General features: G+C 38.8%; 1 protein-coding gene and 1 pseudogene across 1 annotated transcript; both read right to left on the bottom strand.

Annotated features, from left to right (window-relative positions):
- Positions 1 to 36,897: 36,897 nt before the first annotated feature.
- LOC122026696 lies at positions 36,898 to 38,057 on the bottom strand (annotated as a pseudogene).
- An 828-nt stretch (positions 38,058 to 38,885) lies between these two features.
- LOC122026695 lies at positions 38,886 to 39,722 on the bottom strand. The gene has a single exon (XM_042585424.1). It carries the CDS (start codon positions 39,720 to 39,722, stop codon positions 38,886 to 38,888), a length of 837 nt encoding a protein of 278 aa, XP_042441358.1.
- Positions 39,723 to 72,089: the final 32,367 nt, after the last annotated feature.

Below are 72,089 nucleotides of genomic sequence, written 5' to 3'. Positions count from 1 at the left end.
ACCATGAGGATGGTTAAAAAAGGAAAGTTTTAAAACTTTTAAAACTCTCTATTAAAACATGTGGCGAAATTCAAATAAAGAAAATTTTTAAAATTAAAATCTCTCTTATAAAACTTATAGTTTTATATAAAGAGAAGATTTAAAAATTAAAAAACAACCCTCCTTTTTTGAATATTGTGGTCGACCCCTTCATGGTTGGTCACCAAGCAAAGGGTCGGCCCCTATAGAAGAGGTTGTGGCCGGCCCTTGCTTGGTCACCAAGCATTGGACCGGCCCACTTCTTGGACACCAAGAAGAGCCTTACATTTGGATGGACTTGAGCCTATAATGAGGCTACGACAGGGACCTAGAGGAGAAATTGGTTTTCGCCTTCCGATGAGCTTGAGTATCCCGTGTTCGCCCCGAACACACAACTCAAGTTCATCGATAATAATTCATTCCACTAGAGAGTTATTATCGCACTACCACACCAATCCCAAATTACATTATGGGCTCCTTCTTATCATGAGTGTGTTAGTCTCCCTTTGTTTAAGATTATGAATGTCCACTAATTAAGTAAGTTACTGACAACTCACTTAATTAATATCTAGCTCCAAGAGTAGTACCACTCAAGAATATTGTCATGTCGGACTAAGTCCACCTGTAGGGTTTAACATGGCAATCCTTATGAGCTCCTCTTGTGGATATTCTCAACCTAGATGACTAGGACACAGATTCCTTCTATAATCAACAACACACACTATAAGTAATATCATTTCCCAACTTATCGGGCATGTTGATTTATCGAGCTAAACCTCACCCTTTGATAAGTCAAAGAAATAAATATTAAATATATGTGCTTGTTATTATATTAGGATTAAGAGCACACACTTCCATAATAACTAATGTCTAGTTCTTTTATTAAGTCAGTACAAAAAGAACTTACCTAAATGGTCCTACTCAATACACTCAGAGTGTACCAGTGTAATTTATTAATCAAGATCAACTAATACTTAATTACACTACGATTATTCTAATGGTTTGTTCCTTTCCATCTTAGTCGTGGGCAACTGTTTATAATTTATAAAGAACCGATAACATGATCTTCTGAGTGTGACACCACACTCCATGTTATCTACTATATAAATTAATTGAACAATTACATTTAACAAATAAATGTAGATATTGACCAATGTGATTCTTTTATTTCAAAATTAAATGTTTACAAAAGCTAGGCTTTTAGTATATACTCCAACAATGACATACTACTCATTGGAAATGACATCCCTTTGCTGCAGTCTGTAAAGACTTGGCTTGGGAATTATTTCTCAATGAAGGACTTAGGTGAAGCACCCTGTATTCTAAGCATAAAGATCTATAGAGATAGATCTAAGAGACTGCTTGGCCTAAGTCAAAGTATATATATTGACAAGGTATTACTACGGTTTGCTATGCAGAATTCCAAGAAAGGATTTCTGTCGATGTCACATGGTGTGAGTCTTTCGAAGACTCAAAGTCCCTCTTCTAGAGAGGAGAGAGATCGCGTGGATAAGATCCCTTATACTTCAGCCATAGGATCTATCATGTACGCCATGCTATGTACTCATCCTGATGTTTCGTATGCTTTGAGCATGACAAGCAGATACCAGTCAGATACAGGTGAGCGTCACTGGATAGCAGTCAAGAATATTCTTAAGTACTTAAGAAGAACTAAACAATATTTCTTGATATTTAGAGGCGATGACGAGCTAGCTGTAAAGGGTTACAGTGATGCCAGCTTCCAAACTGACCAGGATAATTATAGATCGCAGTTTGGGTTCATGTTTTGCTTGAATGGTGGTGTTGTGAGCTGGAAGAGTTCGAAGCAGGACATAGTTGCTAATTCTACAATAGAGGCCGAGTATATTGATGCATCAGAAGCAGGAAAGGAGGCAGTTTGGATCCGCAAGTTCATTACTGAGCTTGGGGTGGTTCCTAGCATAGCCGATCCTATAGAGTTCTATTGTGACAATAATGGAGCAATTGTACAGGCTAAGGAACCTCACTCAGACCAGCGGACCAAACACATACTACGACGCTTCCATCTCATTCGAGAGATCATCGATAGAGGAGATGTGAAGATTTGCAGAGTACCCACAGAGGCTAACGTCGCTGATCCCTTGACCAAGGCTTTGGCACAAAGAAAGCATGATGGTCACACTAGGTCATTGGGCCTTAGAGCCTATACTGATTGGCACTAGTGCTAGTGGGAAATTATTAGTTAGAGCCCTAGAGCTAATCATATGATGATTGTTGTATGAACTCGATGTATCATATTCCTATATATTAATAAAGGTATTTCTTTATGGTTATTATACTTACTTGTATTGGTACCAAATAACTAAGTATAATAGCGTCCTTGAGTAAAAGGTTCTTATCTATATCAATCAATTGGTTGAATTGATAGTGAGATGATATAGAGAACACTACTCTTAATCATTTCTAGTCAAGTATTAACAATCAAGGACAATGTTAATGCGATGAGAATAGCATGTAGGTCAACTCGATGACTTGATCTCTCAAGTCATGGATATAGATATATCAAGTTGACACATGGGTATGCATTGGAGAATGTATACTGAATGATCCACCATGAGAAAGTATCATGGATCGTTATATGAGTGTCATATACTTTATCATGTGACTATTAGTATGACTATCAGTCCTTGGACCTGAAGTCACCATAGTTCCCTACATAAGAAGTTGCATACTTTGGCTTCGTCAAACGTCACCCATAACTGGGTGGACTATAAAGTATGAGGAGGGATGTGAGTGATGTAGATGGGATCTATCCCTCCTATATGACGGGAGTGACATCATGATTCTTGATAGAGTGAGACCACTAAGTGCATGGTCATGCCCAAATAAGGCAATATGAGATATTGAGCTCATTTGATTAGAGTGAGTCTACTTGGGGTTCAAGACATAGATTGATTAGAGGATGACACAGTCTATGCCTTAATTGATCAATCTAGATGTCAAGGATAGAAGGACATTATCACATATTGTGAGAATCACAATTAGTAGTCACAATGGTGATGTTGGATCTCAACATTCTTGTAACTTGTGTAGTAATGATGTGTTGCTAGATACCACTCATTACTTATGTTTCTAAATGGGTTTAGGAGCATTGCCAATGTTACAATAACCCATAGGGTCACACACAAAGGGCGATTAGATGGAGATTAGGTTCATATGATGAACCAAGAGGATTAGGTTCATATGATGAACCAAATTGGATTAAGTGTAATCCAAATTAGATTAATTGAGTAAGACTCGATTAAGTTAGACTTGAGTTAGACTCAAGTCAGGCTAGACTTGAGTTAGACTCAAGTGAGAATTAATGATGATATTCATTGAATTTTGAATTCAATGATAAATTGTGACATTCATTGAATTATGAATTCAATTTGAATATTAGATTCAAATTTTGATTCAAATTATGAAGAGAAGAGGAGTTTCAAAATGACCATTTAATGAAGAATGAATATTCATTAAATACTCATTAATGAGGCTCATTAATGAGTATAAAGTATTTTCATTAGATGAAAATACTTAAGCCATTTTACTCTTATTTTTCATGATAAAAACGGATCATCATTATTCTTCCTCTCTTCTAGCTCTCTCTCCCTCTCCTCCATTGCCGAGCCACCCAAGAGTGCTAGCACACTTTAAGTGGTTCTTCTCCACCTATTGTCCGTGTGGATATGTATAGAGGAGTGTACGCTTGACACTCTCGAGATCCAGCAACCTTTTGGACGAGCGAGATAGGCGAAGGGCTTCGCCACAAGGGTAATGCTTCTTATTTATGTAGATTTAAGGTAGATCTAGGTTAGAAACATGTACATGATTTATTTTATATATCTTCGCACAGATCCGTGACAAGACTTCGAGGTTTTCGCAACGCAAAAAGTGGTTTTTTCGGCTCGAAAGCCCCAACATCACCATAGTAACACTTTCTTATTTCAATACTATTAAAGCTTGTTGACCTCAAAAATGATAAAGCTTAGCATCTACACACTAAATTCCAATCACCATCTTGAGTTTTAACATACACCATTCACAATTCGGCACACCTCCCCCACACTTAAACTTTGGACTATCCAAGCCAAAAGAAAATCATCGTCATAGAATTCAAAGTATCCACATCCAAAAATAATATAACATGAGAAAAACAATGTGATATGATGATCGAAGGAAAAGAAAAATTGCAAGAACAAGTGGACAAGATGTGAAAAATGAACAACTTTCATAAAAATGAATCAATCACTAAATAATAGTTTTGAAAGACTTGAAGCATGTTCTAGAGTAACAAAAACCACAAGTGTTTCACACAATAAGGTTCAAAACTCACTAGGTAGAAAAAGTATCATCCCAAACTTCCATTCTAGTGTCCATTATGAAGTAGTAACCTAAAGAAAATAATGAGTCCAATCATAATAATGAGCCTAAAACTTAACAATCAAAAATAGCTAATATCCTCCATTTCTAACATATCATAGAAAGTTCCTAAGGCGGTACCATTCCTTATTTCGAAAATTAAAACCACATACAATAAAGAAATTATCTATAGTAAAGAATTTATTCTTTTAAACCAAAATCATTATTTGTAAATAAAGAATTTATTGGAACAACTAAACATGAGTATATGTAAAAGAAAAATAATGACTAAGTTGGAGCAAACTCCCCTTTGATTGGGTAGATGATACCGATGTGCCTCATTCTTTCCATTTCCACTCCATTGTTACTTTCATGGAAAATTTTATGTCGATGCCCATTAACTTTGAAAATGCATCCGGTGGACTCCTCCCTAATCTCAATAGCTCCATAAGAAAAAACATTAGTTACAACAAATGGTCCTTCCCAACGAGATATCAATGTACCTTTCATTAATTTGAGTCGTGACCTATATAAAAGCACCTTGTCACCAATATAAAATTCTTTAACCACATTGTGCTTATCATGAAAATTCTTAGTCTTCTCCTTGTAGGTCCATGAGTTCTCAAATGCCTCTAGCCTAATTTCCTCAAGTTCTTGGAGTTGTAATTTCCTCTCTTCTCCAGCTGTACTAGCATCAAATTTGCAAGCTTTTACTGCCCAAAAAGCCCTATGTTCAATTTCCACTGGAAGGTGACAAGCTTTCCTGTACACCATCCTATATGGAGACATCCCAATAGGGGTATTGAAAGCGACTTCCTATAAGCCCACAACGCATCATCTAATCTCTTGCTCCAGTCCTTCCTGTAAGGTCTCATAGTCTTTTCAAGAATTGATTTTACTTCTCTGTTAGACACCTCAGCTTGCCCATTTATTTAGGGATGATAAGGAGTAGAAACTCTATGTGAAACCCTATATTTTCTCAGCATAGCCTTCATGTGTCTGTTACAAAATGTGACCCTTGATCACTGATGATTGCCCTGGGTACTCCAAACCTGCAGAAAATGTGTGACCTGACAAAACTAACAACAACTGAAGAATCGTCAGTCCTGGTGGTGATGGCCTAGCCTCCACCCATTTGGAAACATAATCAACTGCCAATAATATATATGAAAATCCAAAAGAGACAGGAAATGGACCCATGAAGTTGATACCCATACATCAAAAATCTCACACAATAACACGTAGTGTTAAAGCATTTCATTCCTAGGTCCTATGTTCCCTGTTCATTGACACCTATCACATGATCAATAAAAAATATGGGCATCACGAAAAAGTGTAGGTGAATACAACCACACTCAAAAACTTTCCTAACAGTCCTTTGGGGTCCAAAATGCCCCTCCTAAACTTAGATAAATGGCAAAATGCAAGTACGGACTGAAACTCAAAATCAGGTATGCATCTCCTAATGATCTAATTGTAGGATTGAAAAGAATTTAGATATCTCCATAATGGTATGATATTGTCCATTTTGTGCATAAGCGCTCATGGTTTTGCTCTTGTCTCTACCCAAAAGGCCTCATCCAATGGAGATATCTTTTCTCTTTTAAACTCATGATCTTTCCCATGTGTTTTCAATGTAGGACTATGTTTGTAACCTTGTAACCCCAACAATCCCCCCTCAAACAAAGGACCAAAGGCTTCCCACGTCCGATCCTCGACCCACCAAGTCTTCTTACCCCTCGATCCACCCGACCTACTAGGACTTCCTTGCCTAGCCGCAACTTGGACTTCCTGCCTAGTCTCTGTTCCTCTTGATCTGAACATAAGAGCCTCCACTTTCTTTAGTCGAGGTCAATATTATACCCACATGGCTCAATCAGACCATAGCTCTTGTGCACAGTCGCCGATTAAACCTTCTGGTAGTCCGAGCTCTGATACCAATTATAAGATCGAAAAGAATTTAGATATCTCCACAATGCTATGATATTGTCCACTTTGGGCCTAAGCCCTCATGGTTTTGCTCTTGGACTCTATCCAAAATGCCTCATCCAATGGAGATATCTTTTATATTATAAATCCATGATCTTTCCCATGTATTTTCAATGTGAGACTATGTTTACAACCTTGCAACCCCAACACTGATCACTACAAAATTTCCATAAAGAAGGATCATCCCACACATAATATTTTGCACCACTTTTTAATTTGTTCTTTTGAGTTTTTGAAAAATGTGCAGAAAAACATGAGCTACTAAAAAGTTAACTAAATCCGCATACCATGGTGACTCACCATGCATCTGAAAAAGTTGCTCATATCTGAAATCATCATCAATGGTCATGTGATCCAAATCTCCCTTAATTCTACTCAAGTGATCGGCAACCAAGTTCTCCTTCCCGGTCCTATCATGTATCTCTAAATCAAACTCCTGGAGAATAAGCATCCATCTAATCAATCTAGGCTTGGCATCCAGCTTCTTGAGAAGAAACTTCAAAGCTGCATGATCAGAAAATACAACCTCATGAGAACAGAGTAAATATGATCTAAATTTATTTAAAGCAAAAATATGGCAAGAAGCTCTTTTTCTGTCATGGTGTAATTTTCTTGAGCCGAATCTAAGGTCTTTAAAGCATAACAGATCACATGTGGTGCTCCATCTACTCTCTGTGCAAGTACTGCTCCTATAGCAAAATTTGAAGCATCACACATCAACTCGAAGGGTAAAGTCCAATCTGGTGGCCTGATGATAGGTGCCATAATTAAAGCCTCCTTCATGTTAGGACTGTTGGTCGGCTAGAAGGGGGGTTGAATAAACTTTTCTCGGACTTAAAGGAACACTTACATTAAATAAAATAAGAAATAAACTGAAATACTGAGGCTCAGAGTATTTACTTGGTTACAACTGGGGAGGTTGTTAATCTAAGGAAGTGAACACGCACTAAAGATCTCCTTCAAGCGGAGAAGCCTCATTACAGCAATGAAGCACAGAAAATGAGAAGCTAAATGGAAATTAAAGCTTGTACAAGTGTTGTTCATAGGAATGCTTGTTGTTTTTTAGCTTCTGGACCATGGTTGTATTTATAGCCTTGGTCGGGGTGCCTGGAAGGATTCTAGGTGCCTAGAGTGGGATAGAATTCTATCCCTGATGTGTCGGTCAACGTCCATGTCGAACATGATAAAAATCAGGTTTCGGGTGCCCGGACCCATAAAGTCAATAGGGTTGACTTTTTCAGTCCAGGCCCTCTGCTCCGGTGCTACTCGGCTCGGTCCGGGTCTTCCGCTTCTGCTCCGCTCGCTTGGGTGATTTCGGCCATTCGGAATAGGGCTCACCCGAACCCAACTTCCGACCTTCTCAAGCAACCTTCCACTCCGGCTTCTCGTCCCTTGAAAACGTTGCATGCCTTCTTCTCGTCCACCCACGTACTCTTCCTCAGCATCTCGTCCCTCAGATGCACCGAGCCCGTCGGCTCTTTCCCAAGCCATCCTTCTCGCCAGCTACATCTTTTGCTCAACTTCTTATGTTGTTAAGCTCCTGCACACTTAGACACAAGGTTAAACACAAAAAGACCTAACTTAACTTGTTTGATCACATCAAAATAACCTTGGGCTACCAATAATCTCTCCCTTTTTGATGTGAGCAACCCAGGTTAAGTTAAGATAAACAAATATAAAATAAAAGCATAAATTTGCAGTTCAAGTGTAATAATTAAAAAATTTAAAATCTACCTCCCCCTAGACTTAATCTTCCCTTCTCCCCCTTTGATCACATAAAAAATGGGGTACCAAAAACAATCTAAGGGTAACTTTTATAAATCTCTGATTTTCAAATAATTTTGAGAAAACTATCAAGATTTTGAAAATATTAAAAATAATTTTGATAACACAAAAATGTAATTTTTAGAAAAATTTTGTAAGAAAGAAAAAAAAATTATGAAATAAGTTCCTCAGTTATTTTTTTTTAAAAAAAAACTAATTTTGTAGAAATTTTGGTAAAGTAAAACTGATACTTAAAAAAAACTTTAAGTAAAAAAAATTCTAAGTAAGAAGAAATTTTCTAAGAAAAAAAATTTCTAAGTTTTTTTTTAAAAAAATTGTGCAACATATAAAATACATTTTGGTAATGTAAAAGTTTATAACATAACCTAAAAAACTTTAAGTTAAAAAATGAGAATTTTTTTTTTAAGTTAAACAAATTTGCATAAAAAAAATTAAGAATTTTCCAAAAATAATTAAGTAACTATTCAAAGCATTATCTAATTTCAATTTTACTGCTTTATCAGTTAGTCAATTAAATATTTTATTTCAATATTTGGCTTTCAGGATGTGGTGAGGCACTAGGCCTTCTTGGTTATTGGAGCAACAACTACTTTCTAGACAAAGCCTCATAAGGAAATTAAAACGTTTAATTTTCTCTCTGAAAGCGCTAAGTCTAATTAAAGTTCAAGTTAAATAAGACTTTGGAACCCAATATAGGATCTAGCCAACTGGATTAATTAAAAATTTATTAGGGACATATTTCTTTGAAATGTTTCTAATTTTTCCTTTATGATATCTAAAATACCAGTTCAAATTATATATTCTCATATTTGTGCTATATATGCATGTATGATTTTTCAAGTTTTTTATTTATTTTTGTAAACTATCATTTTCTAGCTTTAATTTATCAAAATCTTCTAATGGATAAGATTTTTCTAGAATTACTTTTAATTCTTTATTTTATTTTCTAATTTGTAACAATCTTTAGATAATAATTTAACGAATTTAATCATTTTATTGGGAGGATGAGATCGTACCTGATTTACCTTGTCGATCTCGTTGTCCATAGTTCCTCCTGAATTGTTGCTTTCTTCTGATGTCGCTCCTCCTTCATTGATGCTCTCGATGCTTATTTTAAAAGAGCTTTCTTCATGTTCGTCTTGATAACTTGCCATCAACGCAAGCCTGGAGAAAGCCTCAACTTCCGATTCGGACGACGTTTCATCTCACGTCGCCTTTAAAGTCTTGTACTTGTTCATTTGGACAGGCTTCTTTCCTTTGTCCTTATCCTTATTCCTTAGCTTAGGGAAGTTGTCCTTAACATGCCCTTCTTCGTTGCAGTGGTAGCATCTGATTGCCCTTTTCTTTCTACCCTGCGAATGGTTTGTTTTTCTTGATTTAAATAATTTTTTAAAACGTCTTACCATCATTACCATTTCTTCATCATCGAGAGAGGATTCTGACTCATGTTTGTCTCTCGTTGCCTTGAAGGCAATCTTGTGCTTCGACTCCTTCATACCTGCACATCTCGATTCATATACTTCAAAAGTTGAAAATAATTCTTCTAAGGTAATAGATTCTAAGTCCTTAGAGATATAGAAGGCATCTACCAGTGATGCCCATTTTGTATTTCTAGGGAATGCATTAAGAGCGTACCTTAGCAAATCTCGATTGCTTACCTTTTTTTCAAGATTTGAAAGTCCGGTAATGAGCTCCTTTATCCTCGAGTGAAGATGTGCAATCGTTTCGCCTTCTTCAAATCATAGATTGGTGAGCTGGTCGCGAAGTAAGTCCCGTTTCGTGAGCTTGGCTTCGGACGTCCCTTTGTGTAGCTCAAGGAACTTCTCCCAAAGCTCCTTTGTTGAGTTGTAGGTGTCAATCCAGTTGAATTCTTGTGGCGGAAGATGCTCAACAGATGGAACTCTGCTTTGCCGTTTACCACATTGTCAGCCTGCTCCTTCTTCGTTCACTGGTATTCTTCCTTACCCTCGGGTGCTACAAAACTGAACTTCATTATTAAAAGTAATTCAAAGTTAGTTTTAAAGAATACCTGCATTCACTTTTTCTAGCTAGCGAACTCCCCCCTCGAACTTCGGTGGGTATATGCTTTGTCTGGCCATTGATTCGGTGCTTCGATCGGTGGTTAATCCTCCTGAAGCATCCTAGCTCATACCACTTGTTAGGATCGTTGGCTAGCTAGAAGGGGGTTGAATAGCCCCTGCAAAATAAAAATAAAATGAACCTTTCTCAGACTTAAAGGAGCACTTGCATTAAATAAAATAAGAAATAAATTGAAAGACTGAGGCTCGGAGGATTTACTTGGTTACAACCAGGAAGGTTGTCAATCCAAGGAAGTGAATGCACACTAAAGATCTCCTTCAGGCGGAGAAGCCTTGTTACAACAATGAAGCATAGAAAATGAGAAGCTAAATGGAAACTAAAGCGTGTATAAGTGTTGTTTGCAGGAATGCTTGTTGTTCTTTAGCTTCTGGACCAAGGTTGTGTTTATAGTCTTGGTCTGGGCACCTGGAAGGATTCCAGGCGCCTGGAGTGGGATAGAATTCTATCCTCAACACATCGATCAACGTCCACATCGAACATGAAAAAAATCAAGTTCCGGACGCCCGAACTTCGGGTGCTCGGAATGGGTCTGGGCCCTTTGCTTCGGTGCTGCTCGCCTCGATTCGGGTCTTCTGCTTTGGCTCCGCTCGCTTGGGTGATTTCGGCCATCCAGAATAGGGCTCACCCGAACCCAATTTTCGACCTTCTTGGGCAACCTTCCACTCCGGCTTCTCGTCCCTCGGAAATGCCACGCGCCTCCTTCTCGTCCGCCTGCGTACTCTTTCGCAGCACCTCGTACCTCAGACGCATCGAGCCCGTCGACTCTTTCCCATGTCGTCCTTCTCACTAGCTACGTCTTTTACTCAACTTCTTATGCTCCTAAGCTCCTGCACACTTAGACACAAGGTTAAACACAACATGACCTAACTTAACTTGTTTGATCACATCAAAATAACCTTGGGGTACCAACACTTCAATCTCTGAAAGGCTTTCTTGTTAGGATGTATACTAAAAGTCTAGCTTTTCGTATAAACATTTATCTAGAAATAAGAATCACATTGGTCAAATGTCTACATTTATGATAAATGTAGTTGTTCAATTAATTTATATTATAGATAACATGGTGTGTGGTGTCACACATAGAGGATCATGTTATCATTACCTTATAAATTATAAACAGTAGCTCACAACCAAGATGGAAAGGAATAAACCATTGGAAGGTCATAGTGTAATTAGATATTAGTTTATCTTAACTATATAATTACACTAGTACACTTAGAGTGTATTGAGTAGGACCATTAGAGGTCATTTCTTTTTATACTGACTTTATAAAGGAACAAAGACCTCAGTTATTATGGAAGTGTGTGCTCTTATTCCTAATATAATAACAAGCACATATATTTGATATTTATTTCTTTAATTTATCAATGGGTGAGATTTAGTTCGATAAATCAATAAGCCCGATAAGATGGGAAATGATATCACTTATAGTGTGTGTTGTTGATTATAGAAGGAAACTGTGTCCTAGTAATCTAGGTTGAGAATGTCCCCAAGAGGAGCTCATAAGGATTGTCATGTTAAACCCTGCAGGTGGACTTAGTACGACATGACGATGAAGTTGAGTGGTACTACTCTTGGAGCTAGATATTAATTAAGTGAGTTGTCAGTAACTTACTTAATTAGTGGACATTTGTTATCTTAAACACAGGGAGACTAACACACTCATAATAAGGAGCCCAAAATGTAATTTGGGATTGGTGCGATAGTTCAATAATAGTTGTTTAGTGGAATGAATTATTATTGATGAAATTAAGTTGTGTGTTTGGGGAAAACACAGGATGCTTAATTTCATCGGAAGACCAAAACCAATTCCTCCTCTCGGTCCCTATCGTAGCCTCTTGTATATAGAGATTTATACCCACCACATACCCACCTTCTTACCCATCCAATGGGGCCGGCCAAGCTAGCTTGGAACCCAAGCTAGGGCCGGCCAAGACCAAGTGGATGAGCCAAGTTGGTGGCCGGCCAAAGCTTTGGTCCCAAGCTTAGGTGGCCGACCACTAGAGCATTAAAAGGATTTTTATTAAAATTATTTCTTATGTGGATATCAATGTTTTTAAAAGAGAGTTTAAAAATTTCCTTTTATAGCTTTCTACAAAAGATTAAGAGAAGAGATTAATCTCTTTCCTTATTTGTAGATTAAAAGGATGGTTTTAATTTTTGGTAAAAACTTTCCTTATTTGTAAATCATCTACATGTTTAAAAGAGAGTTTAAAATTTGAAATCTTTCCTTATTTGATGATTAAAAGGTGGATTTTAAATTTTAAGAAAACATTCCTTTTTAACCATGTTCATGATTTAAAAGAGAGTTTAAAAATTAAATATTCTCTTTTATAAGTTTCTACAAAAGATTAAGAAAAGATTTGATATCTTTCCTTATTTGTAGATTAAAAGAGATTTTAATTTTTAGAGATAAGTTTCTTTTTATCCACATGTTTAAAAGAAAGATTTTAATTTATTAAATTTCCTTTTTATAAACCAATCATGAAGGGATAAAAATTATTAGAGAAATTTTATTTTAAAATTTCCGGAAATAAATTAGGAAAGTTTTAATTCTTGATTGAATTAAATTTCCTTTGCTTAGATTATTGTGGCCGGCCATGTTGATTAATAAAAGAGAAATTGATCTTATATCAATTAAATTTATTTTTCATGGCAAAGGAATTAAGGAAGTTTTTATTAAAATTTCCTTATTTGCGAAGACCAAGGATTATAAAAGAGGAGGTAGAGGTGCCTTCATGACAAGAACTCTATTCTATTTTTATCCCTCTTTTTCTTCCTTGGTGTGGCCGGCCATCCTCTCCTCCTCTCTTCTCTTTGATGGTAGAACCTCATCCTTCTTGTGGAGATTCATATGGTGGCCGGATCAAGTTTAGAGAAGAAGAAGAAGAAGGAGAGAAAGAAAGCTTTGTTTCTAGCATCCCTTGGAGCATGGTGGTGGTGGCCGAACCTCTTCATCCTAGGAGAAGTTTTGATGGCCGAAACTTGCAAGGAAGAAGAAGGTGATTGGTGGTTCTCATCTCAGAAGGTCGTTGCCCACACAACGTCTGAGGTAAGAAGAGGAATACGGTAGAAGACCTAGAGGTTTTTGTTTGCAAAAGAAAAGGTATACTAGTATTTAATTTCCGCTTCATACTAGTTTTATTTCTTTGTAAAAATACCAAATACAAGAGGCATGCGATTCTAGTATTTCGAATTTGTTTTCGATGTTGTGTTCTTTTGTTTTTTTCTTTTCCTTGTGATTTGATTGTTCTTTTCGGTTGACCTAAAGTTATTTGAGGAAATTAAATATTAGCTTTCCTTAAAAGGCTTTGTCTAGGCGGTGGTGGTTGTTCCCATATCCAAGAAGGTCATGTGCCTCGCCATACAGTCTTGGAAGCCAATTTTGGAAATTAATATTTAATGAAATTAATAACCTAGGTGATTTGGATCTAAAGTGTTAAGTTCCGCAGGAGATCCAAGTCTAAACCTAAAAGAACAACTAAATTAAACTTTTGATCAAACGTGTTAAGTTCCGCAAGAGATCCAAGTTTAATTTAAAAGAACACATGGTAGCTAGGAAAAGGTTCAGACCTTTGTACAAAATTTTTGTACAGTGGAACCATTAGGCTTTCCGAGTAGCAACCAACATTCCTTACACCTCTGATCAAACTGAAAATCCACATCTTTTTGAAGCAATTGAGACAATGGAAGAGCAATTTGACTAAAGTCCCTAATAAATCTCCTATAGAATCCTGCATAACTAAGGAAAGCTTGAACATCTCGCACGAATGCAGGGTAAGATAAAGAAGATATAACACTAACTTTAACAGGATCTACCTCAATACCTCTGCTAGAGACTATATGACCTAAAATAATCCCATGCTCAACCATAAAATGACATTTTTCAAAATTAAGTTCCAAATCATTCTCAATGCATCTATCTAAAATCCTAGACAAATTTCCTAGACATGCATCAAATGACAAACCATACACAGAAAAATCATCCATAAAAACTTCCATACAATGCTCTAATAAATCTCCAAAAATGTTTACCATACATCGCTGAAAGGTTCCTGGAGTGTTGCAAAGCCCAAATGGCATGCGGCTATAAGCGAATGTACTGAAAGGACAAGTAAAAGAGGTCTTCTCCTAGTCCTCCGGGTCGATGCAAATATGAAAATATCCTGTGTATCCATCAAGGAAGCAATAGTGTGACTTACCCGCCGACCTCTCTAACATTTGATCAATAAAAGGCAAGGGGTAGTGGTCCTTCCTACTTGCTTGGTTCAGCTTCCTATAATCCACACAAACACTCCAAGAATTCTTCACTCTTGTGGGCACCAACTTATTATCTTCATTAGCTACCACTGTCACCCCTGACTTCTTTGGAACCATGTGGATGGGACTCACCCACTTACTGTCAAAAATAGGGTAAATGATACCTGCCTGTAAAAGTCTAGTCACATCTTTCTTTACTATATCAAGGATTAGTGGGTTAAGTCTCCTCTGTGGCTATCTCACTGGTTTCACATCCTCCTCCAAATAAATTCTGTGCATGCAAATAGAAGGACTGATACCAAGAATGTCTACTAGTGTCCATCCAATGGCTCTCTTGTGCTGCCTCAGAATCTCTAATAATCTACTTTCCTGCTCTAGTTCCAAATCCTGGTCTATAATGATAGGTAATTGCTAATTCTCTCCCAAATAAGCATACTTCAAGTGTTGAGGTAATGGCTTCAACTCATCCTGTGTCTGATCAATAGAAGGTGATCTTAGGGGTAATACTACTGAGTAATCCCCTACACATACTTCTTCTATGGGCGATCCTAGGGATAATGCTTCTCCTAAGCAATCCCCTATGCATACATCTTCCTTAATTGAAAATAATCCACATGAAATAACATCCACTCCCATGTCCAAAACATCCTTCTCCAAACATGTAGAAAATACATCATCTTCACCAGCATTAGTAAAATCTGAATCTGTCTCCATTTCTATAATGAAATCCATGTTGTCCATCTCCTCAAAGATATCCGAACTAAGAATAGAATGATCTTCTCTAGGATGCTTCATAGCTTCTAAAATGCTCAACTGGACCACTATATCTCTGATTTCCATCAAATGTGTGCCCGCATGCCACTAGATCTCGTACGAAGAAAACTTTCGAAAATATGAGTACGAGTTTAAAGCTTCAATCTACAGTAGATCTACAAAGGAAGAAAACATTTTCATACCTTTGAAGCGTGCCTTTCGAGTATCTCGCTCGTCCAAAATGCCGGATCTCTAGACCGTCAAGCGTACGGTCCTCTAGAAGTATCCACACGGATAACTTAGGTGGAGAAGACCTAAACAAAGGTGTGCTAGCACCTTGATAGGTCACGGCAAGAAGAGGAGAGGGAGAGAGCAAGAAGAACTCAAGGAAGAAGAAGGAGGAATCAATGAGATTAACTCATAAAATGAAAAACCTATCCCCCTCTTAATGTGGCCGGCCACATTAAGAGATGTGTAACCTTCATGGAATGCCAAGAGTCACAACTCTTGGTAACTCCCATGAGGTGGCATCCTACTTAAGCAACCATGATGATGTGGAGTGTAACACCCCTAGAAAGCCTAGATAAGAAAGTAAGGATAATGAGAGTACGAATGAAAAGAAGGTGTAAATATTCTAAGTTAAATATTAAGATGGATTTAGATGATTAAAACTTTATGAAAGAAAAAATAAAGTTGAGAATATAAATCATCTATGCATGATTTAAAATGTATGGAATTAATATGGACAAAAGGAAGAAATATGAGATAATATATATATGTATGAAATATTTATGCATAATGCATAATATAGTAATATACGAATTATTATGTACAAAAGAAAATAAAATGTTAGAAGAGAGATTGAACCTTGGATCTCTTGTAAGGAACATGTATAGGATACCAAAGGGGATAGGAGAATTATTGATAAGGAGAGAAAGGATTAAGTAGTTAAGAATAAGAAAGGATTCTTTCTACTTAAAAGGAAAAGGAAGTAAAAAGAAATAAAAATATACATAAACAAGTTTTGATCCTTGGTTCTCTTGTGGATGCATGCATGTGTTAACCAAGTGGGATAGGAGAGGATATTGTAAGAGGAGAGATAGGAATTTTAATTAAAGAAGAGAAAAGAGAGAAATTAAGGGAAAGAAAAGAGAGAACTCAAAAGGCATTTCTCTAGAATATTCTTGTCATTTAAGGGGAGAAATGAATAGGGAGGATGAATCAAGTCAAGTTTCCTCCCCTCATTTTAGTATAAATAGGCATGGAGGGGTGACTTCAACTTCATCCCCACTCATTCTCCTCCTCTCCTCCCTTTTGTGCCGAGACTCACCCTTCCTCTCTTCTTCTTCTTGTTGCCGAGCAACACAAGAGGAAGAACCTCTTCTTCCTCTTCACTCTCTCCCTCTTTCTCTTTTGTTGTTGCCGAGCAACACAAGAGGAAAGAGAAGCCTCTTCTTCCTCCTCCTCTCCACCAAAAGACCTAGCCACTCCTCTCCTCCATTAGTGCCGAGCAAAGCAAGCAAGGAAGAAAGGTCCAAGCAAGTTCTCAACTCTAGGAAACTTAAGCGAAGAAGGTAAGCTTCCCTCACCTGTGGTACAAGGCTTTTATATATTTTCAGATTTTATGAGGATTTTAAAACCTAGAAACAAGTTTGAGAAAATTCGGTTAAGAAGAGCTTTCGAAATCTAGTGAGGTTTAACTAAGTCTACACTACATGATAGATTTTCTATGCCATGGAAAAGGGATCTTCTTCATGTTTTTACACCTATATGATGCTTGATCAAAGGAGTACTTAACCCTAGAATTTCGGCCAAAAATAGTTTTAAGAGGCTAGGGAAATTATTGTTTTACCCAACTAGTACGAGGTTCTCCCTATGAAATGTTAAGGATCATGTATTTGTTTTCTTGTTTAGAAGATAATTGAAAATAAAAGAAAAAAAAAAGGGAAAGGAACCTAGGAAGTGTTATACATAATGAGAAAGAATGAAATTTATGCTATGTATATGCCATGATATGTGATAGCATAGGAAATGCTATACATAATGAGAAAAGAATGAAATTTATGTTATGTATATGTCATGATATGTGATAGCATAGGAAATGCTATACATAATGAGAAAAGAATGAAATTTATATTATGTATATGCCATGATATGTGTTAGCATAGGAAATGCTATACATAATGAGAAAAGAATGAAATTTATGTTATGTAAATGCCATGATATGTGATAGCATAGAAATGCTATACATAATGAAAAGAAATGAAAATGAAATGCATGAAAGATTGTTAGGGATATGATATGATAGTTATGCATGATAAATTATTTTGTATGGTTTGTACCAAGGGTGGGCTCCGTAAACGCCCCGGGGTCGACTCGGGCCTCGTCAGAAATGGGCTTCAGATGCCCTAGGTCGATGGAGTAAGACTCGGACCTAGTATGTATGTATGGTAGGGTTCAAGACTTGCTACCTTGGACCTATTTAAGAAGCGCGCGCATTATGTATGTGGTACAAACCGAGATCCCCTCTAATGATGATATGAATTTCAAGTACTTATAAGTATAAGCTTTCAAATTCATGATGCATTGCCTACATATGTGCTTGAATTATCTGATGATATAATGTCATGATATGAATATGATACCCTTGTATGTCGTATGCTTATGATACTACGCATGATATTAATATACGATGATTTTCGGTTTTAGTGAGTAGGAAAGGAACTTACTGAGCCATGAGTGCTCATAGCTTACTTTCCTTGTACCGCAGATAAAGAAGCTGGATGAGCTAGAGGAGCAACAGGAGGAGCAGATAGTGATGTGTGTGGTGGTGGCTCGGCAAAGAACGATCCGGACAAATTAATATGATTAGTTATAGAATCAACATATGCACATTTAATCTGTGATATCATGCTTATAAAATGAATGTTTAAAAAGAAAAAAAAAAATTTTGTTCTTCCGCTGCCATAGTATAACTGAAGTATGTACGTAAGTAGTGTAAGAACGTAGCGCCGCCCTAGGGTAAGAAGGGTGGGCGTTACAGTTCAACACCCTTCTTACCCAAGGGCGGCGCTACGTTCTTATACTACTTACGTACATGTTTTACTATAACAGCGGAAGAATGAAATTTTTAAAGAATTTAATTTATTAAGCATAATATCACATATTCTGATTTGTTCAAATGTGCATATATTGAACTTATAACTAATCATATTAATTTGTTCGGATCGTTCTTTGCCGAGCCACCATCACACACATCACTATCTGCTCCTCCTGTTGCTCCTCTAGCTCATCCAGCTTCTTTATCTGCGGTACAAGGAAAGTAAGCTGTGAGCACTCATGGCTCAGTAAGTTCCTTTCCTACTCACTAAAACCGAAAATCATCGTATATTAATATCATGCGTAGTATCATAAGCATACGACATACAAGGGTATCATATTCATATCATGACATTATATCTAATCATCAGATAATTCAAGCACATATGTAGGCAATGCATCATGAATTTGAAAGCTTATACTTATAAGTACTTGAAATTCATATCATCATTAGAGGGGATCCCGGTTTGTACCACATACATAATGCGTAGGTCCAAGGTAGCAAGTCTTGAGCCCTACCATTCATACATACTAGGCCCGAGTCTTACTCCATCGACCTAGGGCACTCAAAGGCCCATTACTGACGAGGCCCGAGTCTTACTCCATCGACCCCGGGGCGTTTACGGAGCCCACCCTTGGTACAAACCATAAAATAACTTATCATGCATAACTACCATATCATGTCCTTAACAATCTTTCATGCATTTATTCTTTTCATTTCTTTTCATTATGTATAGCATTTTCTATGCTATCACATATCATAACATAACTTCATTTCTTTTCATTATGTATAGCATTTTCTATGCTATCACATATCATAACATAACTTCATTTCTTTTCATTATGTATAGCATTTTCTATGCTATCACATATCATGGCATATAACATAATTTCATTTTCTCCTCATTATGTTTAGCATTTCCTATGCTATCACATATCATGGCATATTACATAACATTATGTATAGCATTTCCTATGCTATCACATATCATGGCATATAACATAATTTCATTTTCTCCTCATTATGTTTAGCATTTCCTATGCTATCACATATCATGGCATATTACATAACATTATGTATAGCATTTCCTATGCTATCACATATCATGGCTTATAACATAATTTCATTTTCTCCTCATTATGTTTAGCATTTCCTATGCTATCACATATCATGGCATATTACATAACATTATGTATAGCATTTCATAGAAGGAACCTTGCACTAGTTCGGTTAGACAATAATCTTACTCACCTCTTTAAAATATTTTTGGTTGAAATCCTAAGGTTAGATACTCCTCTGATCATACATCATATCAATATAAAATCATGGAAAGGAATCCTTCTACATAGCATAGAAAATCTTATCATGAAATGAGGTCTTGTTTAAATCATCCTAGATTTGAAAACCTTTTCTTTAGCCGAATTTTCTTAAATTCTTTCCTAGGTTTTCTAATCCTTATAAATCCGAAAATCACTTAAAAGCCTTGTACCACAGGTGAGGGGAAGCTTACCTTCTTCGCTTAAGTTTCCTAGGTTTGAGAACTTGCTTGGGGACCTTTCTTCCTTGCTTGTTTGCTCGGCACCAATGGAGGAGAGGAGTGGCTAGGGCTTTGGGTGGAGGGGAGGAAGAAGAGGCTTCTTCCTCTTTGTGTTGCTCGGCAACAACAAGAAAGAAAGAAGAGGGAGGGAGTGAGGAGGAAGAGGAGCTTCCTTCCTCTTGTGTTGCTCGGCAACAAGAAGAAAAGAGGGGGAGAGGGAGGTCTCGGCACAAAGGGAGGAGAGGAGGATGAGTGGGTTGAGGATGAAGTTGAAGCCCCCTCCATGCCTATTTATACTAAAAGGAGGGGAGGGAACTTGACTTGATTCATCCTCCCTATTCATTTCTCCCCTTAAATGACAAGAATATTCTAGAGATATGCCTCTTGAGTTCTCTCTTTTCTTTCCCTTAATCTCTCTCTTTTTTCTCCTTTAATTAAAATTCCTATCTCTCCTCTTACAATATTCTCTCCTATCCCACTTGGTTAATACATGCATGCATCCACAAGAGAACCAAGGTTCAAAACTTGGTTATGTATATTTTTATTTCTTTTTACTTCCTTTTTCTTTTAAGTAAAAAGAATCCTTTCTTATTCTTAACTACTTAATCCTTTCTCTCCTTATCAATAATTCTCCTATCCCCTTTGGTATCCTATACATGTTCCTTACAAGAGGTCCAAGGTTCAATCTCTCTTCTAACATTTTATTTTCTTTTGTACATAATAATTCGTATATTACTATATTATGCATAAATATTTCATACATATATATATTATCTCATACTTCTTCCTTTTGTCCATATTAATTTCATACCTTTTAAATCATGCATAGATGATTTATATTCTCAACTTTATTTTTTTTTCATAAAGTTTTAATCATCTAAATCCATCTTAATATTTAACTTAGAATATTTACACCTTCATTTCATTCGTACTCTCATTATCCTCACTTTATCTAGGCTTTCTAGGGTGTTACAAACTCCCCTACTTATTGAAAGTTCGTCCCCGAACTTAGAATAACAATTTCTGCTCTTCATTATCGTCCGAATTCCCTTCCTCGATTTCCTCGAGATCTTCCTCTCCGAACTCGCCGTGTTCCGGAGATTCCGAGTCGCTCACATTGTTGTCGAAGTATTCTAGCATATCGGGTTCATCCGCGAACTCGAGGTATTCGCCAAAATATTCTACATCCTCGGGATCGTATTCGAATGGGATATAGTCCATTTCTAAGATTCATTATTCCTCTTATACCAACTGTAACGCCCACCCTTCTTACCCTAGGGCGGCGCTACGTTCTTACACTACTTACGTACATGCTTCAGTTATACTATGGCAGCGGAAGAACAAAAAATTTTTGTTCTTCCGCTGCCATAGTATAACTGAAGTATGTACGAACGTAGCGCCGCCCTAGGGTAAGAAGGGTGGGCGTTACAGGTGGTATCAGAGCCAAATTTTGCCAGCTCACTACACACACATCAAGCTCCTTCCTGTCGCTCCAAGTAAGTACAGTTGCTTAATTTATTTATATGCAAATATTTGTATGATACTCTAGGATGCATGAATGGTAGCCTAGGAAGGATACCTTAAACTATACCCTAGAGAATGGTGCATGAGGATAAGTAGGTGATATTCTAAGATGCATGAATGGTAGCCTAGATACAAGAACCTTAGGCTATAACATAAGAGGAATAATGAATCCTTAAAATCTTGTAGAAATGGACTATATCCCGTTCGAATACGATCCCGAGGATGTGGAATATTCTGGCGAATACCTCGAGTTCGCGGATGAACCCGATATGCTGGAATACTTCAACAACTATGTGAGCGACTCGGAATCTCCGGAACACGGCGAGTTCGGAGAGGAGGATCTCGAGGAAATCGAGGAATGGAATTCGGACGATAATGAAGATGAAGATGCAGAAATTATGGAATATTATGAAGGAGAGAATGAGTTTCCTGAGATGGTCGAGGATGAATTTAACCTTGCTGAATACATGGAAATGGGTTTCAACCCCAACGATATAATAGACTTCGAGTGGGGACTGAACAACCTCGAGGGAGAACTAAATGAAGACCCGATGGAACTGGACGAACATGTTGAAGAAGACGAGGGAATGGATGAAGAGACAATAATCGACCCGGAAGAGGCATCGGAGATTCAACCTCCGATAATGCCTGATCCACCCCAGGATGATCTGGGCAAGTCGATACAGGTTGGGTTGATAATGACTACTGCTCTCATGTCCTTTATGGCAGGAGTAGTCGCAACCTACCTGGCCTTTTAAGAGAAGAAGTTATGTAATAAAAGCTTTTGATGAATAAAAAGAGTAGAAATGGTATCAATTTAAGCATAAGAATGATAATACCATCGGCTAGATCTTGACGCGTATGAATGGTAAGGTAACCTAAAGATGATATGACAACCTAAGAAAGAATACCTCAAACTCAAACATGGCATGAAACCTAGACATGATATGTTAGGATATTCATGCATAAATGATAACTTAGACTAATCTTGTTATCATTTAGGAAAATAAGTATGACTAGAAGACGAAATGCCAGAACGGAGGAGACCGTACCTCCACCTGATTGGGCACAAGTAGTTACTGAGCTACAACTGTCGGATAGAGGGTCATAAAGCAAAAGACTGTCGTAAGGGCAAAATTAAATGCTACGACTGTGGACTGGAAGGACATCTATCTAGAGACTGCCCTACCAAAACTAAAGCACCACAGTATGTTCTGAATCAAGGTGGTCCCGCAAGGTTACACCAACTGCAGACTTCAATTGAGGGACCTTCAATGAGTCAAGGGAGATTAGAAGCTCCACCAACGTCTAAGGGAATTTGAGCAGAAATTGTCATTCTAAGTTCGGGGACGAACTTTAAATAAGTAGAGGAGATTGTAACACCCCTAGAAAGCCTAGATAAGAAAGTAAGGATAATGAGAGTACGAATGAAAAGAAGGTGTAAATATTCTAAGTTAAATATTAAGATGGATTTAGATGATTAAAACTTTATGAAAGAAAAAATAAAGTTGAGAATATAAATCATCTATGCATGATTTAAAATGTATGGAATTAATATGGACAAAAGGAAGAAATATGAGATAATATATATATGTATGAAATATTTATGCATAATGCATAATATAGTAATATACGAATTATTATGTACAAAAGAAAATAAAATGTTAGAAGAGAGATTGAACCTTGGATCTCTTGTAAGGAACATGTATAGGATACCAAAGGGGATAAGAGAATTATTGATAAGGAGCGAAAGGATTAAGTAGTTAAGAATAAGAAAGGATTCTTTCTACTTAAAAGGAAAAGGAAGTAAAAAGAAATAAAAATATACATAAACAAGTTTTGATCCTTGGTTCTCTTGTGGATGCATGCATGTGTTAACCAAGTGGGATAGGAGAGGATATTGTAAGAGGAGAGATAGGAATTTTAATTAAAGAAGAGAAAAGAGAGAAATTAAGGGAAAGAAAAGAGAGAACTCAAAAGGCATTTCTCTAGAATATTCTTGTCATTTAAGGGGAGAAATGAATAGGGAGGATGAATCAAGTCAAGTTTCCTCCCCTCATTTTAGTATAAATAGGCATTGAGGGGTGACTTCAACTTCATCCCCCACTCATTCTCCTCCTCTCCTCCCTTTTGTGCCGAGACTCACCTCTCCCTCTCTTCTTCTTCTTGTTGCCGAGCAACACAAGAGGAAGAACCTCTTCTTCCTCTTCACTCTCTCCCTCTTTCTCTTTTGTTGTTGCCGAGCAACACAAGAGGAAAGAGAAGCCTCTTCTTCCTCCTCCTCTCCACCAAAAGACCTAGCCACTCCTCTCCTCCATTAGTGCCGAGCAAAGCAAGCAAGGAAGAAAGGTCCAAGCAAGTTCTCAACTCTAGGAAACTTAAGTGAAGAAGGTAAGCTTCCCCTCACCTGTGGTACAAGGCTTTTTATATATTTTTCAGATTTTATGAGGATTTTAAAACCTAGAAACAAGTTTGAGAAAATTCGGTTAAGAAGAGCTTTCGAAATCTAGTGAGGTTTAACTAAGTCTACACTACATGATAGATTTTCTATGCCATGGAAAAGGGATCTTCTTCATGTTTTTACACCTATATGATGCTTGATCAAAGGAGTACTTAACCCTAGAATTTCGGCCAAAAATAGTTTTAAGAGGCTAGGGAAATTATTGTTTTACCCAACTAGTACGAGGTTCTCCCTATGAAATGTTAAGGATCATGTATTTGTTTTCTTGTTTAGAAGATAATTGAAAATAAAAAAAAAATAAAAAAAAATAAGGGAAAGGAACCTAGGAAGTGTTATACATAATGAGAAAGAATGAAATTTATGCTATGTATATGCCATGATATGTGATAGCATAGGAAATGCTATACATAATGAGAAAAGAATGAAATTTATGTTATGTATATGTCATGATATGTGATAGCATAGGAAATGCTATACATAATGAGAAAAGAATGAAATTTATGTTATGTATATGCCATGATATGTGTTAGCATAGGAAATGCTATACATAATGAGAAAAGAATGAAATTTATGTTATGTAAATACCATGATATGTGATAGCATAGGAAATGCTATACATAATGAAAAGAAATGAAAAATGAAATGCATGAAAGATTGTTAGGGATATGATATGATAGTTATGCATGATAAATTATTTTTGTATGGATTGTACCAAGGGTGGGCTCCGTAAACGCCCCGGGGTCGATGGAATAAGACTCGGGCCTCGTCAGAAATGGGCTTCTGAATGCCCTAGGTCGATGGAGTAAGACTCGGACCTAGTATGTATGTATGGTAGGGTTCAAGACTTGCTACCTTGGACCTATTTAAGAAGCGCGCGCATTATGTATGTGGTACAAACCGAGATCCCCTCTAATGATGATATGAATTTCAAGTACTTATAAGTATAAGCTTTCAAATTCATGATGCATTGCCTACATATGTGCTTGAATTATCTGATGATATAATGTCATGATATGAATATGATACCCTTGTATGTCGTATGCTTATGATACTACGCATGATATTAATATACGATGATTTTCGGTTTTAGTGAGTAGGAAAGGAACTTACTGAGCCATGAGTGCTCATAGCTTACTTTCCTTGTACCGCAGATAAAGAAGCTGGATGAGCTAGAGGAGCAACAGGAGGAGCAGATAGTGATGTGTGTGGTGGTGGCTCGGCAAAGAACGATCCGGACAAATTAATATGATTAGTTATAGAATCAACATATGCACATTTAATCTGTGATATCATGCTTATAAAATGAATGTTTAAAAATAAAAAAAATTTTGTTCTTCCGCTGCCATAGTATAACTGAAGTATGTACGAACGTAGCGCCGCCCTAGGGTAAGAAGGGTGGGCGTTACATGGAGCATCATCATTGGCCCAATCAATGCCAACTCACCAATGAGGTGGCATAAAGTCAAGTCAAACTTGACTCTTTATCTTCCTCTCAAGTCAAGTCAAACTTGACTTAATCTCACTCTCATGGTTGATCTAATCCAACCATTAAATTCAAGCCACTTTAATATAATGAATCTAATTCATTTAATTAAATTGATTCAATGAGTCATAATCCAAATTAGACTCATTAAACACATGAATCAACTTGAGTCTAACTCAATTAGACCAATTAGGATTACTCTTAATCCAATTTGATTCATCAAATGAATCTAATCCTCTTGGTTCATCATATGAACCTAATCTCCATCTAATTGTCCTTAGTGTGTGACCCTATAGGTTCTTGTAACGTTGGCAATGCCCCTAAACCCATTTAGGAGCATAAGTAATGAGCGGTATATAGCAACACATCATTACTACCCAATGTTATAAGAATGTTGAGATCCAACATCACCTTTGTGACTACTAATTGTGACTCCTCACAAAATATGACAAGTGTCCTTCTATCCTAGACATCTAGATTGATCAATGTGAGGCATAGACCGTGTCATCCTCTAATCAATCTAAATCTTGAACTCCAAGTAGACTCACTCAATCAAATGAGCTCAATATCCTATATTGACTCATTTGGGCATGGCCATGCACTTCGTGGTCTCACTCTATCAAGAATATCGATGTCGCTCCCGTCATATAGGAGGGATAGATCTCATCTACATCACTCACATCCCTCTGCATAATTCGTTACATACCCAGTAATCTCCTTTATAGTCCACCCAGTTATGGGTGACGTTTGACGAAACCAAAGTACATAACTCCTTATGTAGGGATCCATGGTGACTTCAGGTCTAAGGACTAGTAGTCATACTAATAGCCACATGAGAAAGTATATGACACTCATATAACGATCTATGATACTTTCTCATGGCGGGTGATTCAGTATGCATTCTCCAATGCATACCCATGTGTCAACTTGATATATCTATATCCATGACTTGTGAGATCAAATCATCGAGTTGACCTACATGCTAGTCTTATTGCATTAACATTGTCCCTGAATGTTAATACTCGACTAGGAATGATTAAGAGTAGTGTTCCCTATATCATCTCACTATCGGTTCAACTAACCGATTGATATAGGCGAGAATCGTCTACTCAAGGACGTTATTATACTTAGTTTATTTGGTACCAATACAAGTAAGTATAATAACAAAAAACCAAATGCCTTTATTTATATAGAATATGATACAACAAGTCCAAAATACAATCATTAAATGATTGGCTCTAATGCTCTAGCTAACAATCTCCCACTAGCACTAGTGCCAATCAGTGTAGGCTCTAAGCCCCAATGACCTAGTGTGACCATCATGCTTCCTCTGTGCCAAAGCCTTGGTCAAGGGATCTGCGATATTAGCCTCTGTATGTACTCTGTATATCTTCACATCTCCTCTCTCGATGATCTCTCGAATGAGATGGAAGCGTCGTAGTATGTGTTTGGTCCGCTGGTGTGAGCGAGGTTCCTTCGCCTGTGCTATAGCTCCATTGTTGTCACAATAGAGCTCAATAGGGTCAGCAATGCTAGGAACCACCCCAAGTTCAGTGATGAACTTGCGGATCTAAACTACCTCCTTTGCTGCCTCTGATGCAGCAATGTACTCGGCTTCTGTTGTAGAATCAGCTACTGTATCCTGCTTCGAACTCTTCCAGCTGACAGCACCACCATTAATGCAAAATATGAACCTCAACTGCGATCTATAGTCATCCTGGTCGGTCTGGAAGCTAGCATCACTTTAACCCTTTACAGCTAGCTCATCATCGCCTCCATATATCAAGAAATATTCTTTAGTCCTTCTTAAGTACTTAAGAATATTCTTGACCGCTATCCAGTGACTTTCACCTGGATCTGACTGGTATATGCTCGTCATGCTCAAAGCATACGAGACATCAGGTCGAGTACATAGCATGGCGTATATGATCGATCCTATCGCTGAGGCATAAGGGTTCTGATCCATGCGGTCTCTTTCCTCTCTAGAAGAGGGACCTTGAGTCTTCGAAACACTCACGCCATGTGACATCGGCAAAAATCCCTTCTTGGAGTTCTGCATGGCAAACCGTAGGAGTACCTTGTCAATGTATGTACTCTGACTTAGGCTAAGCAATCTCTTAGATCTATCTCTATAAATCTGTATCCCTAGAATGCGGAATGCCTCACCTAAGTCCTTCATTGAGAAGCAACTCCCTAGCCAGGTCTTGACAGACTGAAGCATAGGGATGTCCTTCCCAATGAGTAGTATGTCATCCACATACAATATGAGGAAGACAACTATGTCCCCTACAACCTTCTTGTAGACACAAGGTTCATCTTCGTTCTTGATGAAACCACACTGTTTGATTGCATCATTGAATCGAAGATTCCAGCTCCGAGAAGCTTGCTTTAGTCCATAAATGGACCTATGCAGCTTGCATACTCTGCTAGTATGCTGTGGATTTACAAAACCCTCAGGTTGTGTCATGTACACATCCTCGAGCAGGTTTCCATTCAGAAACACGGTTTTGACATCCATCTGACATATCTCATAGTCATGGTAGGCTACAATAGGAAGCATGATCCGAATGGACTTAAATATCGCTACTGGAGAAAAGGTTTCATCATAGTCAATACCATGAATCTGCTTGAAACCTTTAGCTACCAAGCGACCTTTATAGATAAGTCTATCCATGTCAGTCTTTCTCTTAAAGACCCACTTACACCCAATGGGTTTTACCCCTTCAGGTGGATCAACCAAAGTCCATACTTGGTTGGTGTACATGGATTCCATTTCGGATCTCATGGCTTCTAGCCATTTCTCAGAATCTGGTCTCATCACAGCTTCCTGATAGGTGGTAAGCTCATCCTCTATGAGCACAATGTCATCATGGTCAGACATGAGAAATTAGTATCTCTCAGGCTGACGACGTACCCTATCAGACCTGTGAAGAGGTATGTCTACTTGAACTGGTTGTTGTTCCTCAACTCCTTGTGGAACAACATCATCCACAACACTTTGTGGTTCCTGTTTAATTTCCATCGAGGCATCAGTGCTATTATTCGTATCTTGAACTTCTTCAAGATCGAACGCGCTCCCACTAGTCTTTCTAGAAACAAAGTCCCTTTCTAGAAAGACCCCAGTCTTTGCCACAACTACCTTGTGCTGACTGGGAATGTAGATGTAATATCCCTTAGTTTCCTTGGGATATCCAATAAAATAGTACTTGTCGGATTTGGGTCCTAATTTGTCTGAGACTTGACGTCTAACGTAAGCCTCACAACCCCAAATCCTCATGAAAGACACCTGGGCATCTCTTCCAGTCCATATTCTATATGGTGTCTTTATCACGACCTTGGATGGAACTCGGTTGAGTATAAAAGCTGTCGTGTCTAGAGCATAGCCCCAAAGGTATGTCGGAAGATCTGTGTGACTCATCATAGATCGTACCATATCTAATAGGGTATGATTCCTCCTTTTGGATACACCATTCCACTGTGGTGTTCCAGGAGGAGTGAGTTGAGATAGAATCCAACACTTAGCTAGATAGTCACGGAACTCATGGCTAAGGTATTCTCCACCTCGATCGGATCGAAGTATCTTAATACTCTTGCCAAGCTGGTTCTGTACTTCATTCTTGAATTCTTTGAACTTTTCAAAGAATTCAGACTTATGTATCATCAAGTACACATAACCATATCTACTGAAGTCATCAGTAAATGTGATGAAGTACCTATAACCACCTCTAGCAGCGACATTGAAAGGGCCACATACATCACTATGTATAAGTCCTAACAAATCAGTCGCTCTCTCGCTGTGCCCACTAAAGGGAGTCTTGGTCATCTTGCCTCGTAGGCATGACTCACATATCTCATATGATTCAAAATCAAATGAGTCCAGCAAACTATCCTTATGGAGCTGGGATAAGCGCTTGTCATTTATATGACCTAAGCGACAGTGCCAGAGGTAGGTTTGGTTCATGTCATTTGACTTGAACCTCTTGGTATTTATGTTATAGATAGGGCTCTCAATGTCTAGAATATAGAGTCCGTTTATCAGAGGTGCACTACAATAGAACATATCGTTTAAATAGACGGAACAACATTTGTTCTTTATAGTAAACGAGAAACCTTTCTTGTCCAAACAAGAAACTGATATAATGTTCTTAGTTAATGCAGGCACATAACAACAATCGACTAAATCTAGTACAAGTCCAGAGGGCAGAGATAGAAAGTAAGTCCCTACAACAACAGCAGCAACCCGTGCTCCATTGCCCACTCGTAGGTCCACCTCGCCCTTTGTCAATGCACTGCTATTTCTCAGCGCCTGCACATCAGTACAAATGTGAGAAGCACATCCAGTATCTAATACCCATGATGTAGAAATAGATAGATTCACTTCTATAACATATATACCTGAAGTGGAAGTCTCACTTTGCTTCTTCTTAAGATCCTCCAAGTATACCTTGCAGTTCCTCTTCCAGTGCCCGGTCTGACCGCAGTGGAAGCAGGTAGCATCCTTGGCGATCCCTCCTTTAGGCTTCAGTGCCTTGCCTTTGCCCTTGGCTTGGGACTTTCCCTTGCCTTTGTGCTTGCACTTGCCCTTATGTTTCTGAACCATCAGAACAGTGTTGGGCTTAGCCTTCTTAAGGTTCAGTTCAGCAGTTCTTAACATGCTAATCAGCTCGGGCAGTGGCTTGTCAATCTCGTTCATATTGTAGTTTAGAACGAATTGACTGTAGCTATCCGGCAAGGATTGCAAGATCAGGTCAGTGGCCAGCTCTTGGCCAAGTGGGAACCCCAACCTTTGTAGGTTCTCTATGTACCCAATCATTTTGAGTACATATGGGCCTACAGGAGCCCCGTCTGACATCTTGCACTGAAACAGTGCCCTTGAGATCTCAAATCTCTCATGCCTCGCTTGACCTTGATACAGTTGACGAAGATGTTCAACCATATCGTAAGCGCCCATTAACTCGTGTTGCTTCTGAAGCTCAGAGTTCATGGTCACGAGCATTAGACAAGACACATCTAATGCGTCATCTTGATGCTTCTTGAAAGCATCTCGGTCAGCTCGCGGGGCAGTGGCAGGAGGAGCCTCCGGAATGGGCTGCTCCAGAACGTACAGTTTACGTTCTTGGGTGAGAACTATTCTCAGGTTCCTGTACCAGTCCAGGAAGTTTGCTCCGTTGAGCTTGTCCTTCTCGAGGATAGAATGCAGGGAGAAGGTGTTTGTATTCGACGTCATGGTAATCTACAACAGAAATAAAAGCAGAAATAAATATCATATTCTTAATCATTTAATTAGGCCTTTAACTAAATGATGCTCCCACTGAATTCTATAATTCATGCGGGACAAGATCCACATCATACTAATCCTTGAGTTAGCTTTGGCTAATACGCCCAAGACTTATTATGATCGGTAGGTAACGATTACCAATAACATCTCTATGCAACTCTTATTTATAGGATCAATATCCGCATTTATATTAAAACTCGAGTTAGCTTTGGCTAATACGCCCGAGAGCTAATATATATGTGATTTTGACCTATCTTTCCAACCGTTGGAAGAATGCCTATAGTTATACTCGATCCAACCGAGTTAACTAGGAATACTCAATCTAATTGAGTTGTACTCACCCATGCGTTGATAGGCGGGACCAAGATTGTCCCTCCGTACCCTACCAAGATAGTATGTGTTGCTCTGCTTTGGCAGATTCAACAACTACATGCGATCGAGGTAGTAGTAGGTATCACGGCACGGTAGGCATTAGAGTTGACGTGATTTAAATTTAATCTAAATGATGATGCGTATCAAATACTTGATTTAGATCTAATCTAATCGTGGGGTGCATCATGTGCACGATTTAGATCTTATCTAATCGCTAGGCACTAATTAACTACTTAATTAAACATGCATCACATACATATAAGCAATTAATTAAATTATTTTGTGATTGTGTCATGGCCCTACTATGATCTTCTCAAGCCAATGAGAAGATCGGATGGTCAACCTAAGGTCAACAGCTTCTCAAGCTTCTTCCTTTGACCATCTTGTGTTGCTCGCACCCTCCTCGTAACTCTGTTTCGTGTGGACCTTCCACCGCTTCAAAATTATATTACAATTTTGAAACTCGAGTTACACTCGAGTCTAAATCTAATTTACAACCAGAATAAAAGAAAGGCACGACGCGCAGGTCGTGATAAATAAAATAAATAAAAATAAGATAAATACAACACGCACATCACATAACGACACGCAAGCCGTATTATGAATTACAACACAATTGTCCAATCGAATTGGGTCTTTGGGCCATGACTATCACAAAAATAATATATAATTCAAAATTATATATTTTTCTTAATTTTTCTGTATTTTTTTATAATTTTACAGATTTTATGAGTAAATTTTTCCCGGCGGTCCCGATTAGCGATTTCGGGCGCAATCGCGGAGCAAATCCCCTTGCGGGGTTAGGGGAAATACCCCTACCTGCGATCTAACCATCGCGAGTTGCTCCTAAGCGATCCAAGAGAGCCTTAGCCCGCTGTCCCAAAAGATTTTGGGACGAAACATTACCGTTTTGGAAAATTCTTCTCGGTAGTCGAAGCCTACAAGTGCCGAAACACTTGTGCTTCGCTTCTACGAGAAAAATACCCATAAAATCATTAAAATTAGGAAATTCACAGAATGTTAAAGTATGCATATTTTTCACAAAAATACTAATTTAAACTAGTACTCGCTTTGCACGTGGCTCTGATACCACTGTTGGGTTTTTCGGGCCACGAAAACCGTATTTTCGCGTCGCGGAAACCCCGAATCGCCCATGCCACTGGATCTCGTGCGAAGAAAACTTTCAAAATTATGAGTACGAGTTTAAATCTTCAATCTACAGTAGATCTACAAAGGAAGAAAACATTTTTATACCTTTGAAGCGTGCCTTTCGCGTATCCCGTTCGTCCAAAATGCCGGATCTCTAGACCGTCAAGCGTACGGTCCTCTAGAAGTATCCACACGGACAACTTATGTGGAGAAGACCTAAACAAAGGTGTGCTAGCACCTTGATAGGTCATGTCAAGAAGAGGAGAGGGAGAGAGCAAGAAGAACTCAAGGAAGAAGAAGGAGGAATCAATGAGATTAACTCACAAAATGAAAAACCTATCCTCCTCTTAATGTGGCCGGCCACATTAAGAGATGTGTAACCTTCATGGAATGCCAAGAGTCATAACTCTTGGTAACTCCCATGAGGTGGCATCCTACTTAAGCAACCATGATGATGTGGAGCATCATCATTGGCCCAATCAATGCCAACTCACCAATGAGGTGGCATAAAGTCAAGTCAAACTTGACTCTTCATCTTCCTCTCAAGTCAAGTCAAACTTGACTTAATCTCACTCTCATGGTTGATCTAATCCAACCATTAAATTCAAGCCACTTTAATATAATGAATCTAATTCATTTAATTAAATTGATTCAATGAGTCATAATCCAAATTAGACTCATTAAACACATGAATCAACTTGAATCTAACTCAATTAGCCCAATTAGGATTACTCTTAATCCAATTTGATTCATCAAATGAATCTAATCCTCTTGGTTCATCATATGAACCTAATCTCCATCTAATTGTCCTTAGTGTGTGACCCTATAGGTTCTTGTAACGTTGGCAATGCCCCTAAACCCATTTAGAAGCATAAGTAATGAGCGGTATCTAGCAACACATCATTACTACCCAATGTTATAAGAATGTTGAGATCCAACATCACCTTTGTGACTACTAATTGTGACTCCTCACAAAATATGACAAGTGTCCTTCTATCCTAGACATCTAGATTGATCAATGTGAGGCATAGACCGTGTCATCCTCTATTCAATCTAAATCTTGAACTCCAAGTAGACTCACTCAATCAAATGAGCTCAATATCCTATATTGACTCATTTGGGCATGGCGATACACTTCGTGGTCTCACTCTATCAAGAATATCGATGTTGCTCCCGTCATATAGGAGAGATAGATCTCATCTACATCACTCACATCCCTCTGCATAATTCGTTGCATACCCAGTAATCGCCTTTATAGTCCACCCAGTTACGGGTGACGTTTGACGAAACCAAAGTACATAACTCCTTATGTAGGGATCCATGGTGACTTCAGGTCTAAGGACTAGTAGTCATACTAATAGCCACATGAGAATATATGACACTCATATAACGATCCATGATACTTTCTCATGGCGGGTCATTCAGTATACATTCTCCAATGCATACCCATGTGTCAACTTGATATCTCTATATCCATGACTTGTGAGATCAAGTCATCGAGTTGACCTACATGCTAGTCTTATTGCATTAACATTGTCCCTGAATGTTAATACTCAACTAGGAATGATTAAGAGTAGTGTTCCCTATATCATCTCACTATCGGTTCAACTAACCGATTGATATAGGTGAGAACCGTCTACTCAAGGACGTTATTATACTTAGTTTATTTGACACCAATACAAGTAAGTATAATAACAAAAAACCAAATGCCTTTATTTATATAGAATATGATACAACAAGTCCAAAATATAATCATCAAATGATTGGCTCTAGGGCTCTAGCTAACATGTCATTGATGCAAAAAAATGAATTTTTGTTCGACGTCTATGAGCTATATATCTCCATCTAACTCTTGTCATTGAATCAAATTAAACCTTAATGAATAACTAATTGATTTCTATTCTTTCAGCCATCCTTTTATCCCCCTTGATTGATGAATAACAAAACGGATTATTCTGATATATAAAATATGAATTCGAATGGTTTTTGCTACTATAACCTTCCTTACCACCATTTTTTATTCCTTTCAGGAATTTCACCTAAAAATAATAAATTCTAATGATATTAAAAAAAAGTGGGTTCATTCATTTCTATGGTTATTTCTTAAACAGCGAGGTCCTCTCTATACACTGAAGCTTCTTCTTTCATTTAATCAAATGGTATTGTAAACTTGTATAGTTTACACTCTTTGGCTCTACCCATCAATTATCAATTATAGAGTACTAGTTCTTTTCACAATAAGAGTTAACTATATAGTAACGACATTTAATTTGGAAAGTTAGCTAGGTAGCTGACCCTCTTAGTCCGTTCTTTTAACAATGGGAGAATAATCTTTTTGCTTATTATGATACCATTTCCTCCACTTAATGGATAACTATTTACTATCTATGGAGAATTGCTTTTCATCTCAAATTTAGGTGATTGGATTTATACCAATGGAAACCATAAATTCCATACACAATACACAATATAGATATATGAAAAATCTTTTCCATTTACTCTATTCATTGGTGTCGTTCAGTAATACTGGAAAAATTTTCTCATTTGTATTTGTTCAAACTCATGATCTGAACAAGTCGCACATACACCTTAGTACATCTTCCTAGGCACTGAGGACATTCTCTAAGAGCGGGAGATTTCGTAACATTTCTTATTGGCTGTCTTGAGTTTCTAATAAGTTGTTTAATAGTTGGCATGTTGTATAATTATATATATGTTGTATATATAATTAGAAATTAGAATGGAATGGGTTGGTTTAGATCAATCTTAACCTACGAATTCATCTGATAATTAATAATTATCAATTTTTTCTATTAAATATAAAATCACAGAAAATTCAGTTACGATTTGAAATAGATTTACAATAAAAAATCCTCAGGAACCGCCCCTACAAGATCAACAATGCCGTGAGCTTGGGCTTCTGTTGCTGACATAAAAATATCTCTTTCCATGTCTTGGGCTACAACCCAAAGAGGCATACCTTTTCTTTGTACATAAACCTTTGTGAGGGTTTCACAAAGTTTCACTATTTATCTCGTTTCCCTAAAAAAGTCCCCTGATCTTCCATCATAAAATAACTAGCAGGTTGATGAATCATAATCCTAACCTAATGTTATTATCACCAGTATTTGATATTGGGTCATTCATAGCATTAGTATACATTCCCTATTCATTACGGGTTGGTTATTCGTTAGTACGGGTTTAGCTTATGATGTGTTTGAAAGTCCTCGGCCAAACTAGTATTTCACAGAGAGCCAACAAGGGATTCCATTGATAACTGGCCATTTTGATTCTTTAGAAAAACTCGATGAATTTAGTAAATCCTTTTAGGAGGCCCCCAATGACCATTGATTGAACCTATCCCATTTTTATAGTACGATGGTTGGTTGTTCATGGACTAGTTGTACCTATTGTTTCTTTTTTGGGATCAATATCAGTAATGCAATTCTTCCAATGATAAACCTAATTCGAATTATAGATCTATTATAGAATCAAATCCGAATGACCAAAATGTTGAATTGAATCCTACTAGTCTATATTGGGATTTATTACTCATTTTTGTACTTGCTGTTTTATTTTCCAATTATTTCTTCAATTGAGAGAAAGAGAATAGTAGGAATTCTCTTATCCCATTTGGAATGATACCATCTTCATAATTATCAATGGATGTTTTTGTCTATAGCATGAGCATTTGAAAAAATGTGGAGGAAAGTAGGGGAAATGGCCGATACTATTGGAAGGATTCCTCTTTGGTTGGTGGGTACTGTAACTGGTATTCCTGTGATCGGTTTAATAGGTGTTTTCTTTTACGGTTCATATTCTGGGTTGGGTTCATCTCTCTAGTAATCGTATGAACCAGATTGTAGACATGAAAGAGTAAGAACTCAGCGGGACCTTACCACTCTAATCAGACAGACAAAGGAGGGTAAGGTCCCGCATCTTATAAGATATAGGAATATAAGAAGACTTTGATCTATTCCATAACATACAAATTTGGAAACATACAAATTCAAATTGGAAAGTTATACAGTCAACATAATAAAAATATTATATTTGTTTTGTAGAAAAAAATGACAAAATGGATCTTTTGCTCTGATGTTTTAAATATTACTCTATTCTTTTGTTTCTTAATAATGTTTTTGAAGAATTGAAGCCATTGATTGATTCATAGTCTCTGTCCTTCCTCTAATTAATTCTTACGATACGAAGCAAGAAGAAAGAATAATCTCTGGATACTACAATATTCTATGGATTTATACGCATGAGATATCCTCCAAATTCTTTCTTTATATTTCTATAATAAACTACTAATGGAACTTACTCTATAATATAATTTGAAATTTAAATTTGTTTGAATAATTTCTCTAAGTTATAAGTTTAAGTTAATAGAAGAAGTTCTATTTGTTCAATCAATTATTTCCCTATAATCTTTTCTCTCTTTTTGTTTGTCCACAACTTCCTATCAATCTAAACAAAAGAGTTCCAGTTTGCCATCATTCCCTTGTATTCTCTTCATTTGTATATCTATTACAAAGAATAGGATAGAAGTAATGAATTCCAGGCATCCCGCAAAACAGAAAAAAGTATAAACAAAGCAACAAAAAGGGTTTGGAGATTTTTTGTTGATCCATATATATATTTAAATATATATATGGATCAACAAAAATTTGGCACCTTTTACCAACTTGATGTTAAGAAGCCCTCGCACCTAGAAATTCATTTTGTATAATTGAACCTTTTCAAACTGTTTCTTTTTAAGAACCAAAAAAACTTGTGCCAAAATAACAAATGCAAAAAAAGAATAAAAGACCTTGGACCCGTAATGGGTCTTAAAGCACTACTTCTGCATCTCCCTGACCAAAGCCTCCCACATTGGGATTGCTTGTTAATGGTTGATCAAGCTTGATGGATTCACCCTCTAAAATAAGAAGTTCTAGTCCTAAATGTACAATATCAACTACTTGATGTCCATCCGATGGATCAACAACGATTATTTTATATCCACCCTTTTCTTTACGTACTATTCTACTTACTACACCTACTGATGTAGCATTATAGACTGTATTGTTATTTTTCCTACCATCAGGATAAATCTAACCTCTTCCTCTATTCCCACCTACATATATGGGATATTTTAAGAAATGAACATCTTTCTTCGTAGCAGGGGATGATTTCACTATATTTTTGACCAAGAACAAGACCTATCACAATAATATTTCTTTTATTAAGATGATAACTCCGAAAAGACAAATTTCTAATCTTTTCTTTCAATTCAAGAGAAATACGATTAGGGGGGGCTAATTCAAATCTGCCGGATAAAATGAGAACAACCCCTACATTCAAACCTCCCGTTTTACCATTAGCAAGAACTTGTTTCAATTGCTTATCATAAGGAATTCGGACAACTGCTGCAAAAGTCTTCAAGAATGGTCGTCCTAGAATAAGTGGAAATCTACTGGCCAGATAATCTCCCTCCATGTCAAGGATATAAAAGTTTGCTAGAAAGATGAGTTCTCTCACCTTAACTAATACTTCTTCAATTACTCCAACAGGATGAGTCTGACTGCGGTCAGCTAACTGAATAACAACCCCTGTAGGCTGTAATGGTCCAATCCCTAAAGTCTGAAACATTGATCTAAGCATCACATTTATTGAAGCTCCTAAATCTAACATGACATCCACAAATAAATTGCTCCCAATCTCACAAGATATAGTGAACACTCCAGGATCATCACATTTTTGAAGGACTTGTTGAATAAGTGCTGATACATTCTTGCCCGTGCTAATCAACACATTCCCCTTCAGTTTCTTTTTGTGTACACAAAGATCCTTAAGAAATTTTACATACTTGGGAATTTGCTTGATCATTGTCAACAAAGGAACATTGACTTCCACCTTACTAAACAAATTCACAAGCTCTTGAAATTCCTTAGCTTTTTCCTACTCTACATTCTTCCTTGGTTGTACCTTGCGTTGAGGAAAAGGCAAGGGAATAGAAGGTTCGACAACTTGCTATGTCGGACACCTAGAAGCTGAACTTGCTAGAATTTCTACTTGCATTGTAGAGCTATTGGAATTTTCTGAATTAATGCTATTCTTTTCATGTTCATGGGCCAAATTCATTGGATCACTGTGAATTGAATCTGAGATTGGATCATGACACTTTTGGGTTATTGGAAATTCTAAATTGTGGCTTGTTGAAGGTGTTCGGAAGTTGTTGCAATCTAGAGACTCCTCTATTGGAAAATTTTCAGCAACATCACCTGCAATCTGCCTTCCACTTCTCAAAGTTAACGCACTAACATTACCTTTTGGATTTGGTGTTGATTGAGAAGGCAGCTGATTTGATCCTTGAGCTTGTAATTGATTTATGCTGGAAGCTAGTTGTCCAATCCGCCTCTCAATATCCTGTAGTGTTGAATCTGTTCTTTACTGATTTTGTTGTTGCTACAGAACTTCTTGCATCAACTCCTCCAATCTAGTTTGTTGTGCATCTGAATTAGAGATGCTATTGGAACTTCCTTGAGTCAAACTCAATCTTGAAGGTGTTGGAAGTACATTTTGATTTTGGTAATGTAGTTGCTGGTTTTGATGATAGGGTTGGTAATAAGGCAGAAATTGTTGCTAAAATTGATTTGTAGGTTGATAATGCTGCTGAAAAGGTTGGTATTGCTGCTGGAATCCTTGTTGAAGTGGCTAGAAACTTTGATTTTGCTGAAAATTCTGATTTAAAGGTGGTTGTTGATTAAATGAATTACCATACTTCAAATTGGGATGATCTCTCCAACTAGGATTATAAGTAGAAGAACGAGGGTCAAATTTTTGAGGAAATTGAGCTCTAGAAAATGATGCAAATGACTCATCTTGATGAAGATTGGGGCATAACTCTGAATTATGGTCTTGGCTCGAACAAATACCACAAACTCCCCTTGATTGATATGGAAATTGTGTACTCAGCAAAATAGAAATTTGATTAGCATTGTTCAATGCCAATTGCTTCACTAAAGATGTTAATTCCAATAATGAGCTCCTTATTTCCTTTTGTTCATTAGAAACCACTTGAACTTCTCCAACTCCTCTTGTAGTCAATGACCTACTTCCAAACTGCTGTGAGTTCTCTGCCATGCTAGAAATAAGCTCTCTAGCTTGTTCTGGAGTTTTATTCACTAAAGCTCCTTCAGCCACTACATCTATCATACTCCTGTCCATAGGTAACAAGCCCACATAGAACCATTGGACTAGTAGCTGCTCACTAATCTGATGTTGAGGACAACTTACACATAGCTTCTTAAATCTCTCCCAATAGTCATAAAGTGTCTTTTCCACCACTTGTTCAATCCCACAGATACTTTTCTTGATAATAGCAGTCCTTGAAGATGGAAAGAATTTCTCCAAGAAAGCCTTCTTCATTTCAATCCAAGATGTAACATATCTAGGTGGCAAATAGTATAACCAATCTTTTTCTACTACAGTTAATGAAAATGGAAAAGCCCTTAGCTTGATATCCTCTTCTAAAATTCCCTGTGGCTTCATGGTTGAGCAGACCATGTGAAACTTATGCAAGTGTCTATTGGGGTCTTCTCCAGATAATCCTTGAAATTTAGGTAGTAAATAGATCATCCCAGATCTTATTCAAAGTCTCCTGCCAGAACTAGATAAGTAATACATAAATATTTATATGCCTCATTTGGAGCTGCAAGCTCCTTCATAGTCCTATGTGTTAGAATGTATACTAAAAGTCAAACTTTTTGTATAAACATTTATTTTAAAATGAGAATCATATTGGTCAAATGTCTGCATTTAGTTAAATACAGTTGTTCATTTAATTTATATTGTAGATAACATGGTGTGTGGTGTTATACAGAAGATCATGTTATCAGTTCCTTATAAATTATAAATAGAAGCTCACAACCAAGATGGATTGGGATAAACCATTGGAATGATAGTAGTGTAATTTGGTACTAGTTTATCTTGACTATAAAATTACACTAGTACACTATGTGTGTATAGAGTAGGACCATTTGAGGTTGTTCCTTTTATACTGACTGCATAAAAGAACAGAACCTCTGTTATTATGGATGTGCGTACTCTTAATCCCGATATAATAACAAGCACATGTACGTAGTATTTATTTCTTTAATTTATCAAAGGGTGAGATTTATTCGTTAAATCAATAGGCCCGATAAGTTGGAAAATAATATTATTTATATGGTGTGTTGTTGATAATAGAAGGAAACTGTGTCCTATTTAGTAGGATGATGGTGTCCCCTTGAGGAGCTCATAAGGATTGTCATATAAATCCTGCAGGTGGGCTTAGTTCCGACATGACAATGAAGTTGAGTGGTACTACTCTTGGAGCTTGATGTTAATTAAGTTGTAATGACCCGACCCTTTGGCCTCTTGGGCGGCCCTTGCGGCAGCCCACTGGCGGCCCCTTATGTCGTCGGCCCATTTGGCGACCTCTAATGTCATCAACCGATGACCCTTTGGCCGTGCCGTTACTCACTAGGACTTTCCACCCCTGGCCAGTGGATTTTTTTACCTCCCCCAAGATTCAAACTCTAGACCTCCAGACTTAAGTACTAGAGTTTATGAATCCTAGTAGCCAAGTGAGCGCCTCTCAGGATTCATAAACTCTAGTACTTAGCCTGGAGGTCTAGAGTTCGAATCTTGTGGGAGGCAAAAAAACCCACTGGCCAGAGGTGGAAATTCTTAGTGAGTAGCGGCACGGCCAAGGGTCGTCGGTCGACGACATTAGAGGTCGTCAAATGGGCCGACGACATAAGGGCCGCCAGTGGGCCACCGCAAGGGCCACCCAAGAGGCCAAAGGGTCGGGTCGTTACATCTAGACAGAGCCTTTCAAAGAAATCATATATTTAATTCACTTTTTGAAACCCCTAGGTTTAACTGAACAAGTGTAAATTACGTCTTGGTCCTTAAACATGCATATTACCAAGAAAATAAATAAATAATCATCAAACAATTTTGTCTATTTATTAAGATAGTTTTTCTATTGGCTCCCCCTGAATCATAGCTTCGATATGGTCTATCAAGATAATGGATTTGATCCTTGGGGACCCAACAGTGTCCAAGTCTGACTTGATTAGTCAGATTTGACATGGGGACCCATGCTTGGTCTACTTTTTTATTTGATCGATTTATAATTGACAGATATGATTTAAATTTTTATTTACGCTTAAACCCAAGTCCAGATTTATTGTAAACGGCTCCTTGTTTTACAAGAATCAGATCAAGATTCTTGGAACCCAACGTGAACCATTCCAATTTGTCTTTAAGTTCTTTAACTTAAGTTTTCAGATTGGATTTTTTTTTCCTCAAGTTGTTGGACTTGAGCTGAATTTCCAATTTGAACAGACTCAGTCAAAGGACTCGAGTTAGTCGCTTCCTTAAGGGTCGTTACCTCCTTTTGGAGTGACTTGACCCGGACTGTAACGACCGCACTTCTTAACCCTAACCCAAGCCACGGACGTTACTTCTTTCCATACTACTAAGGACCTTATTGTATGTACACTGTTCGGTTCAGAGATCTACTCCGAACTTGCTTCGACTGTTAAGTCATGTTTTGGGAGCGAAATAGAGATAAGATGAAGTTTAGAACTGCTTGAGGATCTGGATCGTGTGGTGATGACCGACCATATAGCCTTACTGAGCCCTAGTTTAGGCACTATCGTGTGTGCCACACGGCCGTGTAAGGTCCTCCCTGCTGGAGCAGGGCATGGTCATGTGTGCCACATGGTCGTGTAAGGTCCTCCCTGCTGAAGTAGGGCACGGTCATGTGTGCTACACGGCCGTGTAAGGTCCTCCCTGCTGAAGCAGGGCACGACCGTGTGGCTTCCACACAGCCTTGTCACCTTGGCCATAACGAAGAGGGGCATGGTCGTGTGGCTCACACGACCATGTCACCTCCGCTGAGTCAAAGGGGTGCACGACCGTGTGAATCCACACGGCCGTGTCATTTTTCCCGAGGAGGAGAGGTGCATGGCCGTTGTGGAACATGTCTATGCAACCTTTCCAGAGGCCAAGACTTGCATGGCCGTGTGTGGCACACGACCGTGCAACTTTTCCATAGACTAAACCTTGCATGGCCGTGTGTTGCACACGGTTGTGCAACCCTGGCCGAGAGGGAGAGGGTTGGGGTCATGTGACTCCACACGGTCGTGTCATGGCCGTGTGGGGGTCACGCCCTGCACCCAAAAAGGAGTGGTTCTCCCCCTTTGTACTCCTTCTTGACTTATCATTTTATCCTACAACCTTAGGGAGAATATTTGACACTTTAACTACTACCAAACTGGAAATTCATTGTACACCATTCTTAATAGTACTTTTATACTAAGTGGAGATAAGAACATATGTCCATCCGCACTAAAATCTAACATGGTTAGATACTAGCAAATTCCAGGATCGCCTCCCATTGTTCCGTCACTCATACCATCAAACATTGCTCCTGGTACCCCTTCTTACTCCAGCTTTCCCTTACCTTTATCTACAGTATAAGGAAATGTAAACTATAAGCAAAGGCTTAATAAGTACCATCTACTCACAAAACTACGCGTTAAAGAGAACATGCATTTTTATGGTAAAACTACTTGAGAAGAAAACAACAAACATGCACTCGAGTATAGTGTTGGTGCGGGAAGCATCCGACGATCGAACCATTATTTTGATAATGGCAAAGGAATTCAAAGTTAAGGTTATGTTGTTATCTAACAAGGTTTATGGAGCTTGCAGGAAAGTCCTAAGTGGTACTTAGGCAAAAGTCCTAACTGCGGTTAGGCAGGTAGAAAACCCTAGGGGGTGGTAACCCTAGGTCATTGGGGGTGGTAACCCTATGCGGAAAGTCTTGCCAGGTCGAGGGCTTCAGGCAAAAGTCCTAGGGGGTGGTAACCCTAAGTGAAAAGTCCTGGTGTCGCGAACCAGGTGGAAGACTAGACGAGCCAGGAAGCGGGAGTCCAGCAGAAAGTCCGGAAGCAACGAGTACCGAGCAAAAGTCCAGTCAATCTAGAGGATCGAGCTGCCATCAGGTAACTCTCCTGAGAGGAGTAGGTGAGGGCACGTTCCCCGCAGAGGGAACAGTAGGCGTCGGGTCGATCTAGTTTTTCGGTCGGAAATCCGAAGTCAGACCCGGACAGTCTAGAGACTGTCAAATTTATTTATATATATTATCGTTTGTGTTCTAACTTTGTTTTACAGGAAACTAATATTTTTATGCAGGGTTAGCTCTGACCAGGATCGGTCGACCGAACCCCCAAGCCAGCAGATCAAACTACCAGAGATTGGACCAGGCTCGACCAGAGGATCGGTCGACCGAACCTTGGAATCGGTCAATCGAACCAAGGATCAGTGTCGACTGGATCAGGCCAGGTTGATCAGGTCAGAGGAGCTGATCAATCGACCGAACGAGGGGATCAGTCGACCGAACCGATGATGAGACTTGACCAGATCAAAGTGGAGCGTGCGGATCGGATGGGAGAAGACCGTCTGATCGGTCGATCGAACGCAGGGATCGATCGACCGATTCGCCTTGGGTCAAGCCTGATCCCGAAACTTGGGGATCTAGATCAACTTCATAGAGCCTATAAAAAGGAGCCTCGGAAGCATCCATGGAGCATCTCGAACAGAACAACCTGTGCTCTTCCGTGTGCTGCTACAAACGCTCCAACAACGCTCTGCTACTCCAACGAATTAAAGCTCCAAAGTTCTTTGTTCTCGTTTCGTTGGTATAGTTTTTTTATTGCACTTAACTGTAATTTAAATTGTAATCATCTTTTCGATATTATAGTTGTTTCTCACCGAAAGCGATCAACGATCGCGGGCCTTGTAGTAGGAGTCACCCTAGGCTCTGAACCAAGTAAATTTTTGGTGTCCTCTGTCTTCTGTGTGTTTGTACTTATTCCTTTTATCTTTCCGCTGCTTTAACTCGATACATTTTTATTACGATTTTGAAATGTGTGAAATAGCCACGAGCGCTATTCACCCCCCCCCTCTAGCGCTTTCGATCCAACAATTGGTATCAGAGCGGGGTATCATTGATTTGGTGCAACCACTAATCAAGCAATTTTTTCGTGGTATTTTCAATTTTTCAGAGTCGACTGGAATTAGTATAATTACTATATTCCGATCTATTTCCCGTTCGAATCGATTTTTTTCTCAAAGTTGGTGCAACACCACTCGAGTTCATTTTTTCTTTATACATCCCACACTACTAATCCAAGATCCAGTCTTGGAACAGATTCCCTGTCTTTGTGCGCAGGTTTTAAAATGACACTTCAAGAAGGTTATAGCACCGCTCGACCACCACTCTTCACCGGAGATGACTTCGGGTACTGTAAGAGCCGGGGATGGAGGCATATCACCAGACTCATTTTGAAGTCTGGATGATTGTCAAAATCGGGCTCCAACTACCAACTGATAGCGCCGGCAAACAACTACCATATGAGGGCTGGGACGCAACACTGATAAAGATAGTAGAGGCAAACGCAAAGGCTACCTACATACTCCAGTGTGGTCTGACAAAGGAGGAACTTAACAGAGTAGGACCGTTCTCAAGTGCAAAGGAGCTATGGGAAAAGATAATCGAGCTAAATGAGGGTACATCAGAAACCAAGGTAAGTAAGCGAGATCTGCTTTTCAATAAATTATATAACATTAAAATGCAGGAAAATGAGACGGCTAGTCAACTCCATTCCCGGATTCAAGATCTACTCAACGGGCTTCACGCGATCGGACAGAAAGTGGAGAACCGTGATATATTGAGGTATGCTTTAAACGCCTTCCCGAGAAATTCCTTATGGGCATCCATGGTATATGCCTACAAGGTTTCTAAATATTTTTCTTCCATTAAATTAGATGAACTTTTCTCTGAATTTGAATTGCATGAGCAGACTAATGCACACCCGGTCGAGAAGGGTATAGCTCTCATTGTAGGTACTGGCAGAACGTGTGAACCGAGATCGAGGCACATAACCGAACAAGAGTCAGAAGAAGAATCTGACTCTGACGATGAAGACAACGAACTTACGACTGAGCTCGTCAACCTAGTAAGGAAACTCTACAAGAAAAAGAAAGGCTTCACCAAGAAGGATCTCAAGAAGGCAATTCAATCCAAGGAGGCTCAACCAAAGTCAAAAGTAAAACTCGAAGTGACATGCTACGGCTGTAATCAGAAGGGGCACATCAAAGCCAACTGCCCAAATCAAAAGGACGCAAAGAAGTAGCAACGGAAAAAAAAGGCTCTGAAGGCGACCTGGGACGAGTCATCCTCGGAAGAGTCCGACGACGAAGAACTCGAACAGACGAGTTTTCTCGTGATGATAGCCCGGGAGTACATTCAAGAATCTAGAAGCGAGGACGAATCGGAAGCTGAGTCCGAGAGAAGCCACAGATCTGTATCCGTTTCCGAAGGGCCTTACCCCGCTGTAAGTATCCCGCGTTTACATAATTTAGTAAATTACTTAATGCGAAAATTAGCAAAATCGAGCATTAGGATCAAGTCACTTCTAAAGGAGGTAACAACCCTTAAAGAAGTGACCAACTTCGAATCCTTGCCTGACCCAGTTCAGACTAGAAACTCAACTCAAGTCCAAAAGCTTGAGGAAGAAAACTCCAGTCTGAAAACTCAGGTTAAGGATTTGAAGAAAATGTTGGAACGATTTTCTTTAGGCTCCAAAAATCTTGACCTAATTCTTGGGACACAAAGAGCCGTTTACAACAAATCTGGATTAGGTTTTAAGACCAAAAAGAAATATCGATCCTATCTAACCTTAGTCAATAGATCAAATAAAAAGGTAGTCTAAGCATGGGTACCTAAGTCCAACTTGGTCAATCAAGTTGGACTTGGTCTGTAAGATACCGAAAAAAAATAATAAATATTATTGGACGAAAAATCTTAATGGATTTTTCAGGAATTTTTAGAAATTTTTCGGGATTTAAACGGAGTTCGTACGACCCATTTTGAGGGGATGGATTCGGGGTACAGTGAAGGCCTATTTTGGAAAACTCATTTAAGTAGAAGTTAATTGAGGAATTAACTTAGCATTTAATTAAACTAACTTAAGTTTTAATTAACCTAGGTTTATAATTTCCTTCTCCTATTCTTTCTCCCGAACCCCTCTTTTTGCCCGATCCCCTTCCTTCCCCGATCCCTTCTTCCCCGACTCCTCTCCCTCGCGATCCGGTTTCATCGCTGATCGCCGGCTAGCAACGCCGATCGTCGGCCGTCGCGAGTTCACCGCCGATGGAGGGCTTCTCCTCCACCGTTCCTCACCTCCGCCACTCAATCTTCTCCTCCACGAATCTGCCGATCCTTTGTAACACCCATAGGGTCCTTAGCAAAATTCTAGAATATTTTATCATGAATAAAGAAAAAAATATATATGCTTTAGTTAAATTTTGCTCCTAGCCGAACACTTAAACAAATAAAATAGAAATAAAAATATATAAAGTCTAGGAATTGAACTCTAGATCTCTCATTAGATGGCTGAATAAGATAACCACTAGACCAAGAGAAATTATTGTTAGAAAAGAGAGGGAAACCATAATTAAATGTAAGAAGAAAAGGCTCTTCTCTTAGAAGGAGAAGTGAGAGTTGTCTTCTTCCTCTCTAATGAAGAGATGCTCTAGAATATTCTTTTCTTACTCACCAAGAAGGGATGCATCTAGACTTTTCTCTTAATTATGAAGAGAGTAAAGGAAAGGAGGAAGAAAAATATATTTTTCCTTCCCCCTCTCATGATGAATAAAAGGAGGAAATTAAAATGAGTTGGCATTTTTCCTCATTCACCTTCCTACTCCCTCCTCCTCCACCGTGACCTCTTCTTCACCATTTCCTCTTCTTGCCGATGTTGGTGCAATCGACCTAGGTTTTGATCGGTACGATCATAGTTTTGATGTGTGTGTCAAAGAGTTTAAGTTAGGTTCACCCTTGTATCTGATATGTGTATTTGAGTTATGCAGGTTCTAGGATACACATGCGACTCAGGTTGATGGCTTCGGGTCCGGTGAAGGATGAAGCATCCGAGGGACCGTGGGCAAGGCAGCGAGGACAAGGGCCTAGGGAAGCAATTTCGAGGCATATGCGAAGGATGACATTGGGGACGAGCCGCAGGCTTGAATGCATCCGAGGGACGAGAGCCAAAGAAAGTATGCTTGAAGGTTCTGTTAAAGCTGCAAAGGAAGCGTGAATAGAGTCGTAAGGGTGAGGGTATGAGTGCACGAGAGATTGTACTCGGAGTAAAAGCATAAAATTTAGGGTTTACTGTAGCAGTACTATAGCGTACTGTAGCAGTACTGTAGCAGTACTGTAGCAGTACTGTAGCAGTCGACTGCATGTTTTAGCAGTCGACTGGTGCAGTCGACTGCGCAGTCAACTGGGCGCGAACAGAATGGTTCTGTTCGTTCGGTCGGTGTAGATCAGTCGACTGCAAGTTTTAGCAGTCGACTGCACCAATCGACTGCTAGTTTTAGCAGTCGACTGGTATATGACCGTTGGTGCTGGAAAGTAGCCGTTGGCTACCTCCAACGGTAACACCAGTCGACTGCATGTTTTAGCAGTCGACTGGTGCCGAGATGAGTTGATATGATGATCAACTCTCTCCTCTTATTTAAGGAAAGCTTTGGGGCTTGAAGGAGGTTACTCATGCTTATTGAATAACTCCTTGTCATTGTCCAAAAGCTATCAAGCCTACTCTCTTCCTCCTAAACCTAAGTTCATCATTGTAAAGAGGAAGAGATCCTTTGTGAGAGGTTTGCTCCACCGAGAAGGAGAAAGCTCTAGCCGGAGATTACCGGGGACTGATCCACCGAAGGATCAAGGGCTCGTCCACCTCTAGGACACGCCGTGGAGTAGGAGCAAGCAATCTCCGAACCACGTAAAAGAATAGTGTTAGCGTTTGTGTTCTTACTCTTGCTTTCTTGTTTTAGTTTCATTTCCGCTTGCGCAAACTAACCGTGTAGAGAAGAAATCGAAGTTGGGGGTGACCTAGCTATCCAACCCCCCTCCTAGCCGGCCACCGATCCCTTACAAGTGGTATCAGAGCAAGGATGCCCTTCAATGGACTAATCGCCAAGAAGAGCACTTCATCAAAATGGCCGGCTCAAACATTCATCCACCCAAATTCGAAGGGGACTTCTCTTGGTGGAAGAAGAGAATGGAGGTATTCTTCGAAACCGATTTTGATATTATGCTAATCATGGAAAATGGTTTCGAAGTGCCTAGGGATCAAGACAATAAGATACTTGAGAAAACAAGGTGGAGCAAGAAGCAAAGAGAAGAACATTTAGCGAATTCAAAAGCCATCCATCATCTACTAAATGTTCTTCCCCAACAAGAAGTAACAAGGGTGGGAACCTACTCAAGCGCCAAGGAATTATGGGAAAAGCTAGTGGAGCTTCATGAAGGCACATCGGAGGCAAAATTGGCAAGAAGAGATCTTCTCCGAACTCAACTCAACAATGTAAAGCTTGAGAAGGGAGATAAGGTATCTACACTTCATGCTAAAATTAAAGAAATTTTAAGTGGACTAACAAGTGTAGGTGAGAAACTCTCCAACCGAGACATCATAATGAAAGCCATCAATGCCTTCCCAAGAAACTCGACATGGAGCTCTATTGTAGATTCATTCTACATTTCAAAGGATCTAGAGAAGAGCTCTCTAGATGAATTCTTCTCAACAATGGAGCTTCACGAAACAAGGGTTGAAGGATTAGAAGGAGAAGCAAATAGATCAAGAGGAGTAGCCCTTGTGGCAAACAAGGGAAAGGGTAAGAAGAAGAAGTCTTCATCCCCACCATCCTCCGACTCCGAAGAATCAAGTGCCTCAATGGATAGTGATCAAGAGGCATATATGGTAAGGAAGATGAGAAAAGCATTTAAATCCTTTTCTTCTAACAAATCACATGCTAGGAGAAGTTCAAGGGGCAAGAGTAGAAGAAGAAAGATCAAATGCTACAATTGTCAAGGAGAGGGACATATGAGAGATGATTGCCCTCTCTTGAAGAAGAAGGAAGGGAAGAAGAAGGAGGAGAAGAAGACAAAAGAAAAGGGGAAGAAGGCTCAAAACCTAAAAGCAACATGGGATGATCCTTCATCATCATCGGAGGAAGAAGAGCACCATGTAGTAAATTTTGCTTTAATGGGAATTGATGATGTAGCCTCCACCTCATCCGAGCAAGAAGAAGGAAGGAGCTCAAGCGAAGATGAAGAGGGGAGCTCACGTGAAGGGGGAGGTCAAACTTCGGATTCAGACTTCTCGGTAAGTGAGGTACATAATCTTCCTCCCCATATTTTAATTAAAATTATTTCAAGCACAAATGATGATTTATTTAAGGCAAAAAGAAAGAACAAATCTTTGAGAAATGACATTTGCATGCTTAAAGAAAAATTAGAATCCATGCCTATTAGGGATGATGATTTGCATGCTTCCTCTACAAGTTCAAATGATTTATGTTTAGAAGAGGAAAATAGGAAATTAAGGGAAAAGGTAGAATATCTCACCATAGCCCTTAGAAAATTTGAAATTGGCTCAAATACCTTAAGCATGATTATTGGGAGCCAAAGGGCAAGTTTTAAGAAAAATGGGCTAGGATACAATGAACCCAAAAATGAAAAGACTTATCATTGTCTACTTGCTAGGGGGAAATCAAATACAAAGACCATAGATAGGAAATAGATCCCTAAGGAGTACTTGGTCAACCCAATTAGAGAGAACTTCTATTGGGTGCCAAAATCAATCCTCAAGGGTTAGAGGATTTTAGGTCAAGTTAACCATATAAATCATAATTCCAATTTTTTGGTTGACTTGAGACCTTAAGGGGGAGCACTTAGCCTTGATAGAAATTCATGATAAAAAGAGCTAAGTAGAGATTACCTTTATCTCACAATGACTTGCATTATTTTCTAACAATAAATGTGAGATACTAGGATGATACAAATAATTCATATATGCTTATGACATTTTGATGAGTTATGAAATGTATCAATTTTTAGTGATCATTGACCAACTATGGGGAAAGCAAATGTTTAATTAATGGACATCTTGCCCATAGATCATAGTTGGACATTTCAAATGTTTTTAAAACAATTCTATGTTTTATTTACTGTGGTTTAGCTATTTTGAAACATATGATTGCAAAACAAGGTTTCAAATTTATACAAACTTGATTGATTTTTAAAGTGTTTGAGTTTTTATCAAAACATCAAAAATATGATGAATTTTCATGAAAACATATTTTTCCTTGTTAAATAACATTATAAGAAATATGTGTTCAAAATTTCATGATTTTTCGAATTTTCTAGAATTTTCTATGCATTTCTGAAGTTGGCTGTAAAATGCTGAAATTCGGGTTGGTTTGTGCAAGTCGACTGCGACAGATAGCAGTCGACTGGTAGCTGTTTTCCAGCACTTTCAAGAGCTGGTTTTGGGTATTTTTAAGTCCATATTGATACCATAGTATGTATACATGTTTGGTACAATTTTTGATGGTGTCAAAGGGGGAGAAATGCAAAGGTTTAAGTTAAAAACCTAACTATGTGCAAAACTTGAAAATTATGGTTAAGAGCATATGTTAAGGGGGAGCTTGGGTATTATGCTTCATATTTACATATTGCTTCTAATTTTCATGTTGATATTTATGCCTAACTTAAACATATTGCCACACATCAAAAAGGGGGAGATTGTTGGTGCAATCGACCTAGGTTTTGATCGGTACGATCATAGTTTTGATGTGTGTGTCAAAGAGTTTAAGTTAGATTCACCCTTGTATCTGATATGTGTATTTGAGTTATGCAGGTTCGTAGGATACACATGCGACTCAGGTTGATGGCTTCGGGTCCGGTGAAGGATGAAGCATCCGAAGGACCGTGGACAAGGCAGCGAGGACAAGGGCCTAGGGAAGCAATTTCGAGGCATACACGAAGGATGACATTGGGGACGAGCCGCAGGCTTGAATGCATCCGAGGGACGAGAGCCAAAGAAAGTATGCTTGAAGGTTCTGTTAAAACTGCAAAGGAAGCGTGAATAGAGTCGTAAGGGTGAGGGTACGAGTGCACGAGAGATTGTACTCGGAGTAAAAGCATAAAATTTAGGGTTTACTGTAGCAGTACTATAGCGTACTGTAGCAGCACTATAGCAGTACTGTAGCATTCGACTGCATGTTTTAGCAGTCGACTGGTGCAGTCGACTGTGCAGTCAACTGGGCGCGAACATAATGGTTCTGTTCGTTCGGTCGGTGTAGATCAGTCGACTGCAAGTTTTAGCAGTCGACTGTACCAGTCGACTGCTAGTTTTAGCAGTCGACTGTTATATGACCGTTGGTGCTGGAAAGTACCCGTTGGCTACCTCCAACGGTAACACCAGTCGACTGCATGTTTTAGCAGTCGACTGGTGCCGAGATGAGTTGATATGATGATCAACTCTCTCCTCTTATTTAAGGAAAGCTTTGGGGCTTGAAGGAGGTTACTCATGCTTATTGAATAACTCCTTGTCATTGCCCAAAAGCTTCCAAGCCTACTCTCTTCCTCCTAAACCTAAGTTCATCATTGTAAAGAGGAAGGGATCCTTTGTGAGAGGTTTGCTCCACCGAGAAGGAGAAAGCTCTAGCCGGAGATTGCCGGGGACTGATCCAACGAAGGATCAAGGGCTCGTCCACCTCAAGGACACGCCGTGGAGTAGGAGCAAGCAATCTCCGAACCACGTAAAAGAATCGTGTTAGCGTTTGTGTTCTTACTCTTGCTTTCTTGTTTTAGTTTCATTTCCGCTTGCGCAAACTAACCATGTAGAGAAGAAATCAAAGTTGGGGGTGACCTAGCTATCCAACCCCCCTTCTAGCCGGCCACCGATCCCTTGCAGCCGAGACCAAGGAGCAAGGAAGCTTCCCCTCTCTAGGAAGGATCCACAACAAAGCTTAAATCTCTAAGGAAAACAAGCGCAAGGATGTGAGTATCCCCTCACTGTAGTACAAGTAGCTTCGGTTTGAAATATTTTTCGAAACTCTAAAAATTTTCTTGCAAGAATGTGGTCAAGATAAAGAATAGGTAGTCACTTAGGGTTAACAAGTGATAAGAGATGCTTCATGTTATAGAAAAAGAAAAAGAGAAATTTAGAGTCTTATTGCATGTTTCGGCCAAGGATGGAAGAGAGGACCTAGAGCAAGTTTTCTTTGATCACATGCTTAATTTTTCTACTCTATGATATATGAATTTTGCATGTTGTTAGTTAAGTCTTCATTCTTCATGTTGTGAAAAAAAAAGAGATACCTATCTATATGGTTCGGCCAAAATTGATTATAAGGCCTTAGGTCAAGAATTTTAGATAGAAACCATATTAGCTGTACCTCATTGTGATGTATGAATTTTTGCATGTTTATAACCAAGGTTTTTATGCTTCTTATGGAATAAAATGGTATGAAACCCTACTGATATGTTTGGCCAAATTGAAAAAAATGGGTTAGGGTTAAAGTTTTGAACTCAAATATGCTTAGATCATGAAGTACAATACCTTGTATGCACTTAGATTAAATGGGCTTGTTATATGTTTAAGTTTTATGCTTCTTATGGAATAAAAAGACAAGAAACCCTACTGATATGTTTCGGCCAAATGAAAATAAATGGGTTAGGGTTAGAGTTTTGAACTCAAATAGGCTTATTCATGAAGTATAGTGCCTTGTAGGTACTTGTACAATGCTCTATAGGTACTTAGATTAAATGTGCATGTTACATGTTTAAGTCTTATGCTTCTTATGGAATAAAAAGACATGAAACCCTACTGATATGTTTCGGCCAAATGAAAATAAATGGGTTAGGGTTAGAGTTTTGAACTCAAATAGGCTTATTCATGAAGTATAGTGCCTTGTAGGTACTTGTACAATGCTCTATAGGTACTTAGACTAAATGTGCATGTTACATGTTTAAGTCTTATGCTTCTTATGGAATAAAATGATATGAAACCCTACTGATATGTTTCAGCCAAATTGAAATAAATGGGTTAGGGTTAGAGTTTTGAACTCAAACATGCTTATTCATGAAGTATAATGCCTTGTATGTGCTTAGATCAAGTTTACATGTTATGTGGATAAGTTCTATGCTTCATATGGAACCAAATGATATAAGAACCCTACTGATATGTTTCGGCCGAATTTAAATAAATGGGATAGGGTTAGAGTTTTGAACTCAAACATGCTTATTCATGAAGTATAATGCCTTGTATGTGCTTAGATCAAGTTTACATGTTATGTGGATAAGTTCTATGCTTCATATGGAACCAAATGATATAAGAACCCTACTGATATGTTTCGGCCAAATTGAGATAAATGGGTTAAGGTTAGAGTTTTGAACTCAAACATGCTTATTCATGAAGTATGATGCCTTGTATGTGCTTAGATCAAGTTTACATGTTATGTGGATAAGTTCTATTCTTCATATGGAATGAAATGAGGTTGAAACCTACTGATATGGTTCGGCCAAGATGGATTAATTGGGTTAGGAAAGAGTTTAAACCTAACCAAACATACTTATGCATTTTCATGATATGTAGCCTTTGATATATAAGTAGATTAAGCTTTCATGCTTTATGATGTGATGAAAATATGCTTTACGATATGTTGCATTTCTATGTCTTATGATAAGATGTGCCATGTTTATGATATTATATGATAGACTTATGACATGATAGGCTATGGTCATGGTATGATATGATATGCCATGTTCATGATATGTTATGCTAAGTTCATGAGATGATATGCCAAGTTTGATGATAAGAAAATAACATGTTATACTTTATGTTATGATAAGAACATGTTATATAATGCATGTGTGAATGGCTTATGTAAGAAGAAAAGCCTAAAGAGTTGCTTCCCTTAAGTTGGGACCAAGAGCATTCTTCATGTTATGAAAAAGAGTTGTTTCCCTTAAGTTGGGACCAAGAGCACTCTTCATGTTATGAAAAAGAGTTGCTTCCCTTAAGTTGGGATCAAGAGCACTCTTCATGTTATGGTAAAGAGATGCTTCCCTTAAGTTGGGGATCAAGAGCTCTCTTCATGATATGACAAGAATTATGACATGTATGATATGATGAGATATGATATGCCTGATATTTTACTTTGTATGGCTTGTACCAAGGGTGGGCTACATAAGCGCCCCGGGGTCAACGGACTATGAACGGACCTCGTTAAGGGATGGGCTCCTCAGTACGCCACTAGGTCGACGGACTATGAACGGACCTAGATCCCTAGTAGGTTCGGGGCTAGCTACCCTGTCCTAGGGATTGCGCGCATTTATGTTTATATGTGGTACAAGCCGGGGCCCTTCTCATGATGAAGATATGATATTCAAGTATGTATACTATATGTTTTGAAAGAAGCATGATGCATATGTGCATTCCATGATACATGTTTTAAAAATATACATATTGCATCTACATGCACATATTATGAAATTATATTTATGCACCTTTATGAACAGGTATGAGTTATGATACATGTTTACATGATATGATAGGCTTCATGATATGTGCTTACAGAATGTGATATGAATCATGATATACACTCACATGCTATACTTTGATATGTTATGCTCCTTATGTGATATGATATATTATGTTCTGTTTTCCCTCATGTTATGTTATGAGATGTTATGGTTTTTACATGATAAGATATGTTCTATGTTTTGATTCTCTATGCTATGTTATGCTATGCTATGGTTTCTACATGTTATGTTATGTTATGTGTTTTTCAGATTTATGGGTAGGCAAGGATCTCACTAACACTTTGGCTTATAGCTACACGTTTTCCTTGTACTGCAGATAAAGGCAAGGAATGGATTGTTTAAGGGGAGCAGAGCAGGAAAGGCAATGAGGATGTGTGTGGAAGTGCTGGTGGATAGATCTATTTAAGTTTTTGAATTATCTAAGTTATGCATGTGAACAATGTTGGACCTATGCTTATGATAATGTTCAGCTAGTATGATATCCTACTCATGTTATGTTGGTACGTTTGACTTCACATTCCATGTTAAGAGAACTAGATGCATATGGTATATGTTATGATATGAAAAAAACAAGAAAAACAATTAATTATATATATGTCTTCCGCTGCCATGAATCCATATGCATTAGTATAATTGATGTCCATGTTTTAGTGACGTCCGTCCCTCTAGGGTGGCCTTAGTGTTACTTGGAAGGGCGGGCGTTACAGTTTGGTATCAGAGCCAAGTTTACCTTCCACTACACACACATCAAGCCTTTATCCTGCCGCTCCGAGTAAGAATTTTATGCTTAAATTTTATTTTGATGTGATATTTATGCTTGATCTATTTCTTTATGATGTTTGATAATATGCATGCTTATTATCTTATTTATGTAGTTATCACATTTTTAGCTTAGATATATATGATGGTAGATTAGGAACAATAACAACCTTAGGGTAGCCTGGTCATGAATAACGATAACTTATATTAGTTTATTGTGATTTATGAAGATAAAGCATGGTTAGAACACGAAATACCCGAGCAGATGAGACGGTACCTCCACCCGATCTGATGCATGTGATTACCGAGCTCCAGTGTCAGGTCACGGAACAGCAACAAACGATCACTGCATTGATGAATCAACAAGGGAATCCTGTTACCCCACCAGAGAACCCGAATGCGATACCTAATATACCTGCGGCTGTACCAGTACCTCCGGCACCGGTACCACCGGTAGTTCCTATTCTAGTGGTCCGACAAGAGGCATACCTGATTCAGTGGCAGAGGCTGAAGCCAGAAGCCTTCTTCGGAAACTGTGAGCCATGGGATGCTCAGGCATGGCTTAAGACTGTGGAAAGCATCGTGGAGCTTTTAGATTAGCCCGAACACGAGAAGGTTAAGTGTGCATCATTTTGCCTTACAGGTGATGCCAGAATGTGGTGGGACCGAGTCAAAGCAAGGAGACAGGTGAATCAGATGAGATGGACAGACTTCGAGACTGAATTCCTTGAAGAGTTCTTCCATATGCGGGTGACCAATAAACACTACGACGAGTTCACCGAGTTCCGGCAAGGTGACCTATCAGTGAATGAGGCCGTGAAGAAATTTAATCGATTAGCACGCCTATGTCCAGAGCTGGTCAGTACAGAAAGAGAAAGGGTCAGACTTATGCTGAAGATGCTCAGACCCGAAATAGCCCTAAATGTGGCCGGCGGCGTTAATAGACCATAGACCACCGAGGAATTAATTTGCAGTGCTCTGATCACTGAACACTATCAGAAGGCGATGAATGAGGGTAAGAGTCAAGCTCAGAAACCTCAACATATCAGAACCAACTAGAAAGGAAACTCCAACGGTAAAAGAAAACAATGGAACAGTTCTCATTGTGGTTCAGCGAACAAGCAACCTATGTTTCCTCAGTGCAACACCTGTGGAAAGAAGCATCCGGGAAAATGTCGTGTGGGCACGAATAAGTGCTACAGCTGCGGATTGGAAGGACACTTGGCCATAAATTGTCCTACTCAGATGCAGACACCTCAGCAGCAGAATATCCAGAACAGAGGTGCCCCCTCACAGCTACACCTAATGCAAGCTGCACTAGAAGGCCCTCAGATTGGCCAAGGGAGACTGGAAGCCCCGCCAGCTATGACGAATGCCAGGATCCACTCCCTCGCCAAAGAAGATGGGACGAGTGCTTCGACAGTCATTACAGGTCAGATACCTATTATTAGTCATTATGTAAATATGTTATCGAATCCTAAATGCGAACCGAAGTATGAATTTATCGGGAAGCCGAGAAACATTACCGGTCAAAGGATCGAAAATGTGACTAGACAACTCTCTACCCTGACCATAGCAACAACATTATTCGACAATATATCGGAGAAACAAACCCATGACCCCAGCTTCCAAAGGATCAAGCAAGAAGTCTTAGAAGGGAAGGATAACGGATTTCGTATCGCTGACAGTGGAATACTGTACTTCAAGGATCGCCTATGTATTCCCGACGATTCAGAGATGCGGAAAAAGATATTAGAGGAGGCGCATGCGACACCATATGCAATGCATCCTGGATCCACCAAAATGTACCAAGACCTGAAGAAGAAATTCTGGAGGTTTGGTATGAAGAGGGATGTGGCTCAGCACGTCAGTACTTGCCTGACCTGCCAAAGAGTTAAAGCAGAACACCAGAGACCTGGAGGTGTACTGCAGCCAATTCAGATTCTAGAATGGAAATGGGAGGATATTTCCATGGACTTCATTTCGGGACTTCCCAAAACGACGAATGACTACGATGCTATATGGGTAATCGTGGACACGTTGACAAAATCGGCCCATTTTATGGCAATCAAGATGACCTACTCGATCGAACAGCTAGCCCAATTATATGTCAAAGAGATTATCAGACTGCATGGGATCCCTAAGACCATCATCTCTGATAGAGATGGCCGTTTTGTTTCACATTTTTGGGAATGGGTTCAGAAGGCCCTGGGTACAAAATTATTGTTCAGCACTGCCTTTCACCCTCAGACTGACGGGCAAACAGAAAGGTTGAATCAAGTATTGGAAAATATGTTACGAGCTTGCACCCTGGACTTCAAAGGGAGCTGGTGCTGATATCTATGCTTAGCGGAATTCGCCTATAACAATAGCTATCAAGCTACCATTGGTATGGCACCGTACGAGGCATTGTACGGGAGAAAATGTAGATCCCCTATATGCTGGTATGAAGGCGGTGAAAAGAAGGAAATGGGATTTCAAACCGATCATATCGACAGCACCACCCATGCAATACAGAAGATCCGCCAAAGAATAGAGACTTCTCAAAGTCGGCAGAAGAATTATGCAGATAAGCGACGTAGGCCGCTGGAATTCAGCGTCGGGGATTCAGTATTCCTCAAAGTAGCTCCTATGAAAGGAGTGATGAGATTTGGAAAGAAGGGAAAACTAAGTCCTCGATATGTAGGACCATATCAAATTCTGAAGAGAGTTGGCAAGGTGGCTTATGAACTAGAGCTACCACCAGAGATGTCGGCTATTCACAATGTGTTCCATGTCTCAATGCTCAAGAAGTACATGGGTGGCACAAATCAAGTGATCGAACCACAGACAGTTCAAGTTCAAGAGGACCTGAGCTACGAGAGCCGACCGATTCAGATATTAGATCGAGATATTAAAAGGCTAAGGAACAAGGAAATACCTTTAGTAAAGGTTCTGTGGCAAAATCAACGGTTCGAAGAAGCGACTTGGGAACGCGAAGACGATATGAGACAGAAGTACCCCGAGCTATTTTAAAGTTCGAGGACGAACTTTTATGAGGTATGGGAGACTGTAACACCCATAGGGTCCTTAGCAAAATTCTAGAATATTTTATCATGAATAAAGAAAAAAATATATATGCTTTAGTTAAATTTTGCTCCTAGCCGAACACTTAAACAAATAAAATAAAAATAAAAATATATAAGGTCTAGGAATTGAACTCTAGATCTCTCATTAGATGCCTGAATAAGATAACCACTAGACCAAGAGAAATTATTGTTAGAAAAGAGAGGGAAACCATAATTAAATGTAAGAAGAAAAGGCTCTTCTCTTAGAAGGAGAAGTGAGAGTTGTCTTCTTCCTCTCTAATGAAGAGAAGCTCTAGAATATTCTTTTCTTACTCACCAAGAAGGGATGTATCTAGACTTTTCTCTTAATTATGAAGAGAGTAAAGGAAAGGAGGAAGAACAATATATTTTTCCTTCCTCCTCTCATGATGAATAAAAGGAGGAAATTAAAATGAGTTGGCATTTTTCCTCATTCACCTTCCTACTCCCTCCTCCTCCACCGTGACCTCTTCTTCACCATTTCCTCTTCTTTCCAAGACCAAGGAGCAAGGAAGCTTCCCCCTTCTAGGAAGGATCCACAACAAAGGTTAAATCTCTAAGGAAAACATGCGCAAGGATGTGAGTATCCCCTCACTGTAGTACAAGTAGCTTCGGTTTAAAATATTTTTCGAAACTCTAAAAATTTTCTTGCAAGAATGTGGTCAAGATAAAGAATAGGTAGTCACTTAGGGTTAACAAGTGATAAGAGATGCTTCATGTTATAGAAAAAGAAAATGAGAAATTTAGAGCATTATTGCATGTTTCGGCCAAGGATGGAAGAGAGGACCTAGAACAAGTTTTCTTTGATCACATGCTTAATTTTTCTACTCTATGATATATGAATTTCACATGTTGTTAGTTAAGTGTTCATTCTTCATGTTGATAAAAAAAAAGAGATACCTATCTATATGGTTCGGCCAAAATTGATTATAAGGCCTTAGGTCAAGAATTTTAGATAGAAACCATACTAGTTGTACCTCTTTGTTATGTATGAATTTTTACATGTTTATAACCATGGTTTTTATGCTTCTAATGGAATAAAATGGTATGAAACCCTACTGATATGTTTGGCCAAATTGAAATAAATGGGTTAGGGTTAAAGTTTTGAACTCAAATATGCTTAGATCATGAAGTACAATACCTTGTATGCACTTAGATTAAATGGGCTTGTTATATGTTTAAGTTTTATGCTTCTTATGGAATAAAAAGACATGAAACCCTACTGATATGTTTCAGCCAAATGAAAATAAATGGGTTAGGGTTAAAGTTTTGAACTCAAATAGGCTTATTCATGAAGTATAGTGCCTTGTAGGTACTTGTACAATGCTCTATAGGTACTTAGATTAAATGTGCATGTTACATGTTTAAGTCTTATGCTTCTTATGGAATAAAAAGACATGAAACCCTACTGATATGTTTCGGCCAAATGAAAATAAATGGGTTAGGGTTAGAGTTTTGAACTCAAATAGGCTTATTCATGAAGTATAGTGCCTTGTAGGTACTTGTACAATGCTCTATAGGTACTTAGACTAAATGTGCATGTTACATGTTTAAGTCTTATGCTTCTTATGGAATAAAATGATATGAAACCCTACTGATATGTTTCGGCCAAATTGAAATAAATGGGTTAGGGTTAGAGTTTTGAACTCAAACATGCTTATTCATGAAGTATAATGCCTTGTATGTGCTTAGATCAAGTTTACATGTTATGTGGATAAGTTCTATGCTTCATATGGAACCAAATGATATAAGAACCCTACTGATATGTTTCGGCCAAATTGAAATAAATGGGTTAGGGTTAGAGTTTTGAACTCAAACATGCTTATTCATGAAGTATAATGCCTTGTATGTGCTTAGATCAAGTTTACATGTTATGTGGATAAGTTCTATGCTTCATATGTAACCAAATGATATAAGAACCCTACTGATATGTTTCGGCCAAATTGAGATAAATGGGTTAAGGTTAGAGTTTTGAACTCAAACATGCTTATTCATGAAGTATAATGCCTTGTATGTGCTTAGATCACGTTTTCATGTTATGTGGATAAGTTCTATTCTTCATATGGAATGAAATGAGGTTGAAACCTACTGATATGGTTCGGCCAAGATGGATTAATTGGGTTAGGAAAGAGTTTAAACCTAACCAAACATGCTTAAGCATTTTCATGATATGTAGCCTTTGATATATAAGTAGATTAAGCTTTCATGCTTTATGATGTGATGAAAATATGCTTTATGATATGTTGCATTTCTATGTCTTATGATAAGATGTGCCATGTTTATGATATGATATGATAGACTTATGACATGATAGGCTATGGTCATGATATGATATGCTAGACTCATGATATGATATGCCATGTTCATGATATGTTATGCTAAGTTCATGAGATGATATGCCAAGTTTGATGATAAGAAAATAACATTTTATACTTTATGTTATGATAAGAACATGTTATATAATGCATGTGTGAATGGCTTATGTAAGAAGAAAAGCCTAAAGAGTTGCTTCCCTTATGTTGGGACCAAGAGCATTCTTCATGTTATGAAAAAGAGTTGCTTCTCTTAAGTTGGGACCAAGAGCACTCTTCATGTTATGAAAAAGAGTTGCTTCCCTTAAGATGGGATCAAGAGCACTCTTTATGCTATGGTAAAGAGATGCTTCCCTTAAGTTGGGGATCAAGAGCTCTCTTCATGATATGACAAGAATTATGACATGTATGATATGATGAGATATGATATGCATGATATTTTACTTTGTATGGCTTGTACCAAGGGTGGGCTCCATAAGCGCCCCGGGGTCGACGGACTATGAACGGACCTCGTTAATGGATGGGCTCCTCAGTACGCCCCTAGGTCGACGGACTATGAACGGACCTAGATCCCTAGTAGGTTCGGGGCTAGCTACCCTGTCCTAGGGATTATTGCATTATTATGTTTCATGTATGCATGGGGCCCTTCTCATGATGATGATATGATATTCAAGTATGTATACTATATTTTTTGAAAGAAGCATGATGCATATGTGCATTCCATGATACATGTTTTAAAAATATACATATTGCATCTACATGCACATATTATGAAATTATGTTTATGCACCTTTATGAACAGGTATGAGTTATGATACATGTTTACATGATATGATAGGCTTCATGATATGTGCTTACAGAATGTGATATGAATCATGATATACACTCACATGCTATACTCTGATATGTTATGCTCCTTATGTGATATGATATATTATGTTCTGTTTTCCCTCATGTTATGTTATGAGATGTTATGGTTTTTACAAGATAAGATATGTTCTATGTTATGATTCTCCATGCTATGTTATGCTATGCTATGGTTTCTACATGTTATGTTATGTTATGTGTTTTTCGGATTTATGGGTTGGCAAGGATCTCACTAAGCCTTTGGCTTATAGCTACACGTTTTCCTTGTACTGCAGATAAAGGCAAGGAATGGATTGTTTAAGGGGAGCAGAGCAGGAAAGGCAATGAGGATGTGTGTGGAAGTGCTGGTGGATAGATCTATTTAAGTTTTTGAATTATCTAAGTTATGCATGTGAACAATGTTGGACCTATGCTTATGATAATGTTCAACTAGTATGATATCCTACTCATGTGATGTTGGTACGTTTGACTTCACATGCCATGTTAAGAGAACTAGATGCATATGGTATATGTTATGATATAAAAAAAAAAAAGAAAAACAATTAATTATATATATGTCTTCCGCTGCCATGAATCCATATGCATTAGTATAATTGATGTCCATGTTTTAGTGACGTCCGTCCCTCTGGGGTGGCCTTAGTGTTACCTGGAAGGGCGGGCGTTACATCCTTTCTCCCTCGTCGCCCTAGATCTGTAGATGCCGAGCTCTCCCGACCATGACACGCCACACGATGCCACCGGATCATCGTGAGCACCAGCGATGTTGCTCCTTTGTCTCCGGCTAGCCGTCACTGCCATGTCTCTGTGCCCGATCCATGCCCTAATTACATCTCTGGGATTCTGATCGCATCTTGATCCGGCACTGTGATCGACAGGTGAGGGTTTAGTTCTTGATCTTGTGCTCTGTTCTTGTTTGAATTATGTCGTAGTTCATCACCAAATCAATACCTCTTGGATTCCAGATCCCTTTCACAGTATATCGTCATCCCTGAGATGGATAGGTTGTTGGACAGATTCATTACGGAGAAGGTGACACTGATTTGCTGCCTAGCAGCCAAAGATGGGTTGTCCGCATGAATCAAAATCTGTTGGCACAGATATGGGGTGCTAGATTTGGAGACTATGGGATATTTTAGCTCTTACCATATTTTTCTAGCAATGGGTGCTTTGTCTGCGAGTTAATAGGAAGTACACAGATAAAGGTGAGTTCAGTGCTGTGAATTAGGGTTTTAACAAATCGTTTGCTATATGATTGGATTTATGGATTAATTCTTGGATGAATTGGTTGTGGGTATTCTTTGTAGCTTCTTGGCAGTGAGTTGTAGGGTTGCTGAGCTATTTGAATTGCTTCCATACTTCAAGGTCAGTGCTCTTCTAGTGTTGTACCTTGGGTATTCTATTAGTATGTTGTAAAATTGAGTTTTGGATTGATTCTTGGAAGGATAGGTGCGTGTGTACTCTTGTAGCTTATGGACAGGGAGTCATAGGGTTGTGAGCTGCTGGATTTGTTACTACCTCCCAAGGTAATTGTTGTTCCAATGAAGTATTTCGGTTGGTTTCATTAGTATGTGTTATTATGTGATTGTTTGGTTAGTTGTTGATGATGAAATTAGGTCGATGTGGATTTATGATGGAGATTTGATTTTAGGATAGGTTATTGTGGGTTGATATCATTATGTGGTGGATTGGTAATTAAGAGAACGGATTTATTATTGGATTAAACGATGTGTTGATTTTAGAGGAGTTTTGGAGATGTATCATGTATAACCTGATCTAATTAGGTTGTATTATGATTAAGGATTAGTAAGAGATTCGATTTGATTGGAGTGATTTTAATTGGATTAGGGATTTTATTTAGCTATTTAATTCATATGAATTTAGCTAAATAATATATATATATATATATATAAATTGATGCAGGACTTGGATACGAGATGAGCGTCTCGACGCGGGATTACTTGACACGATCTACATTTTAAGGTGGGTATTTCTTCCTTGGCTCTATGTAGATTTTTATTGAGCTTAGTGCATGGTTATTATGTGATGGTTTAGGCTGTTTTACCTTATATCGTGTTTATTGGTTACTTTCCTACTTGATACTTGTGCTTGACCCTTGTGATGTTCTATTTAATTCTTATACAGTCTACACTTTGGATTATCTATACTCTGTGGTATTTTTCCACATGTAGAGTGTGTATGGTGGTGTATGGTTCATTGGCAGTGTTCATAGGATGATTCTCTATTTGTATGTCGTGTACATATTTGTCCGGTGTGATGATTTGAGGAGTTGTGTTGATTGTATATTTGTTGTATATACATATGGATGATGTGTTTTACTGGAGGATATAGGTTGATTGTACTTATGTTCTATGTACATGTGTCTTGTGGGGTTATTGGAGATCTTTGGTTGATTATACATGCGTAGTTGTGCGCATGTGGTTGGTGGTATATATGGAGGTATCATGACGATTATACTCATATTGTGGGGTACTCATGTGGTTTGGAGGTTGCATTGATGATGACAGTATCGGTATCATGATTATATATGTATATATATCATGTTCATCATTCATTGCATCTGACGATTATCGTCTTCCTTGTGGTTAAGAGAGTCGTCAGTTGTTTATGGCCGTCCTTTCGACCACTGTTGGAGAGTGGTAGTTAGGAGTGGAGCTAGTCCTGTCGCGCTCATTCAGCCGCTCAGTGTTCTATCAGCCTCGACCACTCTGGAGTAGTGGGTCTTGAGGGTACAGTAGTTAGAGGGTTTGAGTTATGAGTGGTCAGGGACCCTTAGCTGTGTAGTTATATAACTACTTAGCTGACCATCCGCTTCGGCCGCCTATTGCGGTGCATGTACTGAAGGCTAGTACGGTTTGTCACCGACCCAAGCCTCTCGGCCATACAGGGGTCGTGGTGTCTAGAGAGGTGGCGGGGGTGACCATGGAGCATGCATGCACATTGGCATTTGATGCGCGGTATATCTTTGGAGATATATTTGCATACATGCCTAGTAGATACTAGTTGCATGTGTTTGTGGTATGTTGCATTTGTTTGCGATATGATTGTTGCATATGGTTGTCATGCTGCATGCATGTCATTTATTTTACATGTATTTGCAGTCATATTTATATTGCACAGGTGTCACGAGTAGGTATGTTGAAGATCTGGTGAGTTTACTGACCATTGTACCAGGTGTTGATTCCAGATTGGGTATGTATCTATCATTATGTCGGTTGTGGTTTGTACAGTATGTATGTCAGGTTAGTAGGTCTGATATGTTCAGATGCATTGATTATGATAGTAGGATCATGTTCTTTGATTCTCTACTGAGACTGTATACCTTTGATCTCTATGTTTATTTATAGACCATGCACTATCTTTTCTATTACCCGCTGGTTACCTATACTAACCACCCCATGTATATCTTTATGTTTTCTGTTAGATGGTTGGAGTGTCACTTGGAGTATCCTGTCTGCCGGGTCCTACGTCACATCCGAAGAGCGTTTCGGGTTTCCACTTATGTTTTACCTGTATTCGTTATTTGGTGCATTCGGTGTATTTTGTGTTGTTGTTGTATTTGTGTTGTTGTGGTTGTTGTATAAAGCCTAGCCGGCTAGCAGTGTCATGATGTGCTTTGTATGGGCTTGTTTTATGTTTTTACGCTGTGTTGGTTTTGATTTCAGCCGAGTGGGCTGATAGAAATATATATAACTGCGTGGTTGTTGTTATATTTTTCCAGCCGTGTCGGCTGAGATTATTAACTGCATGGTTGTGTATATATTCCAGCCGCATGTGGCTGATGTATATTTTGTTTGTACTTATGCTTCAGATTGTCACCGGTACAGGGGAGATGCTGCCGGATTTTTGGCTGGCCGGGACTCCTTTGGAGGCGTGACAAATTAGTGGTATCAGAGCAGGTACGATGCCTGTTATTCATGTATTTATATTTCGTGTTTCGATATTCTTGACGTGAGTTTCGGGCTTTGGGACCAGGCAGCAGCAAGACATCTCTAGTCTATAGGAGGTATGTTTAGATATTGTGATCATACATTTCTGTTAGTATTTCCATTGATGTTCTGATAGTTATGACATGTGTTAGTACTCTCATGTTAGTACCTGCCTATTTGTTTGTAGCATGCATTGCATGTGTTGGGTCAATCACTGATCATGGTTGACCCTACTGGAGATCAAGGATTTACAGTCTCAGAGGATTGGTCATAACATACTATCAGTGGTTTTTGTGTATGCTATAACTATTTGGTTGAGAGTTAGAGTCGCATACCTGTCTTTGTTATTATTAGCTGGGTAGTGGGGGGTATCAATATACTCATGTTGACTCTGTTGGTAGAGTATCAGTTTACTCCTGTGTGTTCTGTCTGTTTAGGATTGATTTACTTAGTTGACTTGTGTAACTATGGTTTGACTTACTTTAGTCGGCTTTGTGCTCCTATTAGTTCGGTCAGTAGAGGATTATTTTAGATTCTTTTTGGTTATGTCTGTAGAGGACCGAGGACTGATTTACCCTGGTTGACTTATGTAGTTGGGTATCGATTTACCTTAGTTTCGACAGAGGATGATTGGTTTACTCTTGTTGGATTGGATAGTAGTTGACTGATTTATTTTATTGGTCCGACCAGTTGGGGGCTGACTTACTCTGTTTTTAGAGATTCCTATCTTTGGGATGTTTCATACTTGGTTAGATATTTTGACTTGTACCGGTGTAGAAAGGATTGAATTAGCCGTATATCATTGTCGGCTTAGTCAGTCTATAGAGGATTGATGTATTCTATTCCATGGAGACTTTGACCATAGATTGTCTGTACTTGGATGGTGGACTTAGAAGGTACATTCAGATAGGATACCCTACGGTGTGAAAAAGTGTAAAGCTACTTGCATAATACTTATGAGATACAACTGTTACTAGGGTGTACGAGTTGGAGAGTACATTTGGATATATGATTTGTACTGACATGAGAGAGTTGGAATTTGCTGCTTAACCCTTACGTGACCCGGTACCACGTGAAGGGGGAAGCAGAGAATGCTTTTTGGAGATCAGGGCATCACTTAGTGATTTTTTTGGACGTATTTGGAGAGAGATTACTTCTTTACCTCTTTCGATAGAATGATGGTTTATAAGGCGATGATCAGTCGACTCGCCTAACGTTGTTCCATGGGAGATCCTGACTCATGGAACTATTGGATATGATTAGATATCCATGATGTACTTAGTGATATATACCCCGCAATGGTGCGGAGGAAGTGGTTTTAGTTGAGTAATACCTAGGAGGTCCGACCATAACTAGGTATAATTTCAGATGATGATCTTCGAGGGGTAGAGTGTCGATCGACGAATATTTTGATCAGCTATTTAGTTGTAGCATTCCTCTATCTTTTTGTTCATTGCTCGATACTGGAGGCTACTGAACCTCAGGGTGGAGCAATCAAAGTATGATGGGGTACAAGACAATGGTTAGACGACTCAGTTAACATTGTCTCTATCAGGTGGCTTAAGACCTTGACCACGTGATCATTTTACCAGATCTTGTAGTCTATATCTCATATTAGAGGGTTTGACCTTTTATCGATATTTGTCGAGGGACATTTTTGGGAGGATTATGAGAGTTGTAGAGATATCTTCTTGATGAGTGGACTCTCAGCCAGAAGGTGGTGTGAATCTTTGGACTTGAGATTGATATTCTTTTACTGTAGATGTTTGAGTATCTAAGAGGATGAGATGATGAGATTTGGAAGATTTTATGGATACATTTAGTTTGTTGGCAGTAGGTGTTGAGGGTTGGATGCTTTCCTTTGACTCTATCTTTGTTTATGAGACTATCTGGTATGATTGATTAATGTTGAGGATGATTGGAGATTGGTGGATATTGGGAGATAAGGTGTGGTGATAGGTTGTCTTTTGATGATCTATTAGTGGATATTTGATTTTATGATCTATTATTTGGTGTTTTATGTTGATAGTGACATGAGGAGTGATATGTTTGTGATATTTATGGATTTGACGATTTGTGGTTGGTGATCCGATCATAGGTTTGCTGTTGGAGATCTTATGGTTGAGTGTACTTGTTGTATGAATATTATGAGTCCTTGGTGTTACCATTTAGGCATATCGTGCCCTAGATGTTTTATTGACGATGTTGTGATATATTCATGATCCGAGGAGGATCACGTACACTATCTTCGCATAGTTCTAGAGATGTTTCGACGGGAACATATATATGTGAAGTTCAGTAGTGCGTATTGTGATTATTTTCTGCGAGATTTCTAAGACACGTTGTCTTTAGTAGAGGGATGTTAGTGGATCCGCAGGAGTTGGAGGTTATTACCAGTTTAGAGTAGTCGTAGTCTATACACGAGACTCTCAGTTTCCTTGGTCTAGCTAGATATTACTGAAGATTGGATGAGGGTTTCTCTAGCATTGAGATGTTGTTGAATGGACTGTCTAGGAAGGGAATAGAACTTTCCTGGACAGATGCTTACGAGATCAGTTTTGGGAGATGGACGAAAAGTTATTAACTGCACCATCTTGGTTATGCTTTCTAGGGTAGACGGATTTGTACTCTACACAGATGTATCGTACCATTTTAGTAGACTCGTATTTTGGAGTGGAGTTGGGAGTACGTTTTGATGGACTTTATTGTGGGATTGCCCAGGACATGGAGAGGATATGATGCGATTTGGGTAATCATTGTTTGGTTGACTACTTTGTCGTTTCTATGGATCTGTAGGACGGATTCTTTGGATTGAGTAGTAGAGTTATACTGTAGAGAGATTACCGGACCTCATGGTATATCTCTGAGTGTCGTATCGGAGGGAGATCCGTGATTGCACATTATGGTTCTGACGGAGATTACAACAGACTTTGGGTTTGGAACTTTGTTTTAGTATAGAGTTTCACCCTCAAGACTGGTTGATAATTTGAGCGCCCTATACAGAGGTTGGAGGATCTGCTGAAAATGGATTTTGGATTTCAGAGGTAGTTGATTTTTCCATAGTTGGGTAGATTGTAGAGTGGGTGTAGCGAAAGTAGGGTGAGCTTATAACCCACAAAGTCATTCTTTACGGTTGGTGATTTATTCATCATACTTGGATAGAGTGGTATGTGAGTATGTTGCCTAGAGGTTATCATTGGATGAAGATCCCGAGTTGACCAATAAATTTGGTGACCAAATTTTTATTATTGGGGGAGAATGTAAGATACCGAAAAATAATAATAATAAATATTATTGGACGGAAAATCTTATTGGATTTTTCAGGAATTTTTAGAAATTTTTCGAAAGTTAAACAGAGTCCGTACGACCCATTTTGAGGGGATGGATTTGGGGTACAGTGAAGGCCTGTTTTGGAATACCCATTTAAGTAGTAGTTAATTGAGGAATTAACTTAGCGTTTAATTAAACTAACTTAAGTTTTAATTAACCTAGGTTTATAATTTCCTTCTCCTATTCTTTCTCCCGAACCCCTCTTTTTGCCCGATCCCCTTCCTTCCCCAATCCCTTCTTCCCCGACTCCTCTCCCTCACGATCCGGTTTCATTGCTGATCGCCGGCTAGCAACGCCGATCGTCGGCCGTCGTGAGTTCACCGCCGATGGAGGGCTTCTCCTCCACTGTTCCTCACCTTTGCCACTCGATCTTCTCCTCCATGAATCTGCCGATCCTTTCTCCCTCGTCGCCGCGCCCTAGATTTGTTGACGTCGACCTCTTACGACCATGGCACGCCACACGATGCCACCGGATCATCGCGAGCACCGGCGATGTTGCTCCTTCGTCTCCGGCTAGCCGTCACTGTCATGTCTCTGTGCCCGATCCATGCCCTAACTACCTCTCTGGGTTTCGGATCGCGTCTTGATCCGACATTGTGATCGACAGGTGAGGGTTTAGTTCTTGATCTTGTGTTCTGTTCTTGTTTGAAATATGTCGTAGTTCATCACCAGATCAATACCTCTTGGATTCCATATCCCTTTCATAGTATATCGTCATCCCTGAGATGGATAGGTTGTTGGATGGATTCATTACGGAGAAGGTGACACAGATTTACTGCCTAGCTGCCAAAGATGGGTTCTCCGCATGAATCAAAATCTGTTGGCACAGATATGGAGTGCTAGATTTGGAGACTATGGGATATTTTAGCTCTGACCATATTTTTCAAGCAATGGGTGCTTTGTAGGCGAGTTAACAGCAAGTACACAGATAAAGGTGAGTTCAGTCCTGTGAATTAGGGTTTTAACAAATCCTTTGCTATATGATTGGATTTATGGATTAATTCTTCGATGAATTGGTTGTGGTTATTCTTTGTAGCTTCTTGGCAGTGAGTTGTAGGGTTGCTGAGCTATTTGAATTGCTGCCATACTTCAATGTCAGTGCTCTTCTAGTGTTGTACCTTGGGTATTCTATTAGTATGTTGCAAAATTGAGTTTTGGATTGATTCTTGGAAGGATAGGTGCGTGTGTACTCTTGTAGCTTATGGACAGGGAGTCATAGGGCTGTGAGCTGCTGGATTTGCTACTACCTCCCAAGGTAATTGATGTTCCAATGAAGTATTTCGGTTGGTTTCATTAGTATGTGTTATTATGTGATTGTTTTGTTAGTTGTTGATGATGAGGTTAGGTCGATGTGGATTTATGATGGAGATTTGATTTTAGGATAGGTTATTATGGGTTGATATCATTATGTGGTGGATTGGTAATTAAGAGAACGGATTTATTATTGGATTAAACGATGTGTTGATTTTAGAGGAGTTTTGGAGATGTATCATGTATAACCTGATCTAATTAGGTTGTATTATGATTAAGGATTAGTTGGGGGATTAGTAAGAGATTCGATTTGATTGGAGTGATCTTAATTGGATTAGGGATTTTATTTAGCTATTTAATTCATATGAATTTAGCTAAATAATATAATATATATTAATTGATGCAGGACTAGGATACGAGACGAGCGTCTCGACGTGGGATTACTTGACACGATCTACATTTTAAGGCGGGTATTTCTTCCTTGGCTCTATGTAGATTTTTATTGAGCTTAGTGCATGGTTATTATGTGATGGTTTAGGCTGTTTTACCTTATATCGTGTTTGTTGGTTACTTTCCTGCATGATACTTGTGCTTGACCCTTGTGATGATCTATTTAATTCTTATACAGTCTACACATTGGATTATCTATACTTTGTGGTATTTGTGCACAAGTAGAGTGTGTATGGTGGTGTATGGTTCATTGGCAGTGTTCATAGGATGATTGTCTATTTGTATGTCGTGTACACATTTCTCCGGTGTGATGATTAGAGGAGTTGTGTTGATTGTATATTTGTTGTATATACATGTGGCTGATGTGTTTTTACTGGAGGATATAGGTTGATTGTACTTATGTTCTGTGTACATGTGTCTTGTGGGGTTATTGGAGATCTTTGATTGATTATACATGCGTAGTTGTGCGCATGTGGTTGGTCGTATATATGGAGGTATCATGATGATTATACTCATATTGTGGGGCACTCATGTGGTTTGGAGGTTGCATTGATGATGGCAGTGTCGGTATCATGATTATATATGTATATATATCATGTTCATCATTCATTGCATCTGACGATTATCATCTTCCTTGTGGTTAAGAGAGTCGTTAGTTGTTTATAGCCGTCCGTTCGACCACTATTAGAAAGTGGTAGTTAGGAGTGGAGCTAGTCCTGTCGCGCTCATTCAGCCACTCAGTGTTCTGTCAGCCTCGACCACTCTGGAGTAGTGGGTCTTGAGGGTATAGTAGTCAGAGGGTTTGAGTTATGAGTGGTCAGGGACCCTTAGCTGTGTAGTTATATAACTATTAGCTGATCGTCCGCTTCGGCCGCCTATAGCGGTGCATGTACTGGATGCTAGTATAGTTTGTCATGGACCCAAGCCTCTCGGCCATACAGGGGTCGTGGTGTCTATAGATGTGGCGGGGTGACCATGGAGCATGCATGCACATTGGCATTTGATGCGCGGTGCATCTTTGGAGATATATTTGCATACATGCCTAGTAGATACTAGTTGCATGTGTTTGTGGTATGTTGCATTTGTTTGCACTATGATTGCTGCATATGGTTGTCATGCTGCATACATGTCATTTATTTTACATGTATTTGTTGTCGTATTTATATTGCACAGGTGTCACGAGTAGGTCTGTTGCAGATCTGGTGAGTTTACTGACCATTGTACCAGGTGTCGATTCCAGATTGGGTATGTATCTATCATTATGTCGGTTGTGGTTTGTATAGTATGTTTTTCAGGTTAGTAGGTCTGATATGTTTAGATGCATTGATTATGAGAGTAGGATCATGTTCTTTGATTCCCTACTGAGATTGTATACCTTTGATCTCTATGTTTATTTATAG

This window comes from Zingiber officinale, chromosome 10A, assembly GCF_018446385.1.
Source record: "Zingiber officinale cultivar Zhangliang chromosome 10A, Zo_v1.1, whole genome shotgun sequence".
NCBI lineage: Eukaryota > Viridiplantae > Streptophyta > Magnoliopsida > Zingiberales > Zingiberaceae > Zingiber > Zingiber officinale.
The sequence above is the reverse complement of the archived record's forward strand: the minus strand, read 5'-3'. Positions and strand labels throughout refer to the sequence as shown.

Excerpts from the sequence above, each read along its gene's own strand:
- LOC122026695 (XM_042585424.1), bottom strand. The coding sequence starts at position 39,722 with ATGAAGCCACAGGGAATTTTAGAAGAGGATATCAAGCTAAGGGCTTTT.